This window comes from Cheilinus undulatus, linkage group 2, assembly GCF_018320785.1.
Source record: "Cheilinus undulatus linkage group 2, ASM1832078v1, whole genome shotgun sequence".
NCBI classification, from domain to species: Eukaryota; Metazoa; Chordata; class Actinopteri; order Labriformes; family Labridae; genus Cheilinus; species Cheilinus undulatus.
Genome location: NC_054866.1, coordinates 45,186,414 through 45,258,502, shown reverse-complemented (window position 1 = coordinate 45,258,502; position 72,089 = coordinate 45,186,414).

The window sequence follows — 72,089 nt, the reverse complement described above, 5'->3', positions numbered from 1 at the left end:
AAGGAGAACATGATAATGTGAAACTGAAACCAGATTTTCTAACAAGGCCGGAGTAGATCACTCCATGTCATTAGAACAACATTAACCTTCATAAGGTATGAGAACACCTAATCCACTGATTTGATTCAAGTGTTAAGACATTCTGGAGTCAAAGTGTCTATGAAAAGTTCACAGAAACAAGCTGTAAGGAAACAAACTTCACTGTAGGAACAAAAGGCCCCTCTTATCCAACCCAAACTGCACTTGAGCCCAAAGCCCAGTTCGTTTTGTTCGGTGTGAATGCAAATGAACTGCACCCAGGCACCGGGCCCACTTGGGAAGATGGTTTCAGCGCGGTTCAAGTGGACTCTGGCACTGTTGGGATGAGATGTGAATGCAACCGTGGCCAGATAGGGGACAGAGCGTTGTATCAGCATTATGACGTCATCGTCAAAATGAAATCTGTTTCCACGGCGCGGCAGTTTGCTCACATTTTTCCTCAATAAAAGGTGGAAATCATCAGAATAAAGTCAATGAACAGTCTGTTATGACTCACCTTACGAATGAGCACAAGTTGAACTCAGTGAGATGAGATGCAAAGGAAATAAAATAACCTGTCACCTCACAAACTGCTGTATCCGCACACACAAGCCTATTTAGTCCTCTGAGCTGCATGTAGATGTGTAGATATGAAGAGTGACGTTGCTGGCATCATAATAAGGGATTTTAAAAACCTCTATGGTGGCAGGATGGAAACAATCTTCACTTAGGCCTGAGTGGTTGCCATGGTAGATTCTTCTTCTTCCTCCTCCTCCTTGGCAGGTTTGTAAACCAGCTACATGCACACCATCACCTGCTGTATAAGACTGAGTTCATAGGCAAGTCGGCCCGGATCGATGGGAGGGGGGAGTAATTGTGCCGCGGTCCGGTTCAAAACAGTTAGGCCTAGTGTGAAGGCACTCTTAGACTTCCATCCCAGGGAAAGAGGAGAGACTCCTAGTCCCCACTCCAGACCTTACAGCTTCATCTGGGGCCTTAAAGTTACTTAACCATCCTCAGACTTTCTGTGGAGACACAGAAACATCAGACAGACGAAGAAATGAAACATCTTCGACAACTTGTACATTGTACATATACATCTCAAACAAAGAAGAGCAGAGTGGCACAACTGGCACAGACCAGACAAGTGCAGTGGTATTGCAAAGACTGACTAGAGGAAGAGCGATTTAAGCTAGTCCTTTGCAGTAGCAGTAGTTACGCTAAGATTATGATTATCAATCATGAAAATGTATTAATTCTACAGACTTATTTTATTGTCAAGATTTATTTAAGATACAGTTATGTTCTGCAACTCATCTATTAGAAGGGACCTTCTTGCATGGTCGCTCAGTTTGTGAGGACGGTCTGATCTAGGCGGATTTACTCATGTCATATTCCGTCCATTTCTTGATGATGGATTTAACTGAATTCTGGGGTGGCGTTCAGTGCCTTGGTATTCATACCCTGACTTAAACCTTTTAATAACCTTCTCTCTGAGTTTTTATTTATTTATTTATTTAACCTTTATTTATTCCCAATGAGATACAAAAATCTCTTTTAAAAGGGAGTCCTGGCCAAGACAGCAGCACAATAAGTTTCACATATATGACATTAAAACAGGACATAGAACAAAGGTTACATCAATCAACAAATCAGCAGTTTTCAGCAGTTAGTTGTGGGACTAATAGCACCTATTGGCTGGATCTATGTTGAATTAGGTCAGCCCCTTTAAAGCCTTATTCATTCACTTACTTATTTTTCTTAGACATTGTAATGTAATTGACATTACTGTGTAGAAATCTGTTTTCACTTTGACATTAACGATTTATTAATTTGTATTTTTTTGTGTGTCAAAAAGCCAAATTAGATTGACCATGATGATTGATTACATCAATAAAAGGGTAAAACATCCAAGGGGGGAAAAACTTTTTATAGGCACTGTGAGCTTAATATGATGTACTTTTATAACCAATTTTAAATGGAAAGGCCATCAGCTATGTTTTATTTTGGGAATGCCAAAAATGTGATGGTCAAATTTAATTAAATATGCAGTTGAAGTATTAAAAATCTAAGAGTATTGATAAATGTTTCAGTACCATTGCAACGAGCCAAGTCCAAATGATTGCAGCTGTCTTTACGACAGAAATGTACTTGTTTTGATATGTTTGCTATGTTTTGATTCTGAAATGTTGCCAATGCATGTCTGCAATTTAGACAGTGGAACCTCAGTCCAAACACTCTCAGAATTTAAGTTTTTTCCATGCTGTGAATTTAAACATACCAGCACAGCACTGCTCTCTCTGTGCACATATCAACTTTTAGGTGAAGAATATGACTAAAGGCACCTTAGAGAGCCTTAACTTTTGTACTTATGAAAACAATGAGGAGTAAACTTCTCCTGATGGAGGCATTAGTATGCTGAGTCCTCAGAGCTGATAACAATCTGCTGTCTGTTGTCCGTCTCAGCGTGCCGTTGCAGGCAGGAATAAGCTGCATGTTGGTGTTCAGAATTCTGCTGAGCCTTTATGGGATGTTTTGATATGCTTAAAAGAGCTCATCCAAAATTTCACCAGCTCAGCGATGCCAAGAGTTCAGGGCCATCCTGAGATGCTGCAGCCTGATATTTGTGAAATCTTTCTGACCCGCTCTGATGTCTGCTTCACCTGTGTGGGCTCACCGGGAGCGATAGTAAGAAGGTTTATACTCCAGATATGTCTTAATTAAGTCTATAACAGAAATTTTTCATTTGCTTTAAACGTATTATTTATAGCCCGGCACATCAAAGCCAGTATTCAGCTTTCACTCTGCATGAAGAAGTTACTTTTAGACTTCTGAGAAGATGTAATTAGCAAATTACTTTTAGATATAAGAGAAAATGAGGTGACAAGTTCATAGAGATGATGTATTTTTTGTTCTTTGCGTCAGCCGTCTCAGCGCAGAGAGGTCAACCAAAGGGCTTGGAATAATGCAGATCAAGTTCTCTTTAGCCGTAGCACAAACACAAGGACGTTATTAGAGCGAACGTTTTATTTCTGAACATGCCCTTCTGCTGCAGACACAAACTTGCTGATGTTCTGAAAGTTCGGCTTCTCCTTTTAGACCCGTGTTTTTTTCCCTCATATTTTATGGAGCCTTAAAGCAGAATCCATCTTTTTAACAGCACATCAGCGTCCCTGAGCGGGTTAGATTATCTCCATCTTGCTGAAGGACGCTTCAGAAGAGCAGACACCTGCTGTCACAGGTGACAAAATGTTAACACTGCGACTGAAAGGTGACATCTCCGTGTCCTCAAATTCTCTGAGACTGATAATTGAGAGGTAAAGTTTCACATTAATCCCATCATGCTAAACCATATTCAAATCAGACAGATGGGTTCCCCACAAAGAATAAAACTGTTCTAATAAGATATGCATTTTAAACTCATTACATGGAAATTTTATCAAAACATAATCATATCAGTTCAGTTCAGGAACTGCTAATACTGTCCCTGCTGTGACTGAAACACATCTGTTTATCGTTTCATTGAGCTCAATTTAGCTGAAGCAGCTAAATAAAAACAATGATAATGTCATTTTTAGGATTATCAGTCTGAAAATAAAATACACGAGGCACAATTTTAAAGCAGCTCAATTTTCCTTCAACAGACTTGTGGGTAAAATGTTAAACAATATCTTTGTTTTTGAGAGTAATATACAGTCAATACCAGGGTATGAGTGTCCTCAACAATGCATTTACACAGTCCAATCTGGTCACATTTAACCATAATTGACTATTCTTATTATTTTTATTTGCAATATAGAGATAAAATACTCTATTAAGCTATTTGTCTCCTGGACTGAAAATAATTCATTCCTTGATAACACTTGATCAACCCTTTTTGTCAGTCTTTAAGTCTGCTTTGAGGAAAATATTACACATGCTCATTTGCAACACAGAAGGTTTACATCCAATATCATTATTAGAAAAGATAAAGAGAATCTAACATCAGCTCTGTTAAATAGTCCTGTATCTTCCATTATCATCTCAGCTGTTAATGCTAATGGTAGAGTTTTCAGTCTTCTATCAAACATGACTGTCCGTGCTAATTCTCCACCTATTGTTACCGTCATTATAGACTTTAACCCTTAGAGGTCCACTGGCTATTTCGCCATTTTGTTAATTTTCTTTTGACAAAATAAACCACTCAGAAAATGTACACCATGCTTATGTTTAGTATAATCTTTTTTCGCACTACTTCAACTTTATAAAATGAAAACTATACATTTTTTCAAGTTTAATTTACTGTATTAGATACATTAGACCACAACACCCCACAAAAAAGGATTTTTAAAAATTGTTATTTAAAACAATTCAACAAGTCATTTTTAAAAAAATAAATAACAATATGCTGAAATTATGAAAAAATACCAGTGCCAGTCCTGTACAGCATGGTCCACTGTCCCCTATGGGTAACATTAATTTTTAGATCAAATTAAAATGATCATATTTCCTGTTTTACTTTGATTTGACATCAGTCAAAAACTTAAAGAAACCTTAAGGATCATACTTTCCATACAAAGTGATTGCAATGCAAAATCTGGCTTTGTTTTCATGCTGTCATGTGACCAAAGTAGCACATGATGAAATCACGCCAGCATAATCGTGGACCCCTAAGAGCTACAGCAAAATCCAAGAAAATATGTTTGGGGTGGAACTTTGACCAGGAAAGCCATACATTTATTTTGTTCAAAAGTATTACTCAGCTTGTTTTTTTTTTTTTTTATAACTTCACACCTCTCTTCAATCTTACTGCACTCTCTCCCTCTCATTTTCTGTGCCTCCTTCCTCTTTTTCTGCATCTCACTCTTCTCCTGTTCTACATATCCCTTTTGACTCCACCAAGGAGGTTATGTGATCGGCAGGGTTTGTTATAGTTAGTTAGTTAGTTAGTTTGTTAGCAACATAACTCAAAAAGTTATGGACGGATTTTGATGAAATTTTCAGGAAATGTCAGAAATGGCATAAGGAAGAACTGAGTAGATTTTGTGAGTGATCCAAATCACCGTCTGGATCCAGGAATTTTTAAAAGGATTCATTACTATTGGGAGATAGGGCTAATGGCGGAGGTCTGTGCTCTCCGAATGCTTTTCTAGTTTATTTCTGCATCTCCCTCTTTTCTCTTTCTGCATCTCTGTCTTTTCTCTTACTGCATCCCCCTTTTCTCTTCTTCTGCAACTACCTCCTGTCTTGTTCTGCACATCCCTCTTTTTTGTTTCTGCATCTCCTTTGTTTTCTTTCTGCATGCCCCTCTTCTCTAGTTCTGCATCTTCCTCCCTATTTTCTGCATTTCCATCTGAGTCTTTACCACCCCTTCATAGTGCTGGCATATGGCTGTTAATCATGAGTCTGCAGCTCCCTTTTAGTTATTTCTGCACCTCCCTCCTCTCTCTTCTTGTATCTTCTTTCCTCTTTTTTTCTCATTGTCCCTGTTCTCTTTTCTACTTTTCCCTCAGTCACTTAACAACCCTCTCACAGCTTCAGCAGATGACTGTCCAACATGAATCTGGTTTTGCTCACGTTTCTTCCCAGTGTAAGGATTTTTTTTTTCTTGCCACTATTGCTTTGTTGAATATTTCTCAGTGCTGTGGTTGTGCTGGATTCATGTTTGGTCTTTCTTTAAAAAAGATTATACAAAGAGTATAGTCTTGACCTGCCCTCTTTGTTCAGAGTTTTAAAATAGCATTGGTTACGAACTGGGCTATCGAAATAAAAACTGATAGTAGTTTAAAAGAGACGCATCATGAAAACACTTTCTGCATTTCTGCACATATATTTGGCCATCTGGGGTATCTACAGACTTATAAAATGAGAAATAAGCCATCCTGTCCTTTTTCTGTAGTCTGGGCTGCAGTCAACAACAGAAAAACTTGGTCAACTGATATTACATAACTTTTTTCAGAAACTTTATACAGGTCTCAGAGGTCCCAAAAACATGTCTGTGAAGGTTCTTGCTTAAAAACACTCAGATATTGGATTTTGGCATGCCAACAAACTCATCTTTTTAAACTCTGCTCAAAACAGGCTGTTTCAGTGTCTGGCTGCACCCTCCTGCTGGCAGTGGATGTTGCTATGACTTTCCTTCTATTTACTGTGGCTACATAGATACGGATGGTGATAGAATAGCATCAAATAGAACTTCCCTGCATGGTATCACTGCCTTGTTTCAGTAAACATTTTCTGAAAGAGAAGGAGAGAGTAACACTTCTCTTTTTTTCTGTGTTTCTAGACAGAAAAACACACATAATGTTAGAAAACTAGGGATAAATATCTATGTGACCTTCGAAAACAAGCTTTTGCAGCTAAATATTTTTTTTTTTATCTCATTATGTTGTACTGACATAAGAACTGACTCAGAGCTGACCAGCATGCACTTGCCTTTAGTAACAGGATTTCTGTAATCACAGCTCAACAACCTTTAAGAGTTGCATGCAAAATTAACTTAAAATAATTGTTTTTCTTTTATTTTCTAGGAATAAAAATTAACAGAACACTCTCACTTCCCCCAGCGCTGTGCAATTTCTAAACATAAATATGGTCCGCACAGCGTGCAATGTATATTTATTGAGTTTAACCAAAAATAAGTCCACAGGTCGGAATGTAAAGAAACATTTTAAGGACCAGGACTTCTGGTGTCTACCTGTGAGTATCAGTCACTAACATTATCACACATATTTCAATGAGACAATAAAAGGATTTACTACACCAGATTTTCTGGCCAGAGAATAAAAACAGTTGGCGGGGGTAGAGGCTGTGACAGTCAATGTGTTTTACAGCGTAACAGCTGTGAAACAAGCAGGAAATAACATCTTATATCCCTACGTAGATGCCTCGTTTGCTGCTACCAGCACTCTCTCTCTACTTGCTCTCCTACTGCTGTTTCCCCTCCCCACCACCACCAGCAATCGTCCAACCAGTGAGATTTTCAGAGAGGGAGCTTGATGCAGAGGAAGACCTTAACTTCATACCAAAAGTCAGATGGGCGCCACCATACCTCATCTTCTCATACTGGATGCAACATAACCTCAATAGCGGGGGTTTATCTCCATGTGTCACTGCCATATTGGTAGGGCAGGTCCACCACTTAAGGAAATACTGGTAGACAAAAAATATGCCCTTTTTGGACTAAAAAGCACAATGATTGCATCAAATAAAATTCAGTTAATCAATTTATGATCCATATTGTCAGGTAGGAGGGGCAGTGGGACCCAACTGCAGACAACAGGTTTCTAAAAGTTATCCTGGAAGGATAACCACCAAATAACAAGCGATAAATGGGAAAAGGGGGAAAACAAACGCACAAGAAAACTAGCCCACAACCAAAAGACTCCTGTTCTTGACAATACTGAGAAAAGGAGAGACTAAACCACTGCTGCCACGCAGCTGAAATGAACACAAACTTGTAGGGGACTAAGAAATGCATCATATCTTCAGATTAAAAAACTAAGATCACCAGACTGGTGTGAAAAGGACAGCCAAAAACTCTGGTTAATGCTTTCCAGCACCAATAATTTTAATCCTGGGGTAACTGGTTATTCTCATAAAATGTAATCAAGAACTATATTAGACAATGCTTATGTGACCTTTAACTTTAACACTCACAAGAAGAAACACAGTGAGATGCTCTCAATACCTCTGATGGTGAGATAATGAGTCAGCACAGAGTGCTGCAGCCCAGGACTATTTAAGTTTGCCACACCTGGCCCCAGTCAGAGGCAAACAGCCACACACACCTGGCACTGCACTGATTGACTCACACTCAGTGAGTTACCAGGTGGATCTTCCTCTCACATATTCATGTATCACTGAGCACAGACATCATGCAATGCCAAAATGACTGGCCAGCTGCACGTTGATGTCGCCGCCATATTGCCAGAGGCAGGTCCACTATGTAAGGCAATAAAGTAGACAAGGAAAGTGTGAGTTTCTGGAATAAGAAGAAAAAAACGATCAAATTAAATTGATTTAAATGAATCGTCAATACTCAATAATCATTAATATAGCGGTGATGCACAAAGAAAACAAAAATGAAGACAAACTTTACTTCCAGTATAAGAAGATCAGGTATGGTGGCTCCTGTCTGACTTCTGGTAAGAAGTTGATGTCCCTCATCTGCATTAAGGTACCCTTGGATTTTCTGTCCAATTAGAGCTCATCGACCATCTAATTGATAAACCGCCTAACTGTTTTTTTCAGAATCTGTGCTCACTGTGACATCACTAAGTGTCATTATCATTGCGCCTGCCCCTCACCTGGGCTCTCCATCATCAAAGCATACAGCTGTACTTGTGTCAGCACATCCCAGAAAACAGAGGGGCAGGGTGAGAAGGAGCTAATTTTTTATTAAAAAAAAAAAAAAAAAAAAAAAAAGACATCCACCAAACCCAGAGAAGGCCTGTCAGAGCTGGTTAATACAGAGTCCGAAATCTCCTCTGCTGCTTGATTCAAACACACATTGTGTAAAACATGAAGAACAGCAGATGCACAAAGAAGCGCTGTTTAATTTTTTATCATCTATCTGACTTTATATTGTTATAACAATATCACACGATCACTTTTTCTTGTATCCTGCAGGCCTGATAGTAATGAGCCTACAGAGAATTAGCAGCGGAGTCTCTGACTCCACTCTGGTGCATGGTGATTCAGAAAGTTTTAGCTCATTGTTTTGCCTTTGAGCTAAAAACTTTATTTTATTTGGTTCCATCCTGTCACTTTCACAGGATTGTTTTTGGCCACAGACAGCATCTGACAAAAATCCCAAACCCCCAAAGTGCACTATACCTGATCTTGAATCCCTTCAGCCATCGTTGTCCATCGTAGCCTGATCGATGATACCTCTGGGAGATGGTTGAAAAACTCATTTTCCATACAGAGTTTGCATTTTCAGTTCATTGTCAAAAATACTCCTCTCCATGTGAACCAGGCATTAAAGAAGTGAAAGGTAAAGTAAAATGCCACAGCTGGCTGACGTTTAAGTCAATGTTAACATGCTGTAAATTAAATATGCACTCTGTAAAACTTGGTTAAAACTGTGGTTATTAATTCCTCACATAACGGGCTGCATTTGTATTGACCGTCATTTTTTTTCTCCCCTTCAGTTACCTGAGGCTCTCAGGCTGGATGAATCTCCATGGAGCTACCCCACTTAAGTCAAAGAATCTCATGCTAATGGCTGTGTTGAGAGTTCAGGCGTAGCTGTAAATGGAAAGTGGGAGAAACACCTCCAACTACTCAGAGAGAAGTAAGAAGGTGTGATACAGTCCATCCATATGATTAGATCCTTTCACAATCTGCTCCCCGGATGAGCAGCAACACCTTGTCTAAGAAAAGGAACTCAGTCAAAGCTGTGCAGTAATTAGCAGCTGACAATTATGCTGTGGGGACTGTTCTTATATCCTATAAGGTGAGAGCATAATTATGAGTTTCCGTTATCACTAGCACATGAAATCTTCTGTGGCTCTAAAAAAAATCAGCCGAGGTTTGTGAAATACAATTTCAACTGCTATGGGAAAGTTATCTGAAGGAAACAATGGTAAACTATCTTCTCAGTAGAACTCATTATAAAATCATTTGTTCGTAACTGCACGATGCACTCCAGATACATAGAGCACTTCTTCTAGTGAAATAACAAAGACAGCAAAAAGAAATTATATGTAAAATGAAAACTGGAACAGCATATGTAGGTGTCTCCATTTTAAATATCCTCCAACCAAACTAGAAGACCTTAAAAAGTCAAACACAATGATCAATAACACATGAAAGAGCAACTTTAACCTTTGTTTGTCCATAAGAGGAGCCCTCTGCTTCCTCCGTCTCACCCATACAGCTGCTGACTTTATGTACAGATGATGTCAAAGGTTATGAGTGTGTTTTAGTCAACTTTACTCTCATGTCAGACGTCAAACTGCTCTTCTGAATGTTGATTAATGCAAGAGTGGGCAAGAACAGCCTCCTATCAAAACTTCGGATGGTCTTCCATTGAGTCATTGTCCATTTTGCCTTTTTTTCAAAAAGTGCAAAGATGTTGAGAGGCCCATGAACCTTCTCATATTTATACGTTTCATATCTGACAAACTCAGCCAAGCTACCATTTGTTAGAATAGTTTTTGATGACCTGACACAAATTGACCCTCATATGTAATTCTGAGGGACATGAAGACTTAAGATTTAATTATGGTGCAAAAGAAAAACTGAAACAAATGATAAATGTTTGTATGAAATCTCAGTAGTCACAAGGGATGCCAGCAACACTGGAAGAGCCATTGCACTTTTGTGCATGTCATGGTTTGGTGAAGTATCTTATGCTGATCTTACCGGGCCTTGAAAATAGGTGTTCCTTTAGAAATAAAATCAATGTTATCATTAATAAATGTTCAGAAGAGGTCTGTGATCAAACAAGTGCAGTTTCAGGTAATTTGAACCCTGTATGCTTGAGTAAAAGTACACTTCCTGTTCAATGGCGACAAATGAAAATTGACAAGACACCACAGATAGCCGTTTTGAATTCTGTATAAGTTTGATAGCTGCCTGAGACAATTCCTCCAAATCCAGTGGCCACACAAGATCAGCAACATCACTGTCTGGAAGAGGACCCACAACATCCAGTAGATGAAATCCTGAGAAGACTGGGGTGGATCTGGCGTATGCTCAGAAAAGCAGCGACAAGTATGACCAGACAGATCCTATCCTGGGGAAGAGAATCAGGGAATAGAAACTGAGGCCAGCCACAAAACACTGGGTGATGAGACCTCCAGGCTGTCACTAAAAGGACAGGCCTCACCTGGAGCCAATAGGCTCAGGTTCAGGACAGCTCAGTGATGGCCTGCACCCCAACAGAAGGTTATGGGCCTAAGTAAGTATATAAGAAGGTTCTCAATAGAGGCCTGCAATGCTTAATTTTAGAAAATTTAACCAAAAATTGAAAATGGAGGATTTTTTGACAGTTTTAAAATGGGTCCAGGAGGTTTTTAGGTTCCGACACATACATATGCATATACCTGCCAAGATTCAAAACTGTAGGTGAAACGTGGTGTGGGAGCCACTTGCATAACCCATATGATCCTTCAAATTTCTTGACTGGGATCATTTCTACCAACATTTACAGTAGTAAACATGTTTTAAGCCCTTCAAAAGACTACTTCCTGTTAAACGGCAAGCAACTTGGATCTAGAGATAGTGTCCGTGTCAAACTTAAATAATCATCAAAAGACAATAGTTGAGGGCCCTCTGAATTCTGAAAAGCAAGGGAAAAACCCAAGGAAAATACAATTTTGAATACTAGCAAGTTGTTAAAAAATTCACTTCATCTCCCACATTGGCTCCCAACCTGGGGTCCATGACCCCCAAAGGGGCTACCAAGCATCTTAGGGAGGGCGTGAGGCTTTTTCTGCTCTGAGGCTGCAAAAATTAGATTTGCAAATATTGACTAAGACCATGATAAAGTAGTTATAAAGTAGTTTATACAAATATCTTTTGATAAGAAAAAGCATGCAAAGGCTTTTTTTTAGGGTTTTATCAGTGGAACAATTAAAATCTATGTTGATTTTTGGCGGCAGTGTGTCACTTTTTCTTCTCTCTTGGGTCCTGGGGGTGGGGGGTGTTTGGATAAACTTCCAAGAAGACGTTGACAGATTAAAAACCTGGCTGACTGTCTGTATTTTGCTGATTGTTACTTGGTAAAGAAATTGTTAATATTTGAGTAAGTTGGCCCTCATTTCTGGCCAAACGATGTGCCCAAAATGTAAAACAACCACCTTCAACTCTTCAAGCTCCAGCTGAAGAGTTGGTTAATAGGCTTTCCCTTCCCACTCTGCTATCTAGACTTAAACCTGTACCCCTTGATTCAGAAAATAGAGATGCATTAGTGTACAGGCTGTTCGATAGGCGGTGTTTAAATTCATCAGTCAAGGAGGCAATGAGTCTTCATGGAGAAGACTGAGAGTCAGGCTAGGTTATCTTGCAAAAGGCATCTATTCATTAGTACACAGAGATCACATTCTGCCCGTCTCGGTGTTACATACTCTCTCTGCCTACAGTCTGTTGCTAATACAGATACCATCTGCTCTATTTGCAGACTATCTCCACTCTACAGTGAACTCACTGTAAATAGGGGCTGATGTGTTATAAGGTCATTTCTATGGTCAGCACTTCATAGACCTTGCTTCAGCTCATTTCTAAGTTTGGCACCAGGCCAGATCAATTCCATGCTTGTTGACCTGGACAAGCCCAGAACATGACGACTTCTCTCAGCTGAAATGGTTACAGGAACATTAGAGGAAGAATTCATAGAAGACCAAAAATCATCTCAACACTGACAGGTTTCTCTCTCTCTGCAGATTTGTTGTGGATGGTAGAATACATAGGGTGTTTGAACACTTTTCAAGTCGTCCACTCAGTGTTACAGTCATGGAGATGTATTCTGCTGCTAGGTTGTCTTATAAAAAGACATCAGAAATATGTTTTGGGCCAGGGGTAATCAACTAAAATTCAAAGAGGTCCAGTCAGAGAAAATGTATTAGACCAGAAGTCAGGAACATCATTGGCACTTTTAATGGGAGCAATGGTCTCTGAGCATATCAGGCACAGTGGTTTTGTGCTCCTAGAGGGAAGAATGAACATGAATGAGTCTGTCCATTCCAGGTAGAAGGCTCTGTTTTCACTGTCCACTTTTCTTTTCTTTGACAGCGCCATTTTCTTTGTCTCTAGCTCACCTGTTTCTCCGTCTGTGGATCTCTCCCTGTCTCAGCTCACTTGTCTTTTTGCCTACTCTCTTTGTCTACTCTCTTTGTCTTTCTTTCCTTTTCTTTTCTCTTTCTGCCTTCCTCTCGTCTGTCCCTGTTATGAATGCAGCTGTTCGATGTTAACTGCCTGGAATGCAGACAGTTCATTGGCCGAGTAGCATCACGTGAGATGGCTTAACTCGCATGCAATTGATCCGTGCATTTTCAGTACCGTAAAACCTAGAATAGCTGCGCCGGTTAAAATAGAAGCACCTTGTCAAATTTAAAGTTCCATTTTAATCTAATGATTGTAGGTCTGGGTCCAAGTCCGTATCGGATGGCGTCTGTGTCTGGTCCCTGCTTTAGGCTGTTGTGTTTTTTTCCTGTTGCTCTGATGCCAGTGGTGGGAATGACCAAATTAATGATTAAACACAGTTTTGAAGTTACATTACTCCCAGTCTCAGGCATTGTCCTTTTGGTGGGAAAGAGTCAAAAAGTTTGGGAGCCCCTGGACTAGCCAGTTAGTCTGGATTTAAATTCCTGCTTTACAGACAGGGAAAATAACTCAGCAAGAACAAACCCAGAAAAACACACAAAAAATAAATGAATAACAGGAATACTGAAAACTTAAGCTGAATGTTGAAGATGCCTAGTTAAATCTTCTCTGGCTCTTTATGATGCATCTCTTCTGCTAGGTTGAGAGAAGACATCGTTTTGCTCCGTCACTTGCAGCCAGAGGCAGCCGACTGGTAAATATGCCACTTAAATTCATTAGACATGGGCTCATAAAGAGAGTAATTATTTGGGAGTCCTGTGCCTCCATCCGGTTAGCGTAAGAGTCAATTAGGGTGAACAACTGAATGTTAACTGGCTCATTAGATGGCTGGAAACAAAGCAAATGTCACATTTCCATAGGAGGGCTGCTGCTCTGCATGGAGGACACTTAGCTGCCAGTTTAATGACTGGTGATGGACCAAACATCAACAGCTGAAACTTTGTTTCCTCCTCATGAACTGACACAATAGTGTTTTTTTTTCTGTGTCCTGCTGAAAAAAAGAAACACTGGACAGGTGATTGAAGTGTCAGACATTAATTTCCTTATTTCTGCAGAGTTTTATTTAAAAACTTTTCTATCAATTCACATCATTCTCCCAGCGACGGACTGTCCTAATGAAGATAAGAAACTCTTTACCTTCCCAACAAAGACTCAATTTGTGGAGAACAAAATGAATCGCTGAGACACACTGTGGATGACGTGCAGCATTCAGCTCTGAATTCATCATGAGCAGCGAGGCTTTTCAGCATTATGAGCAGTTTTGATGAGGGCACACAATAATCAGGTGTCCTTTGTCCATTAACTGACTAGGATGAAGAAAATTAACAATATTAATCAGTTACATGAAAAATTTTGTTAGAGAGATCAACAAAAGTTATGTGTAAGAAATGATTTCACCTGACAATGTTGTTGAATCCACAGTGATGATGTGGGTGTTTCTCACTCTGAATCAAACAGTGAGCTATGATTAAGTATCAGTGCAGATAGAAATTACATTTTCATTCACATTTTCATAAACCTGTCAGTCAGTGCCTCTTGCTCAGATGCTAAAGAATGTATTCTCTACTGAAGGGCAAACATGAAGTACAGAGCAGCAACATTCAAGCCTGGCACACTCCACAAGATAATCGATCTTTGGGTTTGATTCCCCCCAAATCTGACCAAAGTCAGCAAAGGCCAGATCATCAGATGGTTCTTAAGATTCTCCTGCCAGATTTTCTTGTGATGTGAGGTGTGTTTAGAGTGATCTTTCCCTCTGTAATCTTTGCAAAGGGAAGCATGCAGGAGCAGGGTTGTTATACAGAACAGAGCAATAGCCAGTCAGACCGAAGAAGGAAGCACGACAAACACAGCCAGGGCAACGACAGTCAACATGAAGCTTAAAGTTAGATGAACTTCAGACATGGAGGACCAACTTGTTGATTTGTGGCAACAACATGGGTGTTTATACATCCTGTGCTGTAAAATATACCACTATCAGTCTGACAAGGAGAGAATCTGAACTGAAATTGCCACTGCAATGGATGTAGCAGGTAGCTAACATCTAGCAGCATTTGATCGTGCAAGATTTTGAGTTTTAAGACTGGAGACTCTGGTCACTGGTGACTGAATCTGTTCATTTCCTGTTTCTTGTTCTTACAGTGATAGTTCATTTTAGCAACATGATTTATACATTGTAATCTTGCTTATTCAAAATAAATCTGCAAAACTGAAGTCAACTGTCCAGGAAGAATCATTTTGGGAAGGTTGTCACTGAAATGAGAACACACAGCTTGAGGTATGAGATTGATAATTCTACAAATTATTAATTAAATGTTTTAATTTATAATTACATTTTTCAAATTGGTTATTCCATAATCAGTTCCTGAATAATCGAGTGGAGCCCTATTATGAGGTTTATCAAAATATATATACCACCACAGAGTTGTTTACATTTTTATCTTATTTTTATATGGGTGGGGTTCCACAGAATACATGATTTTCTCTTAGGGAAAGCTCACTCTCCCACACTTTGAAAACCCCTGGTTCCCGTATTCAATCATTTGCGGTTCTTACATTGTATGCATGTTTTCAATCAATTTGATTTAAAAAATTCAGTTCAGTTCAGTGGGGCCGTAGATTACAGATATCTAATCATGCATGCATCTATGGATGTCTGATGTCTGCAGCCAGGTGCCTCGAATGAGTGAAGGAGTTGGTTGCCTCAGCTGAAGGGTCAGGTTCTTGAGCAAGACACTGAACCCAAACGTTTTCTAGCTGCTGCATCAGCAGTGTGTGAATGTGTGCTCGCTCTGCAGAGCGTCCCTGTAGTCCATCTGGTGCTTTAACACAAGCTGCAACAGATCAACTCAGTTCGACTTCAGCCTGGTGCTGCAGGGGTTCATATATTAAGTAGGGCTGGGGAATTTAATCCCAAATGAGATTCAATCATAACATGCAATGTCTGCAATTTACAAATTACAGAGAATTTATGAACATTTAACAAACATTCAACTGTCATTTTTTTTTTTTTATAAAATGGTTAACAAAAAGTGTCCATTTAATGTTCCATGTACATTTTTCTTAATTAAAAAAAAGTGATGTAAAAACAATAATGCCCTTCAACAGAGCAGTTGATATCAATATGAGCAAAAATAACTACAATTAGATTCACTTTTTAATTGATCTGCCCTAGTTTATTCTGTCCAATACCGATGAAGCTTAGAGTTAATTCACTTAAGTCATACCCCTAGCTGTGATTGGCTGATAGCCAGCTGACAACAATTTCTACCTGTGATGTGGTAGAAATTGTGTCACGCTGCTGCTGGCAAAGCTTCACCTCCCCATCCCAGCCTCCTCCTTTATAGCTTAAAGCTTGTTGCTCCCTCCTTTTCAGATTCTGCTACTATGGATTAACTGCTTCTGAATAACTTCATTGTTTTCAGTGCACATTGTCATAAATTTATCTGTCCATCTGGGGGTTTCTAGCTATGCACTTCCTAGAAAGGTAAAACATACTGCTTGAATAAGTGTGGGTTACAATATGGATATGTATAGCCTGAATATGTTGAAAATACACTAGATGAGGTACCTAGTAATAAATGAGTATCAGATTGCAATTGTAATACTGGGGAAAAAAATTGCAATTACATTTTTTGCAAATCGTTCAGCCCTAATATCAACACACTTAAAACGTGTAGTTTTATTCATGGCGCCCTTGTCTTACACTTATGACGATTTAAAAGAGCAGGTTGGTTTGTTAAATTAGGTTGTGGAAGCAGCTGTAAACACGGTAGCTGGCACTGCTGCTAAAGCAAAGCTAAATCAATGATAAACTCGCTGTTTCTGACAGGTTCTTCACAAAACGAGTCTACAGCTGAACACACTGTCATGTGGATTAGACTTGGATTGAGTGCACAGATTGAAGATGCTAACAATAAAGCACAGTACCTTGAACATGTCCAATGTTATATACTGTACATCACATATGGTCACTGGGTTATATGTTTACATGTTATTTGTTGGCATTTACTTTTAAAACTTGTTCATATAATGACTAATGGACCCATTCCTTTGACTCTTCATGTGTTTACCTTTACCTATATATAATAAGTTGCTATGCACTTATCACTTTACACTGATGAAGAGTAGCAGCGCTGGAAACATCCCTACTTTAGTGCAATACATAATCTGGACTTTTGGAGTCCTGCAGAGTGTGACAGGTGTTTCTGTTTACTCTATGTTTTATCTTTCGGCTCAGCACCTGCCCACCTTGGCATGGATGTGCATGTTAAGACGTTTCTCCAAAAAAATATTGAGTTAAACTTTATATCAGCCTGCCCTACCTAAATGTAACCATCAGACAGATGATTACAAATACCAGATTTCTCTTTTCTGTTCTGTGACTGTTTGAATTATTGATTGCTGTCAGAGTGAAATGAGATTTTCATCCAAAGTTAAATGTTTCTAAAATAAAACGCCCTCTCTAGCAGTCATTTATCATTCGTTTGGTCTTTAAAAGAAGATGGCGAGAGAAAAAAAATCAGACCACAGGTCCTTAAAGCTAAAAGTAATACTCTCATCTTTTGTTTGTTGAACTAACAGTCAAAAAATGCAAAATAAGATCCAAGGAGAAAATCAAAGGCCAGTCTCATTTTATTCTTACTTAATATCAGATCTTGCGCTGCCTCTTTTCACCTGGTGTCAAATATATGTACAGGAATACAACATGTAGAAATATAGAGGGTCAGCATTAACAGCAAGGCATTGCTCCATAGCAGAAAGCTATAATTGTGAAAAGCTGAAGATCTGTCTTCACAGTAACCACTGAATAACAAGGTCAAAGTCTAAAAAGCTGCTGAGAATGAAAGACAAGCTCAACTCCAGCTGCTGTAAAATGACTTTATGATGTAGTTATAAAGTTATCAACTCAAATCCAAAATCTGTCTTCCATTTCACAGAAATATTACCCGTGCTCAGGCTGTGGAGCTTTGAAATGCTGAAATATGACATGAAATGGAAATAAATGGGGGCGTTACATTGATTGTTACAGCTATAGAGAGAAGCCTCACTGCTTCAGATCAGTTCCAGATTATTCTGCAGCATTGTAATTTCTGACTGCAGAGAAGAAGAGCAACAGCAGTGTGGAATATCACTTCTAACCTTTTGTCTGGATAGATTTGGATGCTTTGTGTCTCATGTAGATAGTTATCAGCAGCGAGGATAGATACAGCTCTACAAATTACCAGACATCACACACAGTCATACACAAAGGCTCATGAGGGGACGGATGATACAGAGCCTGACAGATGTAACAAGCAGACGCTTGGGTTGGTGATAAACACAGGGGGTCATTCTGGATGACAGAGGATCCCTTCAGCAAAGGAGCTGATACTTCAGAATCTGGACCACACAGTCGACTGTAGAGGCTAGGATCAAAAATATGGTTTTAGTCAGTTTTAGTTTAATTTTTCTCCTGTGAAGCCACGACTTAAAACACTATTATTCTGATAAGGCAGTTTCATAATAAAAAACATTTGAACAACGTAACAACTGGACATAAATCTGTCACTGAAAAACTTGGCTACTTCAGTACAAATGTAAAAGTAAAAAACTTAATTTTGCATACTAGGAAAAAAATCTAACAAATGAAACAAAACTAAAATTGCACATCATAATATCTTTTGTACAACTATGTTAAAACTACCGATGCATCAATGTGATTATCACTTAAATGTTTCAGATGGTAAAGACAGTGGCTCATTAACGTTGATTTTATACTGCTGACTGACATCAGACTGTAACCAAGTCACCGCCTCCTGGCTGCTGAGGGAGAGAGGGATGGGAGAAGCTATGCTAGGACAGCAAGCATCAGCCACAGGTAGGGTTGTGCCGATTCCGATACCAGTATCAGAAATACGTCCGATACTGCTTAAATGCAGTTACTGGTGTCGTTGAGTACGTGAGTTTGTGCACCAATCTGATACCGTTTGGTTTAGCTTTGTATTTTGCTTTGTTTAGCCATGCTAAACCGGAAATCAATTCTTCTTCACTGACAGAAAGCACTTCATGCACGGGCTACCATTTTTAAAGCAGCGAAGAAGAACCAAAGGACCAACTGTAGAAGCAAAGAATTGTGGCTGTGTGACAGTTTTTCTCTGATTGTGATTGCTAAAAAGCCTTCCAGACCCAAGCTGACGTACACAACAGGCAGTAGCAAAGTTTAGTAATAGTATTTAAGAGTTAAATAACTTTTGAACCATAAATCTTTGCCCATTTTTCCACTTGAATCTAGCTGTTGTGCCTTCCCATTCACGCTATCCCATTGCCTTCCTGCAGTTAGATGCTAACGATGCCTTTGAATCCCTTGCAGCAGCATTTTCAGCGAGCCTGGAGCTTGTGTTGCTTTTGGGGAATTTAATGATTAAATCCGCACCAGTAAACAAGAAATTGAATGTCTTCTTATCCATTTTCATCAAATTAGGCTCATTTATTACCGCTAGTTCATATGCCTACTCGAATGCTAACCTTTTGTGAGGGTCTGTAAGCCAGCTGTAGGCTGTTCCATAATCACATAATGCGGCTGAATAGAGCATAATATAGAGATAGAGAGTGCCTGTGATGTTGCCCTGTGTTCTTGTTATTTTAATATTTAATAATTAATATTTAATAATAATAATAATAACTTGAATTTATACGGCGCCTTTCAAGAAACCCAAGGATGCTTGGGTTGGATGCTTTGAACAGGTGGTGCTTGAAACGTTTTTTTGAAAATGTCCAACAATGGAGCGCTGTGGATGTCCACAGGCAGAGCCTTCAAGAGGCTGGGAGCTGCAGCACTGAAGGCTCTGTCTACATAAGTTCAGAGTTTGGATATGGGAATGGAAAGCAGGCCAGTGTCTGAAGACTGAAGGTTGCCAGATGGTGTGTATGGATAGAGGAGATCAGAAAGGTACTGAGGAGCCAGGGTATGGAGAGATTTGTATGAAAGGAGGATTTTGTAGTTGATGTGGGACCTGATAGAGAGCCAGTGAGGGTGGATGAGGGTTGGAGTGATGTGTTGCCAGGGTCTAGTGCGGGTGAGTAGATGGAGCAGAACTTAATAATAAGCAGGAAAACAACTTTAGGGTCACAGAGATGCTGTACGTTATGATTCTATTTGTTGATGCATGTTCTGAGTCAAATATAGGTCTAAAATAATTTGCTAGTCTGCACAGTCAGTCCAGAAAGTTCACGCTGGTATCAGATCAGTACCCGGTATTGGCCGATACCCAACATCTTAGTGTTGGAATCGTATTGAGAAGGAAAACTGGTATCGGAACATACCTTGCTACAGGGGGGTGAGCTAACTACAGCTGCAAAGGAAGACTTTAAGTCAGTGGTGGGGGCTAAATTATTACATTCAATCCATGTAACATTTGTGGTAAAGAAAACAAAAACAGAGATTTTCATTAAATGGAGCTTAGCGTTAATTCATACAGGACACAGAAGGGATACACCCAGCTGTGATCAGCTGATGGCCAGCTGATTCCAACTATCACCTCAAAGTGCTCACAACCAATCACAGTTATTTCTTTCAACGCAACAGTGCATTTAAATATGACATAGTTCTGACTTATCTCTTCTTACATCAATGATGATCCACCACACTGCTGCTGGTAAAACTTGACCTCCTCCACCCCAGCCTCCTCCTTTATAGCATAAAGCTTATTGCACCCTCAAATTGAGATTCATGTTTCACTATATTCAATAAGCATAGTCATGAATATATTTATTATTTATTATTTATTATTTGTTATTTATTATTTATCATTTATATATATTTATATTTATCCTTTGGGGGTTTCCAGCCATGCGCTCTCAGGAAAGTCAAAGTATGCTGCTTGACTAACCCAAGGAGCATCTTTTGAGCAAAGCCTTCTCCACCAAGAAAAATTGTACATCCATGTTGCAATAAATGGCTACAATAGGGTTCCTGTATGAATTGATTTGATAAAAACTGTGAAATAAAATGCTAATAAAGATGAATGACCAAATGCCAATAAATAGCCCTGATAATTGGCCATAAATAACAAGTCAACCCCCTATGTGTAGGTCCACCTGGCCTTGATCTTAAAGTCAAAGATTAGGGCACTTAAACCAAATACTTGTGTTTGAACCGGTGATTTCAGTATAGAAAAATAGATCTCATAAAGGAAGTTCAACCGGTGTCCAGTTGACTGGAATGAATAAAACAGCATAAATAAATAACATTGAAGTAAAAAATAAACAAACATGCATCTAGACTGCATCAATGCATCTGGTTTCCTTTTCCTGGCCACAAATAACAGAAGGCTGCACAGAATATGAAGCAAGCGCAGGAGAAATATTATTCAATTTTTATTCTCATCCATCAGAGTAAATCCCCATGACTCTACTGAAAGTGTTTTCCTATTGGCAAATGTGGCAGCGCTTCGGTAATAAATCATGAGCAAAAGCCGTGGCCTGCAACTCAGCTGACATGATTCTCAACAATTGGATTTCTGGGGTTGTGCATATGTTATCCTGGCACCGGCGGCCATGAGGAACGGCAGTTCAGCACCTTTAAGACGCGGGCCAGTGCAACACAACAAGGCAGCAGAGATCACAGTCTCTCTATGACTTTAACTGTTTAGCATTTGTCCTATTTTTATCAAGAGTTCAAGTTAGAGTCAGAGAAAACTGAAGCTATAAGACACTTATTTTAATTTCACTGCACAGAGAGAATAATGTTTTCACATCAACAATGAATTCCTGGTTCATTCAAACCAGCCATTAATAAAGAGGAGATATTTTTCTTTGCCTACAGGCTAAATGTAAAGCTATGCAGATGAAAGCAGACAGCTACAGTAGGGACAATCTGAATATATTTGAGACTTATCTTTGCTTTTAAATACAGCTAATAAAACTCGAAGCAGAACAATCGGACCTGCGAGCGGGGTTAAACATTTGCAGCTGTGCCCTCTGCCTGTGCTGTTTCCATCTCTGTCCAGTAAATGGTGAGAAGTGTTCAGTGAGAGGAGGCTGGAGGAGAGAAAAATGCAGATTAGTCACCGGGAATTGGATTTGTACAGGTTAGAGGAGCGTCCTGAAAACATGTGAGAAGCAGCCGGAAACGTGAAGTGAGTGAGAGGGGAGGAAGAAGGGAGTGGGAGTGGAGGTGGGTGTGAACAACAGCTACTGTAAGAGTTTTGAAGAGACTGCAAATGATCCACAGGGTGAAATGAAGAGCTCGGGGTCTCGTCACAGTCAGCAATTCACAAACACAACAGCTCTTATAAGGGCAGGCTGGCTGCAATTTAGTCTGCTCCTTAATTTTGTTGTTTTCCTTTTATTTTCACAGCAGCTGAGATTGGACGATGATGCTCATGAGTGTTTTTTAAAGATGCACGCAGCGGAGGGGAGTTCTGTTTGTGGTAGATTTCCTCTGATGAAAAACCCGGGAATGTTTAATTGTGATTCCCATTTGCTGTTTTTCACATCTTGGCCGCGTTGAAGAGCGTCTGTGAAGTCTTTCAGTCTGTAAAGTAGTTGTTTGCTGGCAGATGGGGAGCAAAAGAGCATCAGAGCATGACAATATAATGAGTGTGCTAATAACTGCATTCAGCCAAGCACACAGTAAAGCCATTGTCAACACATACAATACCGTCTCAGGGAGAGACAAAACTTTTATGTGGATGGTCTATGACAGACGAGTGCGCTGAATAGAGGCACAGTCTGGTCCCATATTTAGCAATTGTGCAGAGAAAGTGTGTTATTTAAGCAATTTACAGCTTTTAGCTGTTTTGTTCAGAGGCTGACAGGGAAAGCAATCTGGTACAGCTGAAACAACTTATGTCAAGAAAATCATGCAGGATATTCAGAAACATTCAATTCACAAGCCTGTAACAGATGCAAGACAGAGTGAAGAGGATTTGTTGTCTAGATGGTAAAATGGCATCAAGATATGCATCAGCACAGAGACCACCTTCACGCCAGCAAGGTGTCATCTTCATCACTTTGGTCATGTGACGGCATGCAAACAAAGCCACATTTTGCAAAGGAACATCGGCTAATCATTCATTCAGTAACAATTCAGCCTATGTAATTCAATTTTCATAATTTTTTTTCATAAACTATTGCACACTGAGGCAATTTAAAAAATAAAAAAAACACCTATGTATATAATTGCATTTTTCTGAATTTAGCTTGATTTAGCTCACTCATACATACACATGTGGACAAAATCATTGGTACCCTACCACACTGAACATGGACCATAGAAAGCTAAGGAGACAGTTGTTCCAGGAGATTAGAAAGAAAATGATAGACAAGCATGTTAAAGGTAACGACTATAAGGTCATCTCCAAGCAGCTCGATGTTCCTGTGACTACAGTTGCACAAATTATTCAGAAGTTTATGGTCCACGGGACTGCAGTAAATCTCCCTGGATGTGGCCGCAAGAGGACATTTGATGACAAATTCAAGAGACGGATAGTACGAATGGTAACCAAAGAGCCCAGAACAACTTCAAAAGATATTAGAGGGAAACTCCAAGGTCAAGGTACATCAGTGTCAGAACGCACCACCCGTCAGTGTCTGAGCCAAGGTGGACTTAATGGAAGACTCCACTGTTAAAGCAAATCATAAACTAGAAAAGCACTCAGAGAGTACAGACCTCCGCCATTAGCCCTATCTCCCAATAGTGAAGAATCCTTTAAAGAATTCCTGGATCCATACGGTGATCCAGATCACTCCCAAAATCTACTCAGTTCTTCCTTATGCCATTTCTGAAATTTCCTGAAAATTCATCAAAATCTGTCCGTGACTTTTTGAGTTATGTTGCTAACAAACTAACTAACAAACAAACAAACCCTGCCGATCACATAACCTCCTTGGCGGAGGTAAAAAGTGAGAACTGAATTTGCCAAAATGCATACTGACAAGCCACAAAAGCTTCTAGGAGAATGTTCTTTAGACAGATGAGAAAAAACCGGAGCTTTTTGGCAAGACACATCAGCTCTGTGCTAACAGATGCAAAAATGAAGTGTACAAAGAGAAGTACACTGTAGCAACTGTGAGACATGGAGGAGGCTCAGTTGTATTCTGGGGCTGCTTTGCTGCATCTGGCACAGAGTGTCTTGAATCTGTGCAGGGTACAATGAAATCTCAAGACTATTAAGGCATTCTGGTGTCAAATGTGCTGACCAGTGTCAGAAAACTTGGTTTCAGTCCTCCAACAGGATAATGACCTAAAACACACAGCTAAAAACAACCCAAAAATGGCTAAGAAGGAAACACTGGACTAATCTGAGGAGGCCCTTCTATGAGCCCTGATCTAAATCCTATTGAACATCTGTGAAAGGGGCTGAAGCATGCAGTCTGGAGAAGAAACCCTTCAAATCTGAGATGCCTGGAGCAGTTTCCTCACAAGTAGTGGGCCAAAATACCTGTGGACAGGTCCAGGAGTCTCACTGAGAGTTACAGAAATTGCTTGATTGCATTGATTGCCTCAAAAGGTTTTGCAACAAAATATTAAGTCAAGGGTACCATCATTTTTGTCCAGGCCAGTTTCAGTAGTTTGATTCTGTTAAACAACAATTCAAAAGCACTGTCTGATTTTCATTAGTTAATTTTCAGTCATTTATTATCACTTTTGTCAGTTTCAAGGTACAGCTGACTCTTCGACCAGGGCCAGCCGTCTTTCTCCTTGCCACAAATTGATTCATGGGACCTGAATCAACATATATTTAAGTGATGGAGGACATCAGTTATATCAACACATCACCCCAGCTGTAAATGGCCCTGATTGGTTCAGTCATTCTCTGACTGGGAAGAAGCATCTCAGCTCAAAGCTTTATAAGATAGATCTGACAGATGGCATACATGAAATCTGGCCGACCCAGGGTTGGAAAGTAACAGCACTCTGTATGTATTAGTTGCACTCAGTGACCTTTAGAGGGCTCCAAAGTGCACCAAGCCAAAGTCCAACATATTGCTGCTTTAAAACAGGTCTGATCTGGGGTTTGAGTCCAGGAATAATACATGGTTTGTGTATTTATAGTGTGTTTGACATCAATGCAGTTGTTTTAGCTTTTTGCAGCACTATTTCTTCTTTTTTATTTCCATAATTACTATTATTATCATAATCTTTCTTTGTAGCATGTTTGCCAAACAAGAAGTAGATAAAAAAAAAGTTTCTCTATACATAACTTTTTTAAATGGATTGAGCTGTCACATCCAATACTTGTAAAAAAAAAAAAATGACAGTTTAATTTTAAGTTGATCAACACCTCAATATAACTAGCAAAGATACCAGTAAATGGCTCTCATTTGCAACCTCCTAAAAAATAATGATGTATTTTCCTTCATTTTATCTCCTACAACCAGTGCTTAACATTAAAAATGAATTAAATCAAAAGTAAAATATGAAATGCTGCCTATTTATACAAACAGCTTTCACATTTATCTGCCAGATGCATCCTCCTTAGTTCGAGGAAGGTTAAAAGCTCCATTTAGGCATTTTTAGTAGTTAAGTCATCAGCCCTTTCATAGGTTACTTAAAGGGATACTTTAACATTTTGGCAAATTTGCCCATTGCCATAATTCCAATAGTCTTAGTAAAAGGTTCGTTACCTTTAGTTGTCCGTGCAAGCTATTTTTAGATCGGCGCTGCTGAGTTCGGAGCTGCTGTGCGAACTCAATGGAGAGACGGTATTTTTTGGCTTTCCCTCATCAAACTCATCAAATACACAATCCAACAACTCCAAAACGCTCTCATGGACAAGTTGTGACCTGCACATTCACCACGCGCAGTTCGACTAAGTTTCTTCATGCATTCACAAACTAAACAATGACAGAAGTTGAGAGTCTCTGTGCAGAGAGACAGATTCAGAGGGAGCGACCACTGTGCACTTATTGATTGATCACGGATGGCACCAATCTGCACAACTAGATATCTTTGGGGTTAATTTACTGATGTGTGACGCCCACATAAGATTATGTTTGGTCAGTGCTGTATATGTATTACCTTGATCATGGTATCATACAAAAACTGTCCTGATGTGCAGAGAGAGGAACGCTCAAAGGGAGCCCCCCTTGTCGCCCCGCAGTTTGAGATTTACTCAGTGGGGCGGTGTCACGTGACTGCCACTCACATAGTGTGTTTCTATGGTGCATTAATAGAGATTTACAAGGGGACGAAATTGAAATAATTGACACAGCAGGTTTATGTCGGTTATTGGCTCTAAATGTTGGTTTGTTTATTTTTCAATTAATCGCCTGACACCAGTGGGGGGGTTTAACTTTTAAAGATCTAGGGCATTTTGGGGGAGCCTGACCCTGCTACATTCATTTTGTTTTTTTTAAAACCTTTCAAGCAGTGACCATCAAATGTCATATATCATTTTAATCAGGAGAACCTAAAGTTTCAGTCTAGCTAATTTAGAATGCAAATTTTGAATTTACTTGGTCTCAGAAAGGATAACATTTTCAAAAAAAAAAAAAAAGACGCCAGTAGAAATTTAATAGTTTTTTAATCTGAACTGACACATAACCTAAGGAAATTTTTTTTTTTTTTTCTTTTTAGAAAGTTGCACTTTGATGTTTTGGACTTAAGTATGATTTTTTGTCCATATTTGATGTTTTTTTTTTCAGTAAGTTAAAACAGAAAACAGAGAAGCATTCTCAGTGCAAACGAAAAAGTGCTAACAAGACAACAGAGAAATATTCTCAGTGTACATGAACAAAAAGTAAAAACTGTCTTGAAAAATCTTTGTATGTCCTACGTATTTACATATATCCTTATAGGTCAGTCCCAGGGCTTTATGGCTCTTTTTGTGCTTGAGCTCTGCTATACCACTGGCTGAAGCAGTTTCTGCAGGCCATGAGACACAGCGCCACATCACATCTCCCACACTTCCAAATGGAGCGCTTCCTACAGAGCACGCAGTGCTGCCGCCCCTTTGTGGCTGTGGCTGTGGATCTCTGTGTCACAAATTGGGAGCTGTCCCTACTTCTCTCCTTCCTTCTCACCAGCAATGGCCAGTGACACAGGTAGGCACTGTGCTCCTCTGGGTGCCACATCACTTCCTTTTAGGACACCACATAGCTCTGCATACAGCTCCTCCATGAACTGGCTGTGTGGTTTTGGCACCAACTGGGCTGAAGGACACATTTCTTTGTGAAGAATGTAGCTGTTTGTTGCAGCTATGTCGATGAAGTGGTACAGTAGTGTCCTACACCACCTTTTGGACCTCTTGTGGACAGAGTAATACTGATGAAGCTGGTCAGAGAGGTCCACAAGTCCCATGTATTTATTACAGTCAATGACACAACGAGGTGCTGGGATGCCTTTTCTTTGCCATCTCCCACCTTCGTTTTCCCGCATATTCCTGGTGACAGTGTCTCTATCAAAGGCTTGCGGTATGGTGGAGCAAACAGACACCTCCCTTTACAAACAGAAGTTCCTGCTCCCCGATCCACCTGACTGATACCCTGGGACTCTTTCATGTGAGGGCGTTTGTTTTTGTTTTGGCACATTCATGAGTCGTGGAATGTACTACAGGCAACAAAACCCTTTGCAAACAAGTCCCTGAAAAGCTTGGGGCTGGTATTAAAGTTACCTACATACAGATGATAGCCTATTCCCAAGAATGTTGACTCCATTAGGCCACTGACAGCGTCATGTGAAAGACCCTGTACAGAAACAAAATGGCTCTTTCTGGTGTAAATGGAGAAGTCGCATGTGTAGCCATTGCTTGAGTTGGCAAGCACAAAAAGCTTCATGCCCCACTTTGTTGGCTTCTCCTTCATGTATTGCGTGATCCCAATCTTGCCGTTTGTGGCCACCATTCTCTCGTCAATTGAGATTTGCTTCCTCGGCTGCCACAATGCCTTGCATGCATTTTTGATGGTGGTGTAGAGAGGCTGAACACGATGCAGAATATCATACTCAGGAGTGCCTTTTTTCCTGTTGTTTTCAGGATCCTTCTCTGGGTCGCTCATGTGAACCGTTCTGCTTATGGCCATAAACCTGTCCCAGGTCCCAGTGGCAGGGAAGTGCATGCTTAGGTGTGATCCTTTCCTCCAATTATCTCTCACCTTTGGCAGTTTTAGAAGCGCCATATAAATGAGGAGGCCAACATATGCAAGAAAGGTGACAGGCTTCAGTTCTCTCCAGTAAAACTTTTTCCCCTCAGCCAGCTCCTTCTCCGCATTATGGTTGGTGTTTTGGCAGATCTTCTCCACAGCTTTGTCACTGAAAATAATCTGAAAATCTGAGTGGGAGAGTACCTTCCATTCACAAAGCCTTGTACTCCAGGGACTCTCTTGGGGAAAAAATTTGGAAGTAGGTGGACAGTGTCTCTCACCTCAGGTCCATTCTACCCAACACCTGGCTCCTGATCCTGAGGCGTTGTGTTTCCATGCACCCTGTCTGCTCCACAGACTCGTCTCCTGCCTCTTCTGGTCTGGGACACTGGGGCTGTGGAGGGGTATGGTGCAGCCTTTTTTCCCCTCTGCTGGTAGCCCTCTTGGACATCTCCTTCAGCCTCAGTGTCTGCAAGAGGCATGCTGATGGGGACAATGACCTCTTGAAGTTCTCTCCCATCCTCTAGACTGAAATATATAAGAAAGAAATTACAAAGATGTGTAAAAAATCTAAAAGTAAATATGTGTAAAAGAAATGCATTTGGATATGCAAAATATACAATATATAAATAATGAAATAAATCAAATGTGTTAATTGCTGTGTACAAAAACGGAAGAGGAACAGGAGCTGAAAAGCATGTATGAAAAGTCTGGGTTCCTCTAATAGAATTGGGATGTAGGGGGTTAGAAGATTGATTACTTAGAGAGCTGGGAGTTTAGGTTCAGGTTAAGGAGACGTCAGATTAGCAGCTCAAACCAGTCAGTGGATTTAAATGAAGGGATAATGCCATCTTGGGACCAAAATGAGGGAGTAGGGGGAGGTAGACCCACAAGTCCAGTCAGACAGAAGTAAGTGCTAGCCCCAGTCAGGGCACATCACTATCTATGCTTCCCCCACCTTGTTGCAAATTTCTCTTAACGCTTGATCTATTTTCTCTTGTGTTTCTTTAAAGTTTCCTGTTTAATTCCAGCATCAAGTATAGCAGGCTTAAGTTGTTGCAACTATGAGTCATATTAGGGTAGGCAGTACTGTCACTACCTGGAGCCTGCATATATGGCCTGGTTGTGCTGAAGGTGGCGTTGCTGTTTGGGCTGCAATGGTAGGAATGGAGGGTAAAAAATGTCTTCCATGGGTGGTGAGAGCTTGCATGGTGAGAGTGGCACTGGGACACTGGAACAACCCTGGTGAAGTGGTGGCTTCTTGCCACCCATCAGACTGCACAGTTGAAATGTGGGAGTTACTATTAAGGGTGTAACTGGGTTTAGGGAGCTCTTTGATGAGAGTTAATACTTTAAGTAGGGCACACGTATGTTGTGTTTCCTTCAGCTGAGACAAAAACATTTGGAAGTTGATCATTTCTTTACTAGTGGAAAATTAATGATGAGCTTACTCTAAAAACTTTTAAATACAAATGTTTTATATGCATTTTTGTCACATATACTCAATATAACATTAAAGTGTACAAACTGCTCTTTACCCTTGTGTTATGTCTGAGAAGAAAAATGCCCATTTATAGTGTATGCATTTTGACTTATCTTCTGTCTCAATTCCTGGAGGAATTTCTTCACATTTCCATATTTCCCTTCTCAGTCCGATCACATTTCACTGTGAAGTCTGATGAAGCCAACCGGCGCAGACGTTGTTAAATATTACCTCAGTGATAGCAAATATTTGAGGCCATATAGAAAACTAATGATGATCTGTCTGTGGGTCAGGTTTTATGCTTCTGAGGTGACAATGAAACAATGAAAAGATATCATATGCATACAAAAATGGCAGGTCTATTTTTTATATGCATTTTTTTTAACTGTCTTTTTGGATTCACTCAGCATTTTACCATCTTAGCTTTATTTCTATAAAGATAAGATGCTGAATTTAATAATTTGTTTGGACTTTTATAAAACAACTGTATTCAACTTACTGTGAAGAATGTATGTACTATGATGTTAATTGTTAGTTAAGGGTGCGTGATGGGACAGTCTTAGACTATGAAACAATCTGCTAAAGGTGAGAAACTGGAAAATGGCATTCTAGTGCATAGCCAAACTCTGTTGTTCAACAGAGCACTACAAGAACTTCTAAAGCAGCAATGCAACAATTATCCTACAGTAAGGAGAACTGAATTACACAGTGTGATAAATTCATTCATTGTTTGTGCTAATTGTGCCAGTATAACAGAGAAAACTGTGTTTTAACTCTGCCATGAATCAGTTCATCCTACTAGGTTCAGTCTGGATGCTGAAGGAGGAGTGATTTCCAGCCTAAGAGCACATGTTTGTTTTCAACACCTCTGTCTGGTGAGGAGTCTTGACTTTACTCAACAGAAGAAGCTGAGCAGGATTTTTCAAGCAGCAGAGAAAAAAGGGTTTCATTTAAGCCATTAGATGACCTTTAAAAAACTATTGGCTGTCTGTCAACCATCAGCTACAAAACAGTTCCTTTCCCCGGACTCTGAGCCTCAGGTTAACACAACAAAACTACCCAGGAAAAGGGAAGATTTACCATCCTCAATATTACTGACATTGTCTGAAAACCACAATAACCTCACATGAAGACTGTCCTCCCACTGACCAATGGACCACTGAGAGTTCATGTTCAGGTTTTTGTTGTCGTCTCGTTGAGAAAATAAACATTCTGCCTCACTTTTCAATAAGATTGTTTTCTGTCTTATTTTTCTATTTCCTCCAATGCTGTCTATGCTGGCAGCTACTTTTAATTTCACATTACTTAACTCTAAGAGCCACAGAGCAATGCCAGCAGTTTAATAGAGGCCTTCAGCACCAAGGACAGCTCCTTAGCAAAACACTTCAACCTGCTTTCAACCAAAACACTGGTTCAGCACAATAGAATACAAGTGTAATTACCTCAGTGCTCTTTTTAGGGAAAATAATGGTTTACATGGAGAGATTTTAGTGATTAAATTCAACACTCTCTTCAGCTCTAAAATGATCACCTTGAATATCAGCGGGCACTTCAGCATGTTGGAGTTCAGGCACAGCGTATGGGACCCTCTTAATTTTTAATTTTCTCTCCAGGTTCATTGCTTATTTCCCATGACGCTTGTCAGAGCTCGTATAGTTCTTATGACACTCAACTGTCAATGAACTGCATAAGTACTCTTCTACTTGTGCTTCCACAGGAACCCGGGCTAAAAAGGACAGGATAAGGAGTTTATTGCTCTTCAGTTCTTTCTTTTTGAGTTTTGATTTTTTTGGCACACATGGGGATGGATCCAGGAATTTTTTAAAGGATTCTTCACAATTGGGAGATAGGGCCAATGGCGGAGGTCTGTGCTCTCTGAGTGCTTTTCTAGTTTCTTGATGCTTTCTAATCATTGAGACGTCTTCATGGAAATAACAGAAATCTTCATTATGGGAGCTCCTTCTGGGCCAACAACTCAATAATCTGTGGCATTAGACTGAAAATGTCATTCTTTATCACTTGAGAACTCAGTCTTGTAAATCAAATCTCTGCCTCTCAGGTCAATGTTGTCTTCATGCTGCATAATCACACATAGAAGATTAAAATTATCATTGATGTTCTGTGTTATTTAACAGGAGTCACCTGGCCCCCATCTTTTCTACAGCACCTTAAAGGAAGAGACTAGTCAATGGGAGAGCTTCCACCAGCTCCGCTGCTCTGCTTCTTTCCTCCGGCAGAGCTCCGGCAGTCTGGAGCCCTCCGCAGCAGATACGTTGGACTTCTATTTCTGCCAGACGCCGGAGCCCTGCACATAAATTCAGCATGGAGCAGATCGAACAAGCAGAAAGTGTCGCCGAAACCAAATTAAAATAATGTTGACGCCAGACTTATGCCAGACTGTATTTCCTTTCACTACATCGACAAAAAGTCTTAAAGGGGCATAGCAGAGCCCGTTATCAACATTTCAGAGAAGCAAAAATAAGCGCATTTATTTATAAAGCGTTACTGACCCATAGTAGACACAGAAAAATCTATATGAAAGGAAAAAAACAGACACAAATCAAGTTCATCCTACTCCTGCAGTTCAGAACAATAGCTTCACATATACTTAATATGTTTTATGTTTATGTTTTATATCTTCAGTAGTTTCTACTTGCATGGCCAGGTGTGATTCTGTAACTACCGCAAAACTCCTCATTCTTGTGAGTCTAGCAGTCCAGTAGTGCTGCTCCATGCTGCACTGCAAACGCAATCAGTGGGAGTTAACGGATTGTGGGGCATGCAGTCAAACTGCAGCGCAGCTGTGCTGGAGCAGAGATGTATCTGGTGTATTTTAGGGGTAAGGTTTTTTTTCCACACATAGTTGCTTTCTTTGTTTTGATTCAGATGATAGAATGGGTCATGGTTTTTCCTGGCTTGAATTGAGAAAGAGGTGGTACCATTCTGATCATGCATGACGGTTATTTGGGGGGCTTTTTAGGCCTTTATTCACTGAGGAGGTCACAGAGTTGGATTTGAACCTAGGCTACGTGCTTACATGAGGCACGCCTTAAACCACCAGGCCATCTGCGCCCCACTATCAAAACTGATCTACATTTTGTCAAGAGATATGTCTGATTGACACTCAATCACATCCTGAGGTTTTATCGCTTAAAAAAGGAAATTACAGAAATATTAATTACATAAAGGCATGCTTCCCAGAGGCAGCTGATGCTACAGCATTATGTGGAGAAGAACAGGTGAAGAAAAAGCTCCATGTTTATCCCTCAATGCCTAAAGGCTCCTCTAGTTTGTGTGTGTCTTTAGCTCAAACATACAGAGCATTCATTGGTGTAATACCACCAACTGCTGTGAAAAATAACATCCACCCAGAGTCACAAAATAACAGTTTTTATAACATCGGAGTTCTGAGAGCTGGGGTTATTCAGACCCTCTGCAAAAACACTTCTGCCTATTTTTCTTGATATTTACTGAGAAGTTTCTACACCTTGATTGGAGTCCACCTGTGGTTGATTAAATTGATTGCACATGATTTGGAAAGACACACAACTCTCTATAGAAGGCCTCACAGCTGACAATATCAGAGCACAAACCAGAACATGAGCACAAAGGAACTGCCCGCAGAGCTCAGAGACAGGATTGTTGACAGGCACAGATCTGAGGAAGGATGCGAAAGAAAAAATCTGCTGCATTAAAGTTTCCCAACAGCACAGTGGCCTCCATAACCCTGGAATTAATTTTGGTACAACCAGGACTCTTCCAAGCGCTGGTCACCTTATCGAACTGATCGACTGGGGGAGAAGGGCCTTAGTAAGAGAGGTGACAAAGAAGCCAATGGTCACTCTGACTGAGCTCCATAGGTCCTATGTGGAGATGGGAAAAGTCCCAGAAGGACAACCATCACTGCAGCCCTCCACTGATCTGGGCTTTATGGCAGTGGCTAGACGGAGGCCTCTCCTCAGTGTAAAACACAGGAAAGACCACTTGGAGAGGCTTTCATGTGGGGTTTTCTGCAAACTACAAGAGGGCTTGGAGAGGCTTTCATCTAGCCATAAAGGCGAGCTCTTTGGAGGCCCTCTAGGTGTGAGCCTTTCCAAATCATGTCCAATCAATGTAATTTACCAAAGGTGGACTCCAATCAAGGTGCTAAATTCAAGGTGTTTTTGCAAAGGGTCTGAATACTAATGTCAGTGTGATATTTCAGGTTGTTTATTTTTAACAGATTTATAAAAAAATCTAAAATTCAGTTGTCACTTTTTCATAACAGGGCACTGAGTGTAGATTTATGTGAATAAAAATGAATTTTTATCAACTGTAGCATCAGGACCAAGCGGCAACCTATGGTCAATAAAGCCAATGGGGGGGGGGGTTATATTTAGAAAAAAAAACCCTGTGCAGTGATTGGTGCGTCTCATTTGATTGACAGATTGACAGGCAGAGGCTACCTCTCTGTCAACTAGAAGGCTAGCTAGCTAGCTGGCAGGTAGTCGAGCTCAGTGGGTGGGCTCTTGTCTGACGCTAGATTGATCCGAAGTTTAGTTGAGACAGCAATTTCAGTATGGGGGCCGCCACGGACTGGCTTCAAAAGCTGTTTGAGTCCGCCTGTTGTAACGGCTGACGTCACAGTCGATGGCTGCAACACAACAAAACTGTTAACAGTGAAGGGGGTTTGAATACTTTCTGAATGCACTGTATACTGCAGAAGAGTACTGTGGAAAAGAAAGCAGACATAAAGAGAAAGATGTTTCCTTTTTTTGCATTTTGGATAAAGCCTAAATATTTATTCCAAAGTGAAGCCAAGACAAAAGTTAAAATGTTGGGAACAAAGTGAAATTTTCTAGGAGAAGAAAGAGAAACACTTGGAGGAGGATCTTTTGACGTTTGGAGGATAAACTTCAAATTTGTATAAAAAAGTCAAAATGTCATTAAAGTACACTATAGTGCAAGTTCAACTTCACCTCAAAGTTGACTTCTGTCTTCAAATTCTGACTTTATTCATGATCTGAAAAAATCTACTTCTTTTTTCTTCCTCCTGATTCTCATATGTATCATAGATATACTTTGTTACCCAGTGCAAAAACTGAATACATGCAGTTTGGTCTACTTTGTGTAACCTCTGTGCATCCAAAATAAAATATCACAGTCTTGTGAGACAGCTCTGGTTACAAATGCTGAATTTTCTTACACGATAAAAGACCTCATTGAGTTTTTAGTGTGAGTGAGATTAAACATGATGGTGTTACATTTAACCACACGCTGCTCTATGTGTAACATTCAGGGTTGTTGGCAGGCTGTATTTACTGTCTGTATGCAGGACATCTATTTCAGTGCCGCTTCTCCCTGCCTGCTTTAATGAAGGCATCAGCTCGGTTAAATATATAGGTTTTGTTCTGAGGGTAGCGGCACAGCCATTGTAATTAACCAGACAATAGGAGTTATTTGTGGATGGCCTCTGCTGCCATGTTACTCCCGCTTTCTCTGACACTCCTGCTGTTGTTAGCTGAGATGCAGACTTCTTTCTGAACTTCAATCAGAGCAGAACAATGAGGAAGGTCAGAAAAACACGGCGTCTGGGAGTTTGATGTAGCAGCTTTAAAGATTAACCTGCTGTTTGGGGTTGGAGCTATAAATGGCGCTATCTGTAAATGAGTGATCTGCCTTTAAAGAGACGCTGAGAGTGACATCACTCACAGCTCTCCGTGTTTCTTCTCAGAGCTGTTTGATTAGAGCGCTGATAACTGAGATATAATCCAGTGTGTTGCAGATTAACCTTCTCCATTCAGGAGGATATTTCCACTGTATTTTGTCGTCCACCTCACATGCGTCGTCTTTTATGCCCTAAAGGCCGAGAAATCTGTCACAAGGAGAAGCTTGAGTAGGAGCAAAATCAAAGCTGAAATAAAAACAGGAGGACTGTGCTGCTTTTTCCCACCATGCATCTCTGAGGAGAGAGAGGAGTGACTTTCTGTGGTGTTTACAATCACACATTTTCACTCAGCGAGACGCTGTCGCAGCAGGAGGAGGTTTGTTTAGGCTCTAAATTATGGAACATTACAAGGCTCAGTACACACGGATAATATATCATTAACAATAAAGAAGCGAAATGAAACAGTTTATTCTGAAAATGGCTTTAACAACATTCCTGTTGTTTTTAAATATCCTAGAAAATAACTCCATCGTGCTCTATTTTTGGTACAGGATTCAAAATGTATGATTAAAAAGAGGAGCCTGATGATGCTCATGCACTCAGACATCTAAGAACGGGTAAAGTCTTGTGATGTCTTTTAAAACTCTCACAGGAATATCTGCTGTGATATCAGACATGACTTTCAAAACACCACGGGTTTTACTTGGAGGAGCTTCTACTCCCAAATCATCCAGTTTTTAAAGAAAAGCGCCAAAAACAACATTCAGTGCTGATTTCTAGGCTACATTTGAAAGACAGGGTGCATACGGTTTAAAGATACTTAAAGTAGATCTAAGCGCCTTTGGCTGTTATCAAAGATCAGAAATAGAGATTATGAATGAGATGTGTCAGTGTTGTACCCATCAGGGCCTCTGCACCACAGAAAACCTGCCTGCAGCTGAAAAAAAGCTCATTATCATAGACCTGTACAATGTTTTTGGGGTTTGATTATTGTTTTTTTTTCAGGTTTAATATGAAAAAGGACCATATATTTCTGTAGTCATTGTTGCTGTACATGTAATTTTTCTACAAACTCCAATTCCAAAAAAGTTTGGATGTTGTTTAAAAAGCCAGAAATAGACTAAAGTGATTTACAAATCATTTTCAACTTACCAATTAAAAACAGCCCAAAGACAAGATATCTATTGATCAACCCTATTGTTTTTGGAATCAAAAAAGTAACCAGACGTTTACAGTGTTGAAGAAAAAGTGATGTAACATAGTTGTAAACAAGGAGTCCTGTCCCAACCTTTTTGGAACATGTTGCAAGCTTCAGATTCAGGAGATGTGTTTACTTCCTAAAAACAATCAAATTTATTAGTTTGAGTCTCAAATATCTTGTCTATGCCAGTTGGCACTTTGCTGCATCAACCTTGGTCCTGTACAGTGTTAATTTTGGCAGCTATTTTTGATGTTAGTCTCAAAATGTAATGCATTTAAGTTTTAGTCACATTTTATTCATCTATATCCTTTTAAGTTTTAGTCCAGTTTTAGTCGACAAGTCGGGGTCGGGGTTGGGACCCCACTGGGGGTCGCGAGACACTGAGAGGGGGTCTCCAGACGCCTTATATAAAACAATAACATTTTTTAAATGACACTCGTTGCCACTTTACATCAATTTTGATAAATTTTAAACCCCTTCATCATCTTTTTATTCAAATTTTGCCAATTTTAACAAATTTTTGCTACTTAAAACCCATTTTCCATTTAAACCCTTTCCGTCACTTTTTTCTGCATGTTTTTGCCACGTCTAAACCAATTCCTGCCACTCTGCCAGTTGTTGGCTCTGTAAACTCATTATTGTCAATGTTAACCCCTCTTTACCCCTCTTTTCCAGTTTAACCCATTTCTATCTATTTCTGCCTCAGCTAATGCTTTCTTGCCAGTTTATATATCAATTTTTCATCCCATTTCACCAAATTTTCACCCAGTTTTGCAACTTTTAATGCCATTTCAACCAATTTTTAATCCCCTTTTACCACTCACTATGCCCCTTTCGCCATTTTTAACCAAATTTTTCTATTTTTCAGTTATTTTTGCCACTTCTATCGAATATTTGGCACTTCTAACCCATTTCTGCTACTTTTAAAATCCAATTTCACCACCCTTTTTAATTTTTTTTTGCCATTATTCACCCATTTTAGCTATTTTTAACATATTTTAATTCTGTTTTTCACTAAAGGATTTACATTTTTAAGAGGGCTACTTATGGTTTTGAACCACTGCTTGAACACACACCACTCTTTCCTGTCTAGATAGGAACAATCATAAAAATCCCTGTAAAAAGGTTTTTATTCACATTTGTTACAAAGTCCAAAATTTTGGAATAAGGGTTTGTATTTAAGGTGTATTGTTGTACCAAACAAGGCTTCAAGCAGCACATCTAAACAGATCTTTGTGCTCACCACACAAGCAGAAGACAGTAACCAAAGCAACAGGGTGCCAACTGTCTATCCCACTTTTCCTCTGTAAGCCTCCTTAAAGCTTGAATCTTGTGATCTCCAGCCAACCCCAGGGTTTAAAAGAAACACAGGGTCTGCCAGGGCAGCATCAGACTGAGGCCGACCCTTTTTAGTCTGCATCAGAGTACCAAACAAGGAGAGTAAAACAGGGCAGAGTTTACAGAGTTAGTCCAGCCCTGCAATGCAAGGAAAGCTCCAACGTCTGAGAGTGTGAGGAGGATGATCAGAGTCAACCTCTCTATGAAAGAACTGCATGCAGACTCCTGTTTGATGACCTGTTCAGCCTCTGCAGTTGGCCTTATGAAGGACTTCACTGGCATCCTTGCCAAACATAGCAACTAAGGCAAGAAAGCGGAATAGCAAATCATTTTGAACAGAAATGTGTTTCTTTTCCTAGCATTGAAAAGCATATGCCAGCAGTCTTACAAACTCAGTGTCTTTCTACTGATAGAAAAGTATCTTCAGGGGTATCATGAAAGAACTGGATCATTCAATAGTCTAGTATTCATATCAACAGTAAGGAACTGTACACACTCCACTTTACACAAACATAAGTTATATCGTCATCAACTACATGGGTAGCATGACTATATCAGGGATGTTCTGATACCATTTTTTCTTTTCCGACACAGTTCTGATACCGAGTACTGATCTGATACTAGTGTGAACTTCCTGACAGACAGACTTCCAGTGTAGACTAGCAAATTATTTTAGACCTTTATTTGACTCAGAACATGGCTCAACAAATAGAATCATAATATACAGCATCTCTGTGACCCTAAAGTTGTTTCCCTGCTGATTATTGAGTTTTGCTGCTTAATATTAAAATAACAACAATACAGGGGGCTTCTCCCAGGCTCTCTCTCTCTCTCTCTCTCTCTCTTTTATGCTCTATGTGGGCAGCATGACGTGATTACAGAACAGCCTGCTATTGGCTGACAGACACTCACAAAGGGTAACAATATGGAGATTAGCATTCAAGCTAGCGGTATTAAATGATTCCAATTTGATTGAAATGGATAAAAAGACGTTCATTATAGGGTAAACATCATAAACATCTCCTTATGAGTGTGTTTTATTCTAGACTCAAAGCATTTTGATAAAGGACTAGATGAAGTGCTGCAGAGATACACGCTCTGCACGCTGTGCTTATGCGTGCACCCAGACAAGTGCTTGTAAAAATGTGTTTTTTAAACACCTTGAGGTGATACTGATAGCCCGGAAAATGTTTGTTTTCTCAGCTTCTCTGTTCAGCTGACTGTCACATGTAGGGATGTAATGATGTGAAAATTTCATATAATGGTTATTGTGACCAAAATTATCACGGTTATCATTATTATCACGGTATTGTTGAAATGTGCTCAAAATGTTCAAAAAGTACTTATACACACACTGACATCATTTAACCAAGTTTTTTAAATAAAATAAAATAACACACACAATGTACTTTGTTAGCAGAACATTAAAATATTAACATCAAACATATAAATGTGCATTAAAGATGGCACCTTATGGCCATAAGAGGTAGCTGCACTTTGTGCAAATTGTAGATAAGATCCAAAAATACTTTTCTTTACATTCAGTGCTCAAGACTAGATCTAGTCTTACAGATCTAGGAAGAACTGGTACAGAAAGAACACTTTCACTGCTTCATGTACCTTTGTGTACAATCTCTCTCTCTCTCTCTCTCTCTCTCTCTCTCTCTCTCTCACTCTCTCGCTCTCTCTCATTCTTTCGCTCTCTCTCTCTCTCTCTCTCTCTCTCGTGCTCTCTCTCGCCATGGTTTCAAACTGCGCATGCACACCAGAGTCTCAGAGAGTGCTGCTCCTTCTTCTTCTATGGTGTTTAACGGCAGCTGGCATCCATGAAGTTGCATTACTGCCACAGAGCGCTTGCGGCTTCTCCAGGAATCGAGCAGTATCACCGTGAGTTTTCAAAGTGCGGTAATCAAACACGGTTTTAACGGTAATTATAATTTGAAATGGTAATACTAACCGTCTCAAATTTTACCACAGTTTATAGTGATACCGGTTATCGTTACATCCCTAGTCACATGCAAGGCCTGTGTTTTATGGCACACAGAGGTAAGGCATCGATAAGGGAATCATTTAGATAAAGTGTAAACGATGCTGATGGATCGAGCCAATTGGAACCGGTTCTCGCTGATACCACTTGCATTTAATGCAGTATCGGAAGGATTCCTGAGACTGGAATCAGAATCGGAACAACCCTAGACTCTATAGTTTACATTGACTGGTTAGTTGGCTGGTGGGCATCTGATGTCGGTCTGATGTCTGATGTTGAATAATGTGCCTAGCTTGTACGTCCAAAAACAAGAAAAACAAAAGAAAATTTTCATTTACACCATCATATTATTATTGATTTACTACCAACAGTGCCAACCCAAACAGCAGTACATATGGCTAGTGCGAGTTCAAGTTATGGGAGGAGATACACATACGGGCTAAAAGTGTGCTACATGTGTCTGCCTAAACTGGCACACCAGATGGATTGGTAAACCACTCATACACAGTGTTTGGGACAGGGCAGAGTCTTTGAAAAAAAAACTCTGAGGGTGATTGGATGAACGTTCTGTCTGTCACATCTTTATGGGCCAATCAGAGCAACAAAACACATGACAGCACTACTAAGCTGCGCTACCGAAGGACTAAACTCCATGGAGAACTGCATGACGCGAACCATGGTGATTGTAAACATGTCAGTACATGACTTTTGTCGTTTTTGAAAAGAAAACTACCCACTGCTGTTCTCTGTTCTTCTATAAACGAAGAAATTTCATGGAGTTCTGATAAAACTGGCTCGTTAGCAGCATCCACGCCAATGTCTTCCGTCATAACAGCACCGGCCTCTTCTTGCTGCTTGCTTACGCCGCCACTTCGCCACACCAGAAGGCACTGCCCCTCAACGCTGATTGGTCCTGTCACTCTCTAAGCGGGCCCAGACATTACAGATGGGAGCTTTGCAAAATGGATTCACCAGTGAGAAACATGGAAAAGGGTGAATTCATCTGCTTTGCAAGGTTAGTGTCTGCCAGCATTGTTTCCAGTGATGGTCCAGCCTGTCAGAGCTGTTTATGTGTGACTGAGAAGTAAAGCTGCCATTCGTGGCACACTCTCATGCATTGTGACTCATGTCAGTGATTTCAGTGCTTAAACTCTTTGCTATTGTCATCATTACACATCACTGTTGTTTTGGTCTTTATCTTCATAGTTGTTTTTGCTGTTATCACATCTTATTCTTCCAAATGTTACTACTGTCACTGAGTAATCCTTTTATATTGCTGTCATCAAACTGAGTGAAATTATTAGTGAATTATTTCAAAGTCTTACTTGTTCAATTTTACACTGAATTTACTCTAAATGCATAAATGGGACTTTTCTTTTCCATTTTTGCCTCCTTTGAGAAAACTAAGTAGAGCATTTAGCTCTGCTCTTGCTAGAGGTAAGTACAACTGGAACACAGTCTGTGCTCCCAAACATGAGTGAATAAGAGCATTAATCTTTACAAACTGCCTCATTAGTATCATCAACCACAGAGGGAGAGCGGGACCAAAGCGGCTCCCTGAGGCACGCCAAAAACATCGCCCACAGTGCCCACATGAAAAGCTTAAACATGGAACAGGAGGAAACAAAAAGCGAACGGGTGAGCGGAATATCAAACAAAGCCCTGATGAGCCATGTCCTGCATCTTTCAATAATGCATTACCTTTCTAATTAATTCAAGAACAACCTGAAAAAAAAAAAATAAAAACACGTTGATATAGCATCACAGAGGTGACTTTCTTGCCATTTAAGTTGGTATTTGCAATGATGAAGTACTATAATGGGCACATTATGGAACCTGAAGACAAATAAACAACAAAGAAAGCCCTCAGGGTAATATATATTCCATCGTTTTCCTGCAGAATAAGCCGTCTGTTTTCTCTCTAAACTGGAGATGCAGACTGAGGTGTTGCTCACATATGATTCAGGATGTGTGACAGAGACCTGCAGAGCCTGCAAAGTAGGGAGCAGCAGCTCCTCACACGCAGCAGAAACAAATGGAATTATTTATAGGTGTAAAATATTTATTTGGGATGTCTGTGGCCCCACTGCTAAAATATAACATAGATGAAAACCCAGAGAGGCCTGGAACATTGAACGATAAATCTCGTCTTATTCTATTACCATAATCATTTCATTTTATGGCTTTGGTGACACAAAACGCAAGTCATTAAAAAGAAGCTGAATATTTACAGTAAATAATATCAAAAAGTCGTGATAAGCACCACAGATTGATGACTTGTAGATTAAAAATTCCCTGTATAATTAGAAATGTAGGAGACGCACAGTACAATAAGAAATGTGGAACACCTCCACCTCTGGAATCAGTGTGGGCAACTTAATAGCAATATTAATGAACTACATTGTGTGAGGCGAAATGCAAATCAGCATTGACCTTGTTGTTCAAATAGCGCTGTGCAGCTGGAATACAGAGTAAACACGCTCATTTTTCAGGTTGCAGGGAAGATTTAACAAAAGCTTCATGGGAGCTGCAGGAAAACGAGACATATTTAAGTCATTATGTGTGCAGAAATATGGAGGCCGTTTTTACGGTCTGAGAGGAAATGACTGTGAGAATGTGTAATTTGTTTAAAAATGCTCTTGAAATAAGAAATAGTGCCTCAAAGCATAAGCAAGGACAGCAAACAATCCAGAGTGTTGACCTCAGTGTCAAAGCAATGGCTGCTGTGGTTTAGTACAGCCTAACACCTCCTTAAAGTATTTTAATTTTGTATTTCAGCTGGCTGGAAATTATGTATTCCTTTTGAATCTTAATAGAAGCCTACTTTTACCAGAACTGGTCTTGAGCCTGGACATGGTGAGAAATCTTTTGCTTGTGAAGCATGTTCTGATGATTAGAATCCTGTAAAACTGAAATAAAACAGAAAAAAAAAATCAAATCAGGACTGCTGGCATTAATCTATTTATCACAATAACATTAAAGCCAGAAATGAACAAGTTGAAATGTTTAAGTTTCATTCTTTTTTGGGCTATTTTGTGTTTCTTTGAAGTTACAAGTCTATTGCGGTTACTGATACCAGGGTTTTTTCAGTGCATCTTTTCATGTAAGACCCCTGCTATGCCACCATTTCCTCTTATGTTCGACCATGAAGACAAATCAGAGTTTGTCAGACTTCTTCAGTCCACTTTGAAAAAAATCTCTTTGATTCAGCTGTTAACATTAAATTGGTTGGACATGGCAGATATACAGCAGCTGTTCATGCCACTTTATTTGCCATTGGCTGATGATCCTCAGCAGGGACAATATTAGCCAATATAGATGCTAAACCAATACTAAACTGATGCATCTGTACTGGGGCTGGGCAATTAATTGCAAATTATATTAAATAGCAAAATGGCATGCTGCAATTTTCAAATCCCAGACAGTGCAATATTTATTTAACTTGAAAAGTGTCAAAATAGCAGTTCAACATTATCTTTTTTTTTCTTTGTTTATGCTCTGGACATTATGCAAACATTTGTCTTTCTTCTAATTTTTGTTTTTTTTTTTCCAAAAACCTATTTTTCTTGCTCATGAATTTGTTTTTCATCAAAATAAGAATAATATGAAAAATGACCATCCCTTTAATATAACTGATATCAAATTTGCTTTATGAGCCAAAATCAATGTAAGATTTTTTTTTTTTTTTTTCTGAATCGTTTAACTCTAGCTCAGGGGTTTTCAAAGTGTGTGAGAGTGATCCTCCCCTAAGAAGATATTATACATTGGGTGGATCCCCACCCACAAAAATGATTCAAATTTAAAAGAAATTAAACAACAACATTTCAAATATTTATGTCTAATCTTTAAATATTTTTAACATTAATATATTTTTGATATTTTGGTTTGCAAATGTCCTTAAACATCTGCCTTTCCCTCTTATTCAGTTATAATACCATTAAATACCCCTTTTTCATATATTTTTTGACCATTTTACTACTTCTTTTTGGCACTTTTCCTCCATTTTTTCCACTTTTATCCCATTTTTGCCCTTTTTCACCCTTTTGACCATATAAATTACCTTTCATCATTAAATATCACTTTCATTCCAATATTTTACTAATTTTTGCGATGTCTTTTTGCCACTTTTATCCAATTTTTTGACCTTTTTTTTTAAATCATTTTTGCCATTTTTTCTCCATTTAAGCTACTTCTTCCCATTAAATAGCACTTGTTTCCTTTTTTCCCAATTTTTGCCTCTTCTTTTTGCCATTTTTATCCATTTTTGCCACTTTTTGCCCATTTAAACTAGCCTACCTTTTGCCATGACATACCACTTGTTTCCTCTCTTTTTTGACCATTTTGTCCACTCTTGACTGCTTTTTGCCCATATAAGTCAATTTCCACTCATTTTTTGTCACTTTTCGCCAAATTTGCTGCTACTTTCTGACCATTTTTCCACCTTTAACCTATTTTTATTCCTACTTCAAACTGTTGCCTCTTTTCACCACTTAGAGTGTGGCTCTTGCAAAGGTATTTTTAAACAGTTTTGGTCTTTGTTGAGGGTTGAGTAACACTGCTCTATAGCATAGTCCCTCTAGTAAAGTCTATCCATTTTGCTCCATGCACAGCAGAGGTTCGCAGAGCAAGTCACCTTTTCTGTTGTTTATGGTTCCACGCCTCCCCTGAAGCTCTGTGGCGCCCCCCAGGGGAGGCCCGCCTCACACTTTGAAAACCACTGCTCTAGCTTAATTTATCTAGGCCTAATATTGCGCTTGCTATAATTAAAAATGATTTATTGCTTATGTTTATTGAACAAAACATAAGAGGAGGAACCTAAAAATAATTGCATATTAAATTGCAATTGCAATATTGAAGGAAAAAGAACGCAATTAGATTATTTTTGCATATTGTTCAGCCTTAATCTGTGCGTTCCTACTATTTTGACCTTTTCATAGTTTAGACCTTAACATAGTTTAGCTACCATAACAAGGCAGATGCCCAACACTACCCACTATAGAGTCATCCTGCTCTCCAGATCCCAAACTGGGAAATTGCACCAAACAGAATGCGCTGGTGGAAGCTATAGGCTTTAGAGTGCTACAGAGCAGTAAAACTGTTCTGCATAGTGAGTTTTAGGTAAAAATGGGCGAAAAACAATGCCTGCTCTATTGTACACTATATTGAATTGTTCATTTTCACCCAGAAGGCCTTTGTCTTTGACACTATTTTGCAACACCTGTTCAGATATGCTGAGCTGAAGCTCTCAATGCAAAATAGCACCAAACACAGAGGCTTTCTGAGTGAAAAATAAAATGCATCGAATAATAAACGTCCTGTTTAAAAAGGCAACACACTGAAATCGCTGGAGGCTGATAACTATCGCCAAGTATCTTTAACCCAACTTCAAAAATACCCAAATATTCCTTTAAAAATGTATGAATTGAAAATTTAAGAGGTGGAAATGCTTGTGAAGCAGAAGTAATTATTGAGATATTCAATAATCACCTGATCATTTACACCAGTGGTTCTCAACTGGTGGGTCAGGAACCAAAAGTGGGTCACGGAGCAGTTTTCAGTGGGTCGTGACTAGGTGTCTGGGAAAAAAATGGTGGCAAAAGTCCTTAAGTCCTTATTGGACATGCATCGCTACCTTTTATTTTACCCTGTTTTACTGTGAAATTGGGTAAATTTAAATGTTTTAACAATATTTCAACTAATTTATCAACTAATAAATGGCGTCTCTTCCCATGATATTGAAGTAATTTCACAAGTTCTCTGGAAAATTGGCAAAAGTTGACACATAGTGATGGGAAAAGAGGGTATAAAATTTGTCAGTTTTGTCCCATTTCTTTTTTATATCAGGTGTTTTGGTCCAATCATGCTCCAGACTGCAATATATTCAATTAACTAAACGCTTGGTGTTGTAAATTTGTTGGAAACTTGGGTCGCGGCCTGTCATAAGACATACTGAAGGGTCCCGAGGCCAGACCAGTTGAGAACCACTGATTTACACCATGTGACTTCTGTTACATTGAGATTTTTGCCAAAGATCTCAGAGGGGGGCGTTAGGCTTGTCTGCTTACACTGTCCTGTTTCAGGCTGTCCCAGATGAAAGATGACCAATCGTGGGGATATCTTTGGTTTATTTTTGACGGCCGTTGTCATGGTCTTCTGATTAAAGATAGTCTGGGATAAATTCTGACAGTGTCAGAAAATTCAGGATGACCATCTCAGATTCTGACTGCTGCTATGTTGACTAACCAACCAATAGGAATACAGCAAGAAATGACATAACGATAAATGTGACACTAGTGCCAACAAACAAACTAATCAGCATTAGAATGGGAACAATGCCAGAACACAGAAGCTTGTGGGATTCCAACAAGGAGAAAAAATCTTGATCTCAGATGTTTTTCTAAGCAATTACAATGCCTTTGTTGTTGCTTTGCTTCATTATTCACCACGGCACTGGCAGCATGGATGGATGACGCTCACTAATGTGGTGCACACTGATGACATTTATTTCTTGCATACCAGTGTGTGTTGTAGCCTGCCATTCAGCGAGGTTCAGTGGGAGTTGCACATGTCAAACTCGATGTCGTATGACACTGATCATCAACTGGAGGCTCGGGGGCCACATCAAGCGCCCCACAGCTTTCAATCTGGCCCCCGGAAGTTTCATTAAATTTAGAAAATATGCTAAGGAAAATAATATATTGCTGTATTGTTTCTTCATTTTCCCTTTTTAATCCCTACAGCTATTTAAGTAACTCCAAAAACAATTGAGATGGAAATATTTTCTTTCTTTTAAGATTGGCTTAATGTTGGATCAATTTTACAAAAATCCAACTGTTATTAACCATTATTAGCAAATAAGCTGTATGGCAAACAAATACTCTAAAGTCTAAAGTCTTGATGAAAGCTGCAGGTTTCTGTGTAAATTAAACAGTTCAGGGGGGTTGAGTGTTTATTTTTCACTGCCTGAGAACTAAAACAAAATCTTTTTCCTTCATGTGTTTTTCATTAATCAGGATGCAGCATGTTCACATAAAACTAAATGGTAGTCCTAGAAATATTTGGCTTAAATATCTCAATCACCCCCTTGTGGCTGGCTTAGATATAGGTAATAGAGACTGAGTTCAGTGCTTCAGGCTAATAATAATGCACATTTCAAAGAAAACTAGAAAAGCACTCAGACAGCGCAGACCTCCGCCATTAGCCCTATCTCCCAATAGTAAAGAATCCTTTAAAAAATTCCTGGATCCAGACGGTGATCCGGATCACTGCCAAAATCTAATCAGTTCTTCCTTATGCCATTTCTGACATGTCCTGAAAATTTTATCAAAATTCGTCCATAACTTTTTGAGCTATGTTGCCAACTAACTAACTAACTAACTAACTAACTAACTAACTAACGAACTAACAAACCCTGCCGATCACATAACCTTCTTGGCAGAAGTAATAAAATTATTTAGACAGAAATGTTTCTTTTATTCAGGTCATTTAACAGTACCGCCCCACAGTATCTGGATAAGCTGAAACTTGTACAAATGTAGCTGATAGCACGCCGTATGAGATTCACAGTGTAGCATCCCACAAACCTCTTATTGCTAAAAACACAGTCTGTAAGAGGCTTTAGAGGTTGCCAAAATTAGTTTTACATATATTAACAAAAGCCATGATGAAACACATATTTCATAACTTATGCAAAGGATTTTGGGTTGAGAATAATGTTTGGAGACCCATCACCTTTAGGTTTTGTCAATGAAACTAGGGAGGGGCGTTTGGAAGAAACCTGCTAACTCAAGCATATAATGTTAACCATCAATGAATTGATTATTCGTTATGCATGTATAAAAACTACATACATGGGCATATATATATATATATATATATAATCATTTCCCTATATAAAAAAACAGGTAACTATTGAGTGTGTTTCTCAATGATTTATTTATTTTCACCCTTCAAAAGCCTAGGGCTCTTAAACATAAACAGGGCATGGTCCCACTCACAATGTCATGACGGTAGATATTGTTGTGCAGTGCAGAGTAAGACGTGTTTAGTCTCTTTATTAAATGCCATCATCAGCTTGACTAAATTCCCTGTGATCGACCAAATTCTTAACGACCAATTAATTGATCATCGATTAATTGTTCCCATCCCTAAATGAAACAACCATTTATTTATTTACTTACTTGTTTGTTTTTAACAGCAATGTACCTTCTTTTCTGTTTTCTTTCCTGAGGGTCAGCTTTAATTCGACACAAATATGGGGTCTCCAAGGAAAAAAGGTATGAAACCTCACTGTTCTGAGTCATGACTTTAAGACCACAATGCAGCACTCATAAATAACACATCTAAAAGTCAAGATCATTATAGGTTACATCTCTTTGACTTCATTTGAGACACTGTTACTTTATATTGTTAAGTGGACCTAAAAATGTCTTAAAATGCAAAATAATTGAATTTCAAACATGCACTTTAAAACATGATAATTATTGGCATTAAGTCCTAACTGTTTGCAGTAATCTTGACTTTAAAAATTGATCGTTTTGCAGCCAATTTTTACACTGAAAGACTGAGAATATACAAATACAGGTAGGCAGTGAATAACAACATCTAAAAAGGCATAATAAATAATGATTTAACAGCCCCTATAAAAAAAAAAAAGATGCTGATATTCATCTCATGTTTAGTGCTACTTTGTCATCAGAGGCTTTAAATACAACACTTTCACACATGAAGCTAAAGTCACGGAGGAAGCAATAAGTCATTAAAATATGATGGCTGTCCCTAATGCCAATCCGACAGAAGTCAGCTGACTCAAAGATCAGGTTTAGTATGTGACTGCAGACACGTGTTTGACATCCAGGTTCACAGTCACAGTTTAACAGTCAGCAAACACAAAGCTCAGCAAAGCAGAGACTGAGGTGTGAAGATCAGAGGCTTTACCTGTGACCAGATTAAACAGAGCAGGATGTGGAAATATTAAGCAGGATCTCTGCAACACTGCAGTGAGAGGCAGCGCTGACCATTACAGAAAATATACCATTAAATGTAGAAATATAAACGCTGCCATAATGAGGCGGGAGATCAAGACCTGTCAGCTCTGCAGCACATAGTTAAACACACTTAGAGCTGCAGGCGTGGAGAATAAAAAGGCAGATGATTAACCAAGGTTCTAGTTCTAGACAGAACAGAGATGCAACATAAAGAAAACATGAATATCAGAGCCAGCGTGGGGCGGATATTAGAGAAACTTCACAGCCTCTTAAACTAAACTTATTCTCACTCAGGGCCGTCGTCCTCTGTTGTTTGTAACCATCTTTTATTGAGATTCTCCTGCTTGTCTAACAGCATCGCAGTAAAAATGCAGACACAGCCTGAGCACTGCTGTTAAATCCTCTTCTATCACAACCAAAGAAAAACAAGAGATATGAAGGCTTTTTACAAGCAACAAGTCTTTCATAAAAAACAAAATAGCTTCTCCTGGACATGCTCTTGGAGGTGAATTTTCTTTGCTTGTTAATTATTTATCCCCTCCTGGATTCAGCATCGTAGGTTCTCTTTTACTTGACCTTTTCCTTTTATTATGCTATCAAGTTTATTTATATGCTCCTTTTCCAATATTATAGATTATTTTCCTTTTATAGCTCACTTACAGAGAAGTTCTAACAACACAGCCTGCAGTTGTTTCTGACATTGAAGCACAGAAAGTATTTTTTAAATAACTTTGGTTTTTGATTCACTTCGTGCCTCTTAGTTTTCATTCACATTTTTGAAAATTCTGGCTCTAAACATGCATTAGCCCTTCACATTGGTGGTTTCTGCTGTTTTTGTACTGCATCAGTCTCTTAGAATATCCGCACCAGTTTTTCTTCTCTCCATTAAGTGCTCAACTTTACAGCCCTGCTCTGAAACAAGTGAGTGCTTTCAACAACACAAAGGCTGTGTTCAAAACATTTCACTTTCATGCTATCCAAATATGATGCTGAATTTAGTAAGTAGTTCTTTCAGAATTAGATTATGTGTCTTGCTGTTTATATGAGAAGCCCCTGGTTGTATATTAGATTGTTCAATGATATTGAGCTCACTTGTAAAGCTTAACTTCCTTTCAGTGTGCAGCTCTGCAGTCGATCCAGTCAGCCAGTGAGCGTGTTCAAAAAAGAGAAAGAGCTAGTCTTATGTGGTCAAATAGTATTCAAAGAACTACACAGCTGTGTAAGAAATCAACATGTCTGTTGTTGTTAAATTATTAATGTTCAGACAATTGAGCAAATTTGGTAACTTCTTTAATACTTGGACTGTAATTCCACGAAGAAGACTAGTAATATGGTTAATTATTATGTTGCAAATAGAAATGAGAACCGAAATCTACAACAGAGTTAGAAGTAGGGCTGAATGATTTGGGAAAATAATTGAATTGTGAGGTTTTTTTTACCGAATATTGCAATTGCAATTTAATATGCAATCATTTCTTAAAGGGATGCTTCAACATTTTGGCAAATTCACCTACTGCTATAATCCCTATAGTCTTAGGATTAGGTTTGTTACCTTTAGTTGTCGGCGTAAGCTGTTTTTAGATCGGCGGGGCTGAGATGCGAGCTGCTCAGCTAACGCTTCGGAGATGTTTGGTATGTCCAGCTGTCCCTCATCAAACTCATCAAATACAAAATCCAGCAACTCCAAAACACTCTTGTGGACAAGTTGTGACCTGCACATTCACCACGCTATGAAATAATAACGTATAATTATGTAACATTACGACACATGAAGCAAATACTCGGAACTACTTTCTTGAGTAAACCACTGGGCGGAGTGACACAGTGCGCATGTCTCAGGCAGTGCCGTAGTTACTTGGCTTCAGTATCATCGACTGGTTGTTTTGTTCAAGTTTGTTGATGGAAGTACCTGCACTAAACGTGCGCTTTTGAAATCGCTCCGCCCAGCAGCCATGTCTGGAGTGTAGTTCCGGCTTTGCATTTGCCTCTAAAACATCTCTGTCTAGTAATGTTCCATGATTATTACATAGCGTGGTGAATGTGCAGGTCCATGAAACTTGTCCATGAAAGCGTTTTGGAGTCGCTGGATTGTATATTTGATGAGTTTAATGAAGGAAAGCCAGAAATACCATGTCTCCATAGCATTAGCTGAGCAGCTCGCATCTCAGCCCCCCAGATCTAAAAACAGCTTGCACCGACAAAAATGAACTTACTCCTAAGACTATAGGGATTATAGCAATAGGCAAATGTGCCAAAATGCCGAAGTATCACTTTAAGCTCCTTATCTCATGCATTTTTCCACAAAAACAAGCAATAATTCATTCTGTATAGGGCTGGGCGATATATCGAGTGTTCTCGATGTATCCCGGCTTTTGCGACACACGATGTATAAAATGACTACATCGCGAATATCCCAGTATAAATTATGTGGAAGTTTTGAGCCGCCAGCGTGCATTTCTCGCTGGAGTTTCACTTCTCCCATTGTCCCTGAACGCATCTCTTACAGCAGAGAGCTCACTCTCTCTCCTCTGCCTATCCACAAAAATCCTCTGCACATGCGCATTTTTGTATCAGCGGTGAGAGAAGCAAAGGAGAGGAAGGTCAACAGAGCAGCGCTTCGAGTTAACAGGGAGTTAGCTGAGTTTTGAGATGGACAACGAGAAACAGAGCTGGGTCTGTCATCCAGCAGTCGTGCAACTTTGAAAAGGAAGAGGTCAAACTCACAAGGTATTCGTTAAAATACGCCACAAGATGACTCAGAGATAACGGCAGCAGTAACACAACACGTTGATAAAGACATGAGCCCAGTGTTGTTGAAAAGCCAGGATTTAAAAAATCTCATAAAGACACTTAACCCAGAATACGAGTCTTGCCTGGGCGCAAATATTTTGCTGAAAATTCCCTGCCGGAGTCGTACACGTCAGAGAGAAGATGGCCCAGCAGCGGAAAAATGTGATTCACATCTCCACAACAACGGAGACCTATCTCAGCCTAACAGTTCAAAACATCGATAACAAGGAGTTAAAATGTTCCCGCCTCCAGACAAGCTTACTCCCCCATGATCACACAGGAGAGCTTCTTGAACAAGATCTAAAGAAGCTCCATGTCATGTACTTGTCAGAAACTGGTCCAGTGTTCATCAGCACAGATAAGGAACTGATATAATCACCGCTGTGAGCCTGAATGGTGGACTAGACTGCAGAGATTTGGCCATTGCCTGCATGCAGGATTGGTGAGTTCTGTGTAGGTTTGCTTCACCCTTAATGAGGAAAATAATCATTTTATAATCAGCAATAGTAAACATAACACAGAAAACATTTCAGGACTTTGCATACACTGTAAAATACCCAGTGTTTCATGATTTATGTATTTTTGATTTATTAGTAAAAGACTGAGTAAAGTCCTTTTCAAAATAAAACTGCTAAATTTGAATTTATATTGATTTTTACTTTCTGCAAACATTTTAATTGAAAATCCAATAGAACAGTCTATTTTTACCACCAAACTAGTTAACCTTGCAAAGCAGATGGATACGCCCGTTTCCTTGTTTTTCACTGGCAAATCCATCTTGCAAAGCTCCCATCTGAACCGTTTGGGCCCGTTAGAAAGTGATGGGACCAATCAGCAACGAGGGGCAGTACTTTCAGGCGCAGCAGAGTCGTGACGTAAACAAGGAGCAACAAGAGGGGATACAATTATGGAGGAAAAGCTTAGCATGGATGCTGCTAAAGCGCCAGTTTTATCAGAACTTGATGACATTTCTTTGTTAAAAGAAGAACAAAGAACAGCAGTGAGTTGTTTTCTTTTCAAAAAACGACAAAAGTTGAGTCACATGTCTATGGGACATGTCTATAGTCGCCATGTTTTGCGTTATTCCTTGTAGCTGCGCACGCGCAGCTCAATACCGGCTACGTCACATGTTCTGTTGCTCTTATTGGCCGGTAGAGATGTGACAGACAGAGCATTTGTCCAATCATACTCCGAGTTTTTTTTCAAAGCCTCCGCCTTTTCTCAAACGTTTCCTATTGAAGCTTTCCCAGCTGGCGTGTCAGGTTACAAACTAGTGTCATTTGGGGTTGAATTAAATACAGCTGCTGAGAGGACATTTCAAAATATCGCGATATATATCATGTTTCGGGATATAGCAAAAATATATCAGGATATCAATTTTAGGCCATATCGCCCAGCCCTAGTTCTATACTTTAACCAACACAATATTAGATTAACCCTCAGGCCCTCCTTTAAAAAAAATCACTAAATCTCTTAAAGCCCTTTTAGGACATTGAATATATTTAAAAATATTAAAAATGAAAGAAAAAAAAACTATTTTTTTTTTTAAGTTTTTGGTCCTTAACTCCAGTCCTTGTCATGTACAGCAAATGTGAACACCCAAAGTATTTTAAGTGGAGACAATTTATCCCACTGGCCTACAGTCATTGTTATACCCTATCAGTTCAAACAAGGTAATTGTCTCCCACAATGCCTCTCTGCAAACATTAAAAAATGGCGAAATTTTGCAGCAATTTTTGTATGTGCAAATATTTTTACCTCTGAATGACTGAATTACAGAGGAACTAACAGGATTTCTTAATTCTGTACTGCAGTGGCAGTAGAATGAAAAATAAGAGGTGTTAATGGTAGTCAATGCAGCCTTATAGGGCTCTAGGAGGGAGAGTGTGAGTTTTTTTTTTTCTACACAGTAGAAAATTCTGTCAAAACAGTATGGATGATGAAAAGTTTTCTGGAAAGTCAAATGATGCTGCTTGACTAACCCAGGGTGCATCTTTTGAGCAGATCCTTCTCTGCCAAGTAAAACTGTAAAACCATTTTGCAATAAAATAGTAAAATGTATCACAAGACTGTTCCTGACTGAATGTAGGTTATAATAAAGAATGATTGTTGCTTGAATTTGTTGAAAAATACATAAGATGAGGAACCTAATAATATTTGCATAGTAAATCGCATTTGCAGTATTGGGGGAAAAAAAATCTTAATTTGATTATTTCTGCAAATCCTTCAGCCCAAGTTATCACACCATTCCTTTTTAGTTATTATGATGACCATTAGTGATAACAACGCTTTAATGTCACAGTAAATAATGTCCAGACAGCATGCCATGTATCGTTAGTTTACTGAGGAGAGTGGGGAAAAAAACGTCCACCGGTCCACCAAGGGCTCGCCTGCCTGCATCACTCACTGTGACTGGCTGTCAGAGTGCAGGGACACAGACAAGGCAAACCACTGCTCTTAATGAGGAAGAGGGCAGTTTGGACTTAGAGAATAAAGTGATGGAGACATATCCTTCAAAATAAAAAGCATATCATGGACTTTTTGCCATATATTTTTTTTCAGGCACACATTTTGACCCACTTCTGGGTCCCTTACCACCAGGTGAGAACCAAGGGTATCTTCAGCCAAGCACAGAGTTAAACACAGCTTTAAACAGCTTTAAAAACAGCTTTAAACCACAAGGAAGCAGCTGTACTGTTGGATGTTATTATGATGTGAAGAAAAGTAAAGGAAGCCGTCAGATAAACAGAGTGTTTGGACTTAAAATGTTTCTGTCAAGCGCAGGTAAATATGCATGTGTGACAGAGCCAGCATGCTTCTTTTCTTTCTATAATCACAGGTTTGTAAGAGACAAAACAATGTTTACTCTCCAACAACTACCACACAACACAGCTGTTTACAGACAGCCAAAAGACAACAACCAAAAAAAAAGGCAGCAGAAAACAGCAGGGAAAGTTACAGCAAAACCAATTCAGCCAATAACATCACACACAAGCATGCACATCCATATTTCAGCTCAGTGCAAACAAGCAAACAGCATGGACATATTGTGCTTCACAATGCCAAACAATAACCACAAAGTCAGCACTACGGGAAAGTCATTAACAATGTAAACAACTCTAACAGGTAGCTAGCACGGACAGAGAGGGACATGCTAGTAGCAACAAACAGAAATAGCTGGAGAGATGCAGCACTGCACGATACAACAGCAGAAGAACATAAACACAGCCAAGACACCAGCTTAGATTAATACTGGCATGGGTAGCAACTCTTGCTTTGCTGGGGTGGGGCTGGCGGGCCTCTGAGGTGATCCAAGATTCATCATTTCCTCCAGAAATTAGTCCCAAAGTTCATGACATCAGACATACTGCAGGTTTGTTCAGCCTTATTAACAGTGTCAGCCCCAATTGGTCCTGTAGGTGGGTAACAGCGGATCTAGTCATAGTATTCGGCTGTTGGGTCCAATGGCGATGTCACCTCACAACATGAGGGTCGCAGATTCTGCTTCCGGTCAGGACCTTTCTGTGCAGTTTGCATGCCTGGGTTCTCTCTGGGTACTCCGGCCTCCTCCCACCAGCAAACACGTGCTCTGTAGTTTAATGCTGACTCTAAATTGGCCATATGAGTGACGGTGCCAGGTTGTCTCCGTATGTCAGCTCCATGATTGTACCCTACCTCTCGCCCAATGGCTGCTGGGATATGATCCAGGATAAGCGCTGTGGAAAACGGATGGATGCAGTCGGAGGGTGTCTGTATTTTGGCGCGCTTGTAAAAGCATTTAATGTGAATTATTTTACCACAGTACGTCGTCATCAGGCAGGTGAGTACACCTCTATGTGTTTGTGTGTAGGCTTTAACAGTCAGATATAAGGTTAAGACAACAAGAAACTGATAAATGATAAGATGTAGGTACCGAAAAGGATTTGATTTTTTCCAAAATGAGAATTCTGAGGGGTCGTAATTCTGAGACTGGAGAAAAAATAGGAAGTTAAAAATTAAAGCAAGGAATGTGACGTTTGTGTGAGTTTAAAAAAATCCCTCAAAATTCTGAAGGGAAAAAGTCAGTATTTCTTAGTTTAATGTTAGAATTCTGATTTCAGAAAATGAGAATTTTCTGATTAATTTCAGAATTGAGTAAGATTTCAGAGATTAATGCCCAGATTCAAAGAAAAAGAACTCATATAAACTCATAAAAGTCTAAATTCTGAGATTAAAGTTTGAATTCTGAGATTAAATTTAGAAATCCCAGAAAAAAGTTAAATTCTGAGATTTAAGTCAGAATTAAGATTTGTTTTTGTCTAAATTTCTAATAAAAGTCCAAATTCTGAGAACAAAGTCAGGATTTCAAGAAAAAAGTCAAACTTCTGTTATTGTATTTAAAATTCTGAAATTAAAGTCAGAATCCAAGGAAAAAGGTTAGAATTCTGTTATTTAAACCTGAGACTGGTTTTATTTCATGCATCTTCTCAATGCCTTAAATGTGTAGATACTGTGTACCGGGGGGCTGAGGTTTATAACAAACCTTGAGTCCTTAACTCCCCATTCTACTCTGTATGATCGAGTTGGTTGGCCTTCTTTGGTCACACGTAGGCTAAATCATTGGCACATCCTTATTTATAAGGCTTTACTAAATCTGCTTCCATCTTGTGTGATTTCTCTATTTTGTTTTTTCTCTTTAAAACAGAAAGAAATCAATTTAATTTAACATGAACTGCACTCCCATGAGAAGACGAAATTGAGTTAAAATGGAGTTAAACTGTTTTCTCAGATTTAAGCAAAACCTTTTCCTGTTTTTTAGTTACACAACAATAGCTGAGAAAAAGAAGAGAGAATTATTATTTTTTTATTTATCCATCAATTTGTTCATGAAAACATGTCAGTATAATGATTTCATTACCCCAGAACAAACTGGACAGAAACAGTAGACAGATAAAAATTAGGAACAGAAAAAATGTGAATGCATTATGTTTCTGTAGTTGTCATTCAGCTCTGAGGTTTAATGTCAAATTGATGGAAAACTATCATTTTCTTCAGGAAGAAAATATCCTCTTCCAGAGAGGTTCATGATTATAGCCCAGACTAATGCCTCCAAATTTACAGGTGAAATGACAGAAAAATAACAGCTGATTAACTCCGTTAGAAGAACACCTGCTTTGATACCCACAATTAACCCTGCAGTCATGGGTTTGAATCTTAGGTGGTCCAGTGTCCTCTTTGGGCCCTGATCAAGCTTTTTTGCTTTCAGCATGAATGACAAAGTGATTTAAAACGATCCTTTTTGTTCTTAGACAGAGAAAATTGACTGGCAGAGAATCTCATAATTATATCACTAACGAATGCCTCCATTTAGAGGTGAGAGAGTCCCTCAAAGAGGGAACAGCCAATTAGCTTTGTTAGGAGGACACTACCTTAGTCATCACAACTAACCCTGCAGGCTTGTGTTCAAACCTTGTCAAGGCCAATGCCTTCTTGGCCTATGTGGTCTTTGATTAAGCTTTTTTTTCAGCTTTGCTTTTAGCAATAAGAGCCAGTCAAAAATCTCATTACCTTCTCAAGGAAATGGACAAATTAACAGAATACAACCTGGGAAGTTTTTTTATCCACTATTGAGCAATAGAGTGTAATGCCTTTGCAGCATAGTAAACTCTAACAGTATGGAAGAAAACTTTAGCATACATTTCAACTTTATCTTCAAGATTTAGAGTGATTGTTCTCATCTGCTGTAGTTTCAAGATCCACAACAGCTCTTTAAAGACAACTCACAACCCAAATATCCAGAAAAATCTCTTTTTGAATAAAAAAAATTGACCCGCTTTGAGGCTCCAACCATCAGTTGAGGATCAAGAATTTACAGGACCATGCCTTTGAGAGGAGCCTGTAGTCAATCACAGGGTGAGGAGGGCTGTTTGCCATTTAATGCTGATAAATATGCTTGTCCTTTTAGGTGCTGAAGGCCTGATGCTGACAGGAAGGGAAGCCTCATCTTTGGCATTACACTGTAAAGAGGTAAGTGCTTAAATGTTCTCCTGTTTTAGAGGTAGCCATGTCCTGAAGAATGATTTGCTTTATTGTCTATAAAGAGGACAACACAGACAGCATGATGAATATGTATCATGCTGTACTGATTTAAACCTATGAGACTATTTGTTTTTCCTTTCTGGGTTATGAATGGAGCCATTTTGTTGTGTCCGTACTGTCACACAATATATTTCAGATCTTTTGGGCAAATAAATGGCTTCATTTATTAAAAAAAACAACTCCAAAAACATTGGGACGTGTGAAAAACAGAATGCAATGATTGTCAAATTTCATAGACCCACATATTATTCACAATAGAGCTTAAACAAACTATCAGATGTTAAAATAACACATTTTAGCATTCATGAAAAATATTAGCTCATTTTTAATTTAATGGCAGCAATGCATCTCAAAAAAGCTGGGACAAGGCCATGTTTACCATTGTGTAGCACCCCCTTTTTTTTAAACAAGAGTCTGGGAAGCTGGGAATGTTGTCCCATTCGAGTCTGATGTAAGATTCTAGCTGCTCAAAAGTTCTGGGTCCTCTTCTTTCTTTACATTTTATGATGGTCCAAATGTTTTCTATTAGTGAAAGTTCTGCAGGCAGGCCAGTTCAACACCTGGGCTCTTCTATTGTGAAGCCATGCTGTTGTGATGGATGTGGTATGTCGTTAATCATTGTCTTACTGAAATAGTCAAGGCCTTCCATGAATGCATAGATCTGCTCTCAGCATTGATAGCTCCTTTCCAGGTGTGTAAGCTGCCCATGTCATCAAATGCAACGTTGTACCATCTGAGATGCAGGCTTTTGATAAGGGAGCTGATAACAAGCTGGATGGTCCCCCTTCTCTTTACTCTGTGCTTTAAGTTTCCAAAAAGAATTTTAAATTCTGATTCATGTGATCACAGAACAGTTTTCCATTTTGCCTTGGTCCATTTTGAATGAGCTTTGGCTCATAAAATACAACATAATTTCTGTACAATGTTTACATAGGACTTCTACTTTGCATGGTTCAGCTTTCACTTGCATTTGTGAATGGCATGGCCAACTGTGTTGACAGAAAATGATTTCTGGAAGTGTTCCTGAGCCCATGGCAAGGATTTCCAGTACAGAATCATGTCTGTTTTTAATGCAGTGACCCTTAGGGCTTGAAGATCACAAGCATCCATTTTGGACCTTCAGCCTTGTCCCTTGCTTTTTACTCTTGATGGGGAAAATTTAAATTCTTTGTCATTTGACACTGAGGATCATTTTTCTGAAAATTTTCCATAATGTTTAGATGCAGTTTTTCACAGACTGGTGAACCTAAGTCCATCTTTACCTTTGAGAGACTCTACCCTTCTAAAATGCTTCTTTCATACCCAGTAATGTTACTGATCTGTTGCTTATTATCCTAAAAAGTTGCAGATAATCCTCCAGCTGTTTCTCATAAATACAATTTACTTTTCCAGCTTATTTTTTGTTTTCCTGTCCCTACTTTTTTGAGATGTGTTGCTGACATCAAATTCAAAATGAGTTATGTTAAAATGTCTTAGCTGCAACATTTGATATGTTTATGTTATATTGTGAGTAAAATTTGGGTTTATGGAATCATTGCATTCTATTTTATTTAGATTTTACACAGTGTCCCAACTTTTTTGGAATTTGGGTTGTACAACATGGAATACAATGTCCCACTTGTGTATTTTGAAGCTTTTTCAAGTCTTGAAAGAGGCTGTTACTTACAAGTGGCTAACTAGGACTACAGATCATGATGTTAGAGGAAACACTGCTGACTCTAAGAAAATAATGGATTTAATATTGGGTCAATAAGGTATGTTTTAAATGTAGATAATAACAGAATGTAACCTTTCAAGTCATATTGGCTAAATGAAAACATTTATAAAACAGGGCACTGATTGAATACACTGTATGTAATGTGAGCAAGAGAGATCTGGATTAACAGTTTATCAGCTACTCTTTTGGCTGCTCAAATTCTTAAATATTCACAGAGAAGGAAAATTTGAGCACATTACATGTGACTGGCCTTTATTGACAGAGTGGTTTGTCAGTCTGGAGGACATTGCTATATAATAACCTTCGCCTTCAGTGGAAATAATGAGCAGGTTCTCCTTTGTAGGACAGTGCCATGTGTGCTCCATTAAGTAAGCCTTCTGGTGTCTTTACTCAGCCAGGTTTGTCAATTTGTTAAGATGACCTTTTTTCTCTATTGACTGTGCCCATTATTTTGCTGTTTCCAGTACATTCTGCTGCCTTGTGGTCACCGAAATCATTAACAGAAAATGCATCGACAGCTCTGTACTGCACATTTTTCACAGCTACAATGAGCCTGCTCCATTTGTGTTAATAATGAAGAATTCCCGGAGGCACGGACTGTATAATTCCCGGGCTGAAATGATAATGTCGACCGTTATGTCCATTTAAAGAGCATTTTTCAGATTGTACGGCTAGTCAGTTAATTAATCCAGATATCACAATGAGTAAGTTGTTTTCTCTTTTATCAGAAATAATCTGTAAAAGCTTCTGACACGTCTCAAGCATCTTGGCTCTTTATTTTAGTTTCTGCCTGTTTTGAATAAGGAATGAAAACATAGTGCATATTTTTTACGCTGCATAAATTGTAGAGCCAAATGTGCCCCATAAAAAATCAGTGTCATAAAAATACAGTCAAGTCATCTTATATTCATATTGCCTTTATTTTGCTTGTGCATACATATGCAGTGCACACAGTGTGATAAATAAAAGCATTTCTTTTCCCATATTTGATGCATTTTCACACTTCAACATAATGCATTTGTGGAAAAAGAAGGGAGGCGGTGTACTCAGTGGAAACTAGAAAGCCAGAGGAGAGCTGTGTATGAATGACTTCTGCTGTCATGAATGGGGGAGATGTGACCCCCCTCCAGGCAGTGTGTTACCTTCCAATGCAGAGCCCCCCCTCCCATACCGCTCCAGCTGTGTGCTCCCTGGGTCCGTCTGCATCCTGTCTCCGTAGGCTCTAAAACATCATTAACAGGCAGAGTGGCCCTTCTCTCTCCATGCTTTCACATAAACAGAAGCCTCCTATGCCGAGCCTGGCATTCTTGAAATGTCAGAAGAATTGTCCCAAGGCTTTCCGGACGGTTAAATTAAGCCAGACGTGCAAAACTGAACCTCTAATGAAGTACATTAACCTGAAGGACTGAGCATCTATTCACTGAGTCCTGTTGTTTGCTCACAAGCCTCCACAGGGAAAATAGAGTGAGAATGAGAGAAGATACACTTGACAAGCATATTATTGAAGAAAAGAGTCTGCAATGTTCTTTGGCAGGAATGCACGGATACATTAGTCTCTGTTTTTAAAGATAGAGAGGATGAAATGTTTGTCCGACATCCAGATACCTCTGACAAAAGAGACGGAGGAAAAAGAGAACTTTATCTGGACCACATTTGTCAGACAGACACGGACGATGTGCCCACAGACGGCTGTGTCAAAATGAACTATTGTGTGTCGAGCTCCCTGAAAAGACTAAAAATGCATTTATCCAGCCGGACAGTTGAGATGATTCACTGTCGCTGACTCTCTGGAACTCACAGCAGCATTTTAGTGTGGAGTAACACTGACATCTGTCAAAATATGCCATCTGTTTGTATAAGAGGTCTTATTAAAAAAGGTTACTGAGACTTAACGTCGTCAACCTTGGGAAGCCAGTGGATTGAGAGGGGTCTGGCTGCAGACCGTACGTTTCTGATGGCCACTCTCACAGACATTAATCTGAGACTGCATGTATCTCAGTAAGGAAGTGATGTCATTTGCTAAAACATCCCATTTTCAGTTTTAGATTCTTTTTTATTCAACTTTATTCATAAAGTCTGACAATTACATTCATTAAACAAATACAGTAGACCCATTTAAGAACTAAGACAAATTGTGCTTCAATTTATTAGCTTTGTTAGCTTTAACATAACAACTCTATGTAATTGATTAGCTTTGGCAACGTGATCTTTAGCAGACATAGCTAAAGCTACTGTGGCATGTAGATAATTTACCTACATAGCTGCATTGTGAGATTAGCTTTAGCTACATTAGCTATGTAACTATGTAAGATACATAGCTACATAAGCTACATTATCTGGAGTTCATATAGCTTTAGCAACGTGAGATTTAGCAAACATTGCTACTAGTAGGGCTTTGGCAAATCACATAGTCTATGATCCGTCATCAGGTGCAGTTATTAAGTGAGAAAATTTCCAAAGACTGTGAGAGCTGTGTAGTATGTCCCGATCAAAATCAAGGGGAAATGATACTGAGCTGTGTGTGTATTGCTCTTATTTTGTCCATAGGTTTTGTCTTGTTTTGTTGAATGGAGTACAGCCTCTCTTCCAATACAGCACAGCATGTGCATTGCCCCACCAAAACAGTTCTCACTTTGATTTAAGTGAGGAGCAGAAGGAGCATGGCATGTGCCATATTTAGTTTGAAAAGCAAGAGAGCTGAAGGAGATAAGACAAAGGAGTATGGAACTCCTCTGATTTTGTGGAATCTGGCATAAGCAGTGAGTAATCATAATTAATAATCCTGATTTTTATTAGTGAAAATATTTGCGATTATTTCTTTTGCCATAATCGAGCAGCCCTACTCCAGGAGTCTTTTGGGATGACATACTGCATCTGACTAGTATTATTGCTTTATATGGCCCTTCATAAATGTGACAGAGCAAATATTTGACCAGTCTACCTCCTCATTATTTTTGAGAGGGTCTGCCCATTTTCTGCCCTAATTCTGCCCTCTTCAAGACCAGGTACAATCATTTCAGATTTGAGCTTTGCATGATGGATCATCCTGATGATGGACATGGAATCTTGCCAATCCATCAGCTTTGCACGGATAGCTGCCCAGATGGATGTGAAGAACTATATATCCCATGCCATGAAAATGTGAAACAGTCTGTCTGGTGTGTCAGGTTAATTTGATATGACGGATGCACAGAAACGGCAGTGGTATTTCAGCAAAGGTCTGCAGTGTTTGAGAGGGAAGCAGATCAATGCCAATGACTCAAATCAGCGCCTTTGCCAAGAGCTGCTGTTTTCTGCTTTAGATTTCCCCTTCATCTCCGTCCGTTTACAGCTACTTGAAGATAAAGAAAGGTGCTAAAAGTGTAGTATATGGTCATACATATGATGACTTTAAACAGGGTGAATGGTGTCTATCCTGTTACCAGGGAGTACCCTGCTTGCTGGCTTTCAGAAAATATGACTTAAAATTTATATTTATGAATCTAAAAGGTCACTATGTGTGATAAAAAGCTAAATTTATGAACTGAAAATGTCATAATATGAAATTAAAAGTCAAAATCATTCATTCAAGTCATAATTGTGAGACGCAAAATTGAAAATATGAAATAAAAGTATAAATTAATTTCTTTTCTGACATTCCTGACTTTTTATCTTTTTATTTTAACTCTTCACATTTTTTTTTATAACTTAATAGGATATCTTAAATCATCAAGGCTAATTTTAGATAAGACTAGATAATCCTTTATTATTCCCACAATGAGTAATTCAAAATTTATGGCAGCAAAAGAGTTGCAGACATAGCCAGTAGTAACTAAATAGTGTTTGTTTTTTATACTGGAGGAAATCTGCAGACTTCAATTATAATAGAAATATTATACGATCTTGCAGGTCTGGTATAATTGTACCATGGGCCGGAATTTGGCCCCTGGTCCTTGAATTTGACAGTCCCCCTAAAATCTGCACTACTCCTGAAATGCCCCAAATTTGATAGCATGAGCTGTTACGTGCGGCCTGGAGTGCTGCATGCCCACTCTCTCCCTCCTCCCTCTACCTGTGTGGCTGCAGCACACCTGAGTGCTGTTAGCACTCAGGGTGGAGGAGGGGAGAATTTAGAGTGGCAGGGGAGAGGAGCGTGCAGCGGAGACACAGGCTCAATCCCAAATGCCCCCCTACACACTACCCCTTCACTACCGAGTGTCACTCCAAATGAAGTCACACTCATAGCTGTGGAAGGCACTTTAATTGAAGGGGGAGGGTATAAATATGACGGGCAGGAATGGGAGGCCCTCTTCACTTGACCGGAAAACGGAAGACCTTGTCGCCATGGCAACAGAAAGACGCCCCCCGTGTATGGCTGTTGCGCTGTGGCACAGATTGCGACTCGCTAAGATCGCTGCCGCTTGCAGGAGACGCAAGCGTCTTCAGCGTTTGTTGGCTTTGTTGCATCAACAACAGGTAAATGCTGCTCCGCTGTATTTCGTTAACTTGATATATTTGATGGTACATAACTCCACGAGATCCTTCTACATTTAACGGCAGCTACATTATACTGACTCCCGCCAGTCACACAAAAACCACAATATGCACGTTGATTACCTAATTATAATCTTGTCAGCTAATTGTTGTGCTACATTAACTGTCTACCACTGTTTCAGCTGATCACAGTCTCACCTGTGCTCACATTTTAAGGTGCCAGGGCTGCACAATCAAATCAAATGTCAGCATAGAGTAAGATTTGTTTGTTTCGTTTAATCTTTTTAAACCACACTTTTTGTGATTTTCTGTCAGTGTGACAAAGGTCCACTCCCCCTCCGCACTATGTGGTTTGGGACGGCCCTTTATATGGCAGACCCTCCGTGAGAACGCGCAAACGGAGGGCTAGTGTGTAGGGAGAGTGTGTAGGGGCGGTTTGGGATTGAGCCACAGAGCCACCCACACACACTCCCTGGACAAACATGAGGCTTGTTTGTTTGATTCATCTTCTTTTTTTTTGTTGATTATTAATTAATTTGGTTTTTCCATGCGTTTTGGTTTCCAGTTCCTTCATTTCCCCCATGCATGTCCAGATTGCTGGGTTTTGTTGTTTTGGTTTGGTTGTAGTCGCCGGTAGTCCTATTTTCTCGTTGTTTTTTTTTTCTTGATTAAATAGTTAGGTTCTTTTTGGTTAGGTAGTTTTAGTTAGGGGTGGTGGCTGGTCCAATGGCCCTTTGCAAGATTAGCCACGTCCACAACCCCTCTTTTGTTCCTTCTGGCCGGCGGCTGCAGCACTTTTGTTTCATTGGTTTATTTACCGTTTGATTGATTAATTGCTGCTTAAATAAATCTTGGATTATTATTTTGAAACTCCAGATCTTTGTCCGTGTCCTTATACGTTGCTGTTCTCTTTGTACCAGCCTTATTTTTGTAGTTTAAATTAATCATCTTTAAGAGGCCGAGCACAAACAGCAGGTTTTCCTGATTCTCCCTTTCCCGCCCCCTCTGTTGACTGACTGGCAAACTGCAGTGAAACTTCCTGCTGGGAAGAACAAGTGTGAGCAAGCGATTTGGGAAATGTCCTGGTCTTCGGGATGCATGTGTGAAAAGACAACAGCTCCCATATTTCAGGGCTACTTTGTGTCATCAAGCTGTTTATTTTATTTTAGTGGTTCCTGGGATATCTGTACTGGCAGAAATCCCATACTGAGCTTTCAGGTTACGTAGTATGCTTACAAAACAGATTATATAAGAATCTCAGGAGCTGCTAAGTTTAGAGAGTGACCTTTGTTGAAATAAATCTGTTTACAGTCACTACTGGTTCATTTTAGAGGACAGGAATATAAGGAGCACAGCGGATGTACTGTCTTTAATGCTGTATGGTTGAGATCTGGCTTTTGGTGTTGAGGTTTGTAAGATTACACTAGGATTAAATCAGTATTTGCTCACTTTTTCTAAAAGTTACCTCCAGATGAGGACCTTTGTGCCAAAAGGCTGTGCTTATAAAATAGTACCATCTGACTGAGAATCACTGCCAGGTTAAACTGTGAGGTTTACTTCATGAAGATCCTTTTTCTACTTTCTATCATTCTCATTTCTTATTGAAGAATGTGTTAAACTGCAGTCATGCATGAGCCAGAAACACTAACTTCTCTCTTTGGTTGTTAGTAGAAACTATCAGAAGCATCAATGGGGGATAAGGAGAAACATTTTTAGTTTTTTATTTGTTTAACTCTCTGATATTTCCTGTTGCTTAGTATCCTGGTCACAGGAGAGAGAAGTAAAATGTGTTCTTCCACACAGTGAAGCTCTTCCTTCACACAAACATTGACATAATATATAGGATGGATTTTTCTGCAGAGTTCAAACGCCGAGGTGGACAGAGGTGAGGAGTTTGTGTCAGACAGAGGTCAGCGAGCAGCTGAGGGGAATTTTAGTGCACAAGCTGTGAACTGTTCAAATAACATCTGCTATCCTCCATTTATGTGTAAATACTGAAGTTTCTACTGACATGGTCTGTATAAAAATAAATATGTCTGTATGCTATTTCTAACACCGAAGTAAAAATATTGATTAAATAATCCACTGTCAGGGATTTTAGGCAGCTGCTGTATTTCCACTGAAAAACTGAACAGCTGCGCTAGTCTGCAGGGAGTGATTTTTAGTGGATTTTTTCATTGTGAGAGTGCCAAAGGCACAGGTGACCTAGAGAAAACTTTGTTGGTGGCATTTTTGTGAGTGTCCACCAGGAAACAGAGTCAGAGGTAAAAGTCAGAAATAATGAGAGAGGTAACTGCTCAGGAAGTGTGCTAACTGTCAGAAGTTGGCCCTGGTTTTAACGGGTTTCAGGATTAGAAAAGTGTGAAATTTGGAGGCAAAAATTGTGCAGGATTGTTCACATATGAGGAAAATATACCAAAGAGGAGAAATACTCCAAATAATTCAAGACAGAATAAAACAAATGAATATCAACAGTTTAAACATAACATAGCATAAAAGACAACATGACTATGGACATAAGTATGTATGAAATTAGGGCTGTAAAAACTTAGAAAGACAAGTTTGATTGGTAAGATTTAATGTACAGTCAACTGATGGTCAAATTAAATGATCAATTAATTAATTTGATTATTTCTCTCATTTACAACACTAGTGATAAACCCCTTATTTAAACTATTTGTCTCCTGGAATAATAATTAATTCCACGATTGGACGTGATCTATCCTTTTTCTCACTCACTGAGTCTGCATTATGATGACCTTATTAAACTATTAGACACACCCATTTACAACACAGAAGATCATAGCTTAACGGCCTTTGTTAGCCTAACCCTCTATGGTAAATAGATAAATAACCATAAAAATATATTAATAAAAAATCCAAAGGGTGTGTTTTGGGTTGTGTTGCTTTAAGGCAACACTGTTCCATAATGGTACAGAATGAACAAGAAACAATATTATTTAAAATTTGAATTAAATCTGTTTTAAAGCATATTAAAATTCAAAGTAGCTGCAACAGGTTAATATTCATGTTATTTGAAATTTAACAATTAAAAGAACTATTTTTAATATTATCAAATTACAATATTTCATGTCTGAATGTTCCTGGAGTTTTTCCACTTCAGCTCCTTGGCTCTTTTTGTTGCTACATGTAGGGGAGGTGAAAACAAAAAACATGTCCTTTGCATGCTATGAAAATATCCAGAAAATGATTAGTTATTATGTATGCATCTTACAGTCTGTCTTACTGTATAGTGGTAGTACTCGTTGCTGTACATTTACCCTCACTGTCCTCATTCTGATCACTATCACTTTTCACTTTCCTCATCCTTGTTCTCATTGTGATCAATCACAGAAATCACATTTCAGTAATCACAGATTTACTTAAATATACAATACCAAAATGCAATGATATCATTGTGATTCCATAACGATAGAGTGTTTGCAGTTTTCCATAATGGTAAGGTGTTGCCTCAAGGCAACATGTTTATTTTTACCATTTTCCATTATTTATTCATCAAAAAAGCTACATTTAACTAATAGAAGATAAACTTTAACCACCAATTATTATCTACCCATTTATTTCCAGCCTCAGCCTATCTAGAAAATATATTTTCTTGCAGTTTTTTTGCATCAAAATGGCCGAGCTGTTTCGTGAGAATGCCCGCACAAAAAGGGTTTAAGATGGCTTCCAGGGAGTCATGTGACAAATCAGAACATTTTTATGGGTTACTTAAAGTCCTGCCATTTTTTAATACTTGGAAACATATTATGTGAGTGCACAAGGCCAAAAAGTGGTATGTTGCCTACAGGCAAAACCGTCCCATGGGCAATTTGTTTTTAATGGTCGACCATTCTTCTTGTAGTCCGGCGATATGACAAGAGCTGTTGATACAGCTTACATTTAAGTTTTAAATTTATTTACTTACATGTATTCAGCCAGGAGAAGCTCATTAAGATCAAGAATCTCATTTACAAGAGCTTCCTGGCCGAGACAGACAGCAGAACAACCCTAGAGTTACAAACAGAGGGCATAAAAACAACACACACTGTTGATTTTTAGAAGTAACTCGTTATGTAACTGTGTCACCTGCAGAGAAAAGAAACCAAAAGAGTATTATTGTGTATTAAAAATGAAACCTCTTTAACTGGTCCTACTAATTCCACATGCCACATGAAGCATCATAAAACAAAAAAAAATCCAGCAAAGAAACCCAGGACTGTTAAGCAGCATTAAAAAAAAAAGGAAAAAAAAAAGGCAGCTAGAATCCTACACCAGACAGAATGGGACAACATTCTTCTCCCAAAACTCCAGCAACTGGTCTGCTAAATCCCAGACATTTACAGGCTGTTGTTAACCCTTCATGGGGCAAGGAACCATATATGGTCACCTTGGTTGACTTCCCCATAGCCCCCACCCCACCCCACCCACACACACACCCACACACACCCACCCCCACCCACACACACACTTTCCATAATTAATTTGAACCAGAATGGTTTATCTCAGCCTATCAGTGGGGATCAGTCAACATCATGGAATTACAACATCTGACCAATCAGCAGTGGCCTACAGGGTCTCAAACTTCCAGTATCCTTCAGAAATTGAAAATACAGTTTTACGTCTCTTTTGGTCCCACACAAATGGCCCTAAAATCATAACTAAGATGATAAGATGATGAAACTCACCTTATAAAGATGAATATTAGTGCTACACCCATTTACGGGTGTAAAGTGTTGCCTTTATTAAGACATATGGACAATTCAACAATCATACTAAGGGTATTTTCTTGACAAAATCTCATACACAGAATGACAGAATTCCTGTTGGATGTTCTCACAGATTTGTAAAAAAGATAAAGAGGGATCCAGTGTTAAATTTTCTATTTTAAAGTATTTTTAAAGGTATAAATAGTAAAATAGGTGTGATTTTTGGTTTGTTTTACAGCATTAGAACAGATTTTTTTTATACTTATGTGGTTTATGCCAGTTTTTATTTTTACTGTGAGCTTTATTTCTGCTGTACATGATTTAGTCATTTAATATTTGTGATGTTTTTATGTTTTCTGGTGGAACTATAAAGAAAAATAAATGATTTTAGTTAGTTTTACAACAGTATAACAGTTTCATTTTGCATAACTGGCCTAAATAAGTTCATAATTTTATTGTGAGACTCATCACTTCTAAAATTTAATTAGTTATTCAATATTTATGATTATTATAGTTGTCCTGTTGGGATTATGTTAAACGGGTGATACCACTATTATTTACACAGTTTTCTGAAGCTAGTCATGTGTTCCCTCCAAAAGAGGTCAGAATCTAAAGACAACCTCACCCTGTCTTGTGAAATGACCATTTTATATTTGAATAACTTTTTGATGGGGAAGTAAATACTCATTAGACTCTATATGTGAAAAAAATCTAACAATAATATTTAAGGGCTTAAAAATGAAAAATTCTAAGAATTCTAATCAGTCCAGTCCCAGGGTTAAAGAAGAGGGGATGCAATGTAACGGTTAACATGGCCCCGTCCCAACTTTTTGAGATATACTCTGCCAACAAGTTCAAAATGAACTAATATTTTTCCTGAAATAGTATGATGTCTCAGTTTCAACATCTGGTATGTTGTTTATGTTCCATCGTGAATAAAATCTGGGTTTATGAGATTTATAAATCACTGCATTCTGCTTTTATTTACATTTTTCAGAGCACCAAACTGATGATTTTTTTGTTGACACTTTAAAGATACCAGATCCTTGACTCATGTGGCCTCATGGAGCTGCATCAGTCTTGCTGTTTCCTCCCTGCAACACTCGTTATGTGCCGTGTGTTTTGACATTCATGACATAACTCTGTGTAGCTCCTTGTCCATCACTCTGAAGGTAGCTGTCAGCTAACATAAGTTAGTAATGGGCCGGCACTGAGATAATTGGCTCCATTTATTAACTTGATTAATCAGGCTCAGGATGAATTAAGTTTCCTAAAGACCACTGACGCATGATCCCCCTCTGAGCCGAGGTGGCTGAGGGGGACTCTTTGTCAAAGTGTCACCCACAAGGACCCCATCAGAAGGTTCCACATGGTGCACATATGTCAATTTAGCTGTCAGCCTATCACTCATCCATATAGGTGTATTCACTTAAAATGGACTCCTGTATTGCTTGACTCTCCCTGCAAGGACAGCAATGATAAATAGAAAAATAACATTGCTAACCAGGTTTTCAGATCCTCTCTAAGAAGCCTTTTTAGAAAATAAGACACACACATACCAAGGATTTTCAATAAAAATGTTCAGAGACTGAGCCTTCTATTTTATTGTCTGCACAATGGCTTCCATATTTGAAAGAACAGGTTCAGATTTTCCAGGCAATTCCACTCAACAGCTGCAGCGGTTGTAGAGCGCCGGCTGCTATTGACATTATCTAACACCTTATGTTGTATCGATAAAATAGTACGGCCTATAAAAAGCTGATTTCCTCACAGTGAGTAGCCAACATGAGACGCTTCTCCCAAACAGCCCCGAACACATTTATTGTAAGCTTGGCTGCTCAGTCCTGCAGTATGGGGCTGTTTTAAAGCTGTTCATGCCTGTTAATGCTTGATTTTTTTTTTTATCTTCATGTGTAGAATGTGTTTTCCTAAATGACTGAAGACATTAGGGCTCATTTCCCCCACTAAAACGAATCAGAGCACCCGTTTGTGCATAAATGAGCACATATGCACAGTGAATGCACACAGTTCCTCCTCAAGAGGTGATTGGAGCTCATTTTCAAGGTGCCTGCCTCTTTTGTCCTTACTTTGCTGTCTATTCCTGGAGCTCTTTGGAATCAAACTTAATAGTCATGCTTACATATGTATTCAACAATAATGGTAGACCCTGGATTAAATGCTCTTTGCAGGAAGCTGCTTGGAACAGTAATGTACTTGTTGACAACTTGTAGAAACTTTTAATGCTAAGGGCAGAGGTGGAGGTTAGTCATTATATTCCATAAAATCACTTTGACAAGGAATATTACAGGTGGGAAACTGCAGGTTGTTTGTCTCAAACTCCTGCTGCTGCTTCTGAAAAGACTTCCACCTGTGGTAATAGTTGTGTCTCTATTTCAGTCAACAGCCAAGAGCCACTAATGTGACATGATGGACTTTAAGTACATAAACAATGGAGGGAACTTGCATCAATTACATAAAAGAAAAATAGGTGAAAAAACAAATAGCTTTTTGACATAGAAAAAGGTCAGAGTCCCTGTGAAGCAATGAAAAATACAAATTTTAGGTTGTTGGTACAATGGTTGTTGGGTTGAGTAGAAGAATTTGTGTTTAAGGCTACTTTGGTTGGATTTACACAAAAAATAATTCAAATGTACATTAATTTTGGCCAAAAAGTATCATGATTTTTTCATGTCGGCCCTGGGTTGGCTCAAGTTCTTTGATACAAGTGGGGGGGCTAAAAGGAAAAAAGAGTTGAAAACCACTGTCCTGACGCATTTGTTCTCAAAGATAAAAATGTCCGGTTTCCAAAAGCTGCTGCAAAAATAAATTATATCAGTATTTTTTCTCCACTTTAGCCAAGTCAGTCTTTAAAAACTTTTTCAGCCAGAAATATACATATCAAATATTTATTATTTTTATTATTATTATTGATTATTATTGAAAAAAATAACTAAAATAGTTTGGATAAAATGCATTTCCAGTAGTATTCCCTTATTTTTTTTTTTCAACTCAAAAAATAATTATTCCAAAAAACTTTGACTTTAAGTAATTATATAACATGTAAATTTTCCAGGTATTTTCACTACATTAGTTCAAGGTAAAATATGACATTAAAGTTAAACCTTGTAGAGAGAGCTTGAAATAATTAAGTAACCAGTAATATTTTATTGATTTGGGGTTATGCAAACTTGCACAGAATGGTTAATTGTTAATTTAGTTACTAAAAAAAACATAAGTTGATCCTTGACATGAACTTTATTTGTTAATTCAAATACATAATAAACTAATGTGATCCCTGACTTTATACACATATGGTAGTAAGATAAGTCTTTATTGTCCAGTTTAGCTTGCAACAGAAACACAAGGCAACATTAAAATACACAAATGCCTACATTTTATACATAACTCCCAAGGATTTGATTGTGATAGATAGGCAGTGAGATTCAATAAGATACACAGTAGTCCCAAGTTACACAATTCAAGAAGTCCAAAGTGCTCTGTATTTGTAATAGCAGTAGTGTATGTAATTAGAAACTGAAACGTATAAACGTTCATATGTTTTAAACCCCTCCTTGAAAAGAACATTCAGTAGTGTTGCAGGGGTATCATTCAACCTTTTCCTTGTCTGATAAGCAAACTGGAGAGGATCAATTATGCTCTTGGAAATAATTAATGAGTTTCTTTTCACTTTACTTTCAGAAGCTTTCGCCACCAAAAGTATGAGTCCTTTATTGTCTCTTTGCTGAACATTATTCTCTTATACAAATAAAGATTAAAATAATCAA